Source organism: Salmo trutta, chromosome 11, assembly GCF_901001165.1.
Source record: "Salmo trutta chromosome 11, fSalTru1.1, whole genome shotgun sequence".
Lineage (NCBI taxonomy): Eukaryota > Metazoa > Chordata > Actinopteri > Salmoniformes > Salmonidae > Salmo > Salmo trutta.
Genome location: NC_042967.1, coordinates 13,449,145 through 13,513,638, shown reverse-complemented (window position 1 = coordinate 13,513,638; position 64,494 = coordinate 13,449,145). Strand labels below are relative to the sequence as shown.

Sequence of the window (64,494 nt, the reverse complement as noted above, 5' to 3'; positions counted from 1 at the left end):
ACGGACGGACGGACGGACGGAGGGAGGGAGGGAGGGAGGGAGGGAGGGAGGAAACAGACAGACAGACAGACAGACAGACAGACAGACAGACAGACAGACAGACAGACAGACAGACAGACAGACAGACAGACAGACAGACAGACAGACAGACAGACAGACAGACAGACAGACAGACAGACAGACAGAGGTGTGTCTTATTGACAGGTACATACACAGTGAGTCTGGAGGGGATTCTAGCTCCTCCTCCCTTGTCTTCCTCCAGCAGTGTGTGAGCTGACACTTTTGTATTAATTAAAATGTACAGCCCCACTGCAGCAAAAGGGGTACGCATCGCACCACTCCTTCCCTCCCTTCCCTTCCTCTCCCCTTTCTAGCCATCTCTCCTCCTCCATCTCTCTCCTCCCATCCTCAACCTGTCTCCTTCCTACCTACCTGTCTCCCTGGGCCGATCCTCCCTGCCTATAACCCCGTTCTGTGTTTACATGACAGATTGCTCCCCAGTGGGAACCTTAATTGCATCATTTCATGGATGCGAGTCAGTGCGGTGGCCTAGAAAAGGTAAACAGGGATCTGGATCCAGGGCCAGAGAGAGAGGGAGGGGGAGAGAGAGAGAGGCCTTTTTTTCAGTTTAGATGCCAAAAAACCAAGACTTCTCAGGCTAAGAGAGCGAGAGAGATAGGCTCACAATCAAACACGACACATGGCAGGCAGTGATTTGGTTCTGCCTTGTTTGTTTTGATATGTGATAAGGGTTTGGGATGAATGTGTAGGGAGGGGAAGGAAAAGAAAGGTGCACATTTTGTAGGAAAGCATGTCTTCATCAGTCGGTGGCTCGGTCCGGGGAATATGAGAGTTCAGCTGCCTGGGTCGGCCACGCATTACACCAGTAGTACTCCCTGAGTCAGCCATGTAAACACATGAAGTAATAGAATACACTACGCAATTAGGGGTGTGACAAAACCAGATACACAACCAGGGGATTGACACACACGGAAACCACCATCGATGTTTATACAGGCCAAATCCAGCTCTCGCACATAAATCAATATTGTTACAAAGCGGTGTGGGCCGTGTTGTTTTAAATCAGCCAATAGAGCAATAGGAATACTGGAATACATGAGAGCAATGTAGATAATGTACGTAAATCCACCCAACTTGATAAATCATCTTTCTCATGCTGTTATGTTATGACCTCTCCATAGCGTGACATAAACGCTTCATTACATATGACACAAGCACTGATTGAATTGATGTTTTTATGTTACGTACACCAGATAGGTGCAGTAAAATGTGTTGTTTTAGTACTGAGAGCCTAGCGTACAGCATATCTGTACGGTGTATCCTTCAGTCGTCAGTTGTCGCAGTACTGTAAAATGGAACTGTACCATGAGATTACTATGGAAACCATGATTCATCCTGAAGGAGTCTGTTTAGATGTGAAGTCAGGCTGGAGCCGACGCCATAGTGATCATTTGTATACGGTACCCTCCCTTCCAAGACATTGTCATTGACAGACCTTAGTGGCCTCAGCCATTATGTCTACGGCTAGACTGCATTACTAGCCATCTGTTGCAGCGCTGTAGAAATACTATATGATATATGGAGGAATATCAGTAGCCATCTGAACTCAAAAGGAAAGTAACTCCATAATCTCAAAAGTTATTTACCATTAATTTCTATTGGGCCCAAAATAATCCGAAACACAACCAAAACAAACAGCAAATGCATCCAACAAATGTGTAGAGTCACAAGCTTGATGCAGTGATTGTGTGCTATGAATATGGGAACAAATACTTTAATACACATACAAGTGAATTTGTCCCAATACTTTTGGTCCCCTAAAATAGGGGGACTATGTACAAAATGTGCTGTAATTTCTAAACGTTTCACCCGATATGGATGGAATTCCCCTCAAATTAAAGCTGACAGTCTGCTCTTGAACCTCACAGTTGTTGTATTATTTCAAATCCAAAGTGCTGTGCTGGAGTACCGAGCAAAAACAACAACAAAATGAGTCACTGTCCAAATACATTTGGAGCTCACTGTAGTGCACTATTTAGACCAGAACCTTATGAGGTAGCCCTGTGTGGTTTGGACAAGAGTAGTGCACTATTTAGGATAAATATACCATTTCAGTCCCCTATACTACAAATACGATAATGACAGGCTGTGGTCCGATTTTTGAAAAGCAACATTTTGAAACCAAAGATTTACATTTGTTCTGAGAGGTATTGCAGTTCTATAAAAGTTATACTCACTGAAATAAAATGTTTCTGGGGAAAAGGATTAAATGTACTCTTTCCCGTTCAAATCACAAAGAGTCAAATGTTTTGTCATTCTTTCTCTGTCTGTCTCCCTCTGTCTGTCTGTCCTCACATAGTATTTGGTTGGACTACCTCTTCAGCTCATGTATACAATATTATAACATGCACTTCTAGCCATCTTGGTCCTACAAATATTTAGCATTCAGACTCCTCATGTTTATTCAAAGTGCTGGGTTACACTGTTTATGACAGATATGCCGGCCAGGGCCCTATGGGAGGGGGAAAAGAAAACTATTCCAAATGAAAAGTCATGATTCATGCCACAGATAGTGTATGAACTAAAATATACGCTGCCTGCTAGCTGCTTGGACCTTGAAGCACAATTGCCCAGTTCCACTTTACGCAATTTTGATTGGCTCTAAACAGTGCACAGACAACTTAGTATTGCATTACTCTGAATACGGAGGGAGCTGCCTGAGTGGACTGTGTAGTGAGGTGGGTGGTCCACCTCCACTATCCTTACAACCAGGGAGCTTGATTGATATTTCCAGAAGGAAATTAATAATGCCATCAGTGATAGCTGTTGCTTCAGTGTGTTTGTGTGTATGTATTTGTGAGTGTGTGTGTGTAGAGGTGAAATTAAGAGTTTAGGCCTGAGCTTCATGCTCAATGCATTTAGTCTGTGAAATGTTATTAAGGTGCTTTAATGACATGTATGCCTTAAACCTACACACTTATAAAACAAGCTGCTATAGAACCAAAAAGGGTTCTCCGGCTGTCCCCATAGGAGAACCCTTTGAAGAATCCCTTTTGGTTCCAGGTAGAACCCTTTTGGGTTCCATGTAGAACCCTTTCCACAGAGGGTTCTACATTGAAACCAAAAGAGTTCTATCTGGAACTCAAAAGGGTTCTACCTGAATCCAAAAGGGGTTCTTCAAAGGGTTCTCCTATGGGGAAAGCCGGAGAACCATTTTGTGTACTATAACTACAGGATCATTCGTAACATTATCAACATTCTCATCATAAAAACTCTTCCTTTGAAAAGGAAATCCTGGGAAAGTAGTAGGGAACTCCATAGCCATTGTATGCAAGTCTTCCAATGACACTCACTAAATATCTCCTAGTGCTCTTGTCTATCAAGTCTATATCAGGGACATATGTCTCTCTCTCTAGTCTCATTTATACCTGGAGCTAACAGGCGTCCTGTGTCCTGATCTTGTCCACGTGTTTTAAATTGTGACTCTTATCGGTTTGCTGTGTCCGTATTGTGACCATATTATCCTGGTCCTTCCCTGTATGCAAATGATTTGACAGATATTATTTCGAACAAATATGTATTTATTTATTTGAATTCACATATTAATGACAGTCAATGATTTTAGAGGGAGGGATAATAACCAGTTTCCCTGTCCAGATTCATCTACACAATGTCTGCTTGACTTCCTCCGGAGGTGGGCTGGAAGATCTGATCACAATGTGTCTTGATAGTTTACACCTGTCTAAAAATGTGGGCACCATCAAGCGGTACTGATGCACCAAGTCTGGAACCAACAGGAACCTGAACAGCTTCTATCCTCAAGCCATAAGACCGTTAAATAGTTAAATAGTAATCAATAGCTACCTGGACTATCTGCATTGACCCTTTTTGTACTAACTCATCACATATGCTGCTGTTACTGTTTACTGTCTATCCTGTTGCCTAGTAACTTCCCTACCTACATTATATGTACATATCTACTCCAATTATCTCATACCCCTGCATATTGACTCGGTACTGGTGCCCCGTGTACACTGAGTGTACAAGAACACATTGATCTTTCCATGACATAGACTGACCAGGTGAATCAAATCAAATCAAATTGTATTTGTCCCATGCTTACTTACAGGTGAAAGCTATGATCCATTATTGATGCCACTTGTTAAATCAGTGTAGATGAAGGGGAGGAGACAGTTTATAGAAGACCCGGAAGTAAAAGCCCCGTAAGTAAGCTCTTAGTCAACACCTGTTGTTCACAAAGCATGTGACAAATACAATTTGATTTGATTTAAACGGGGCTTCTCTCTCTTTCTCCCTCCCTCTCTGAACAGTAGCTTTGCTTAACAGACTTTTCAATTCAAGTAAACTTTAGGGAAAACTATGGCCGATGATCCACATTGGCCCTTGGGCTGGCTTTCCCCAAACATTTTCTCAACATCCCTCTGTACACTTTACCTAGCTAGAGAAAAAACCTTCTGTGACGGTGGAAATGTTAGTTGTCACATGCTTCGTAAACAACAGAGTGTAGAATAATAGTGTAATAGTGAAATGCTCAGTGACGTACATGAAATGAAGCACTTCCCAGCACTGGGCCACAACAGACAGACAGACAGACAGAGGGGGCAACCTATGTCAATGGATAGTGTTCTTTTACTAAGCAACCATCACTTGCTTACACTGTTAATACTAATAGTGGAAGGATGTTACACTATTGATTTACACTCATAGAACAATAAAAGACTGTCCGGCTCAACATGTCAATCTCAGAAATGAAGAATTTAGGGCCAAATAGACAAGCTCCTGTAGACAACCTCTGTGTGCTCAGATCTAACATTACGAGGATACATTTAAGGTGAGGTCACTGTTCCACACCCTGGCAGAAGGCCTCAATCTGTCTCCATTTGTAATCATCCTGCAACAACCTATCATTTCCTTTCCTGCTGAATCAAGGATTGTTAGTCACATAGAATGAATAGATTCTATGACTATTTTCTACGGGTTGTTATTCAAGAAGACAAATTCTGCTCTATGCTACATCGTCATCCTAGACGTCATCATCAAACAGACACTGTGACGAGGTTTTCAGACATGCTATAAACTTTAATAGACATATAGATATTTCTGAAAAGAAACAAAAGATAGCCCTAGGTTTTATTTACAATACATGATCAAAATCAAAATCGTCACATACAGCGGCAAAAACAATTGTAGAGAACTTAAATAACTTTGTTTGCGTAACTACTTAAATAATGAAAACGGTTACTCTATTTTATTCACACCACGCCGTCTCAGCAGCTAAAATGCAAGTTTCACATTAAGTGCTAAAATTATAGTATCGACTTTACAGCATGAGTTCCATTTGACGCATTATAGACCAGAGAGAACACTGGCGAGACAGAGGTTTAACAACTGCTGTCATTGAGGATACAGAGGAGAAAACAAAACAGAGAGAGAGAGAGAGAGAGAGAGTGAGAGGAATTGGAAAACCCTGAACACTTCTAACCATGCTTAGAACGGGAACTCAAAACAAAATATGATCGTAGAAATAAAGACATTCCAATTGTGTGGGGGGCAGGCACTTAAAGACAACATTGGCACAAGATGTAAGAGGTTGCTTTGCTCGTTGCTGAACTACTGTCAGGAGACTCAAGATTAATATGGTATCAAGGAATTTGCAATGGCACTATATCAAATGAACCAATCCTGATCAACCTGTAGATTAGTGGCGTTATGCGATGTGTTTTATACCGTCTTCTGAAGAAAGACAACACATCGATGGGCTCCAACATAATTAGAGTCTTTTTTTAAATTGACGTTTGGCTCGCCGAAAACGGTTTAGATCCCCAGCTTTGAGATGAGCAAAGTCTTCTTTATGCTGTTCATTTGTTAAGGGATCACAGTTCACCACAAAGTGGATCAAAGAAGTCTGGGTTCATACTTGACACATTTTATCATTCCATCTGTGTTATCTGAACGTCTCACAGTATGTAGAGTAGAGCGTCTGGTGTGAAACCATCTTTCATCTGATCTACCTGGAGGAACTCTTCTCATCCGACTGTGAACAGGCTCCAGTAAGTTGGTGGCCTAGCGAAACTTGTATCATTTCTAAAACAAAGACCAAACACCGACCGTTACGCTGCAGTTGAAGGCCACAGATAGAGGCGTTACTACGGGAAGGAAACACAGAGACCCTTGTGCTGTGTCTCAGTGATCGGTTCCAAACTCTTCCATTCAGGTGTAGACATGCATGGCCTTTAACACACGGTGCTGATCTGTACTGCACATGTCGCTGTGTGTTTTTATACAGTGGAAAAACACTGCATACGTTTTGTGTTAGCAAAAAAAAGAAAAAAAACCAACAACAAAAAACATGATTTCTTTTAAGCTTAATGCAAAACCACTTTCTACAAACACCGTCCTCTCCCATACATTATCACAGTTAAAAAAATAAACCCTCCTCTATCAAAACAATAGTAATGCTATATTATTTAGCAAGGCTAAGTAGTACTTAGTTCAGCTCTTTATGTATGAAATATACATCAGCTTCTGTCCCTTTATAACTACCACTGAAGTTGTGTAGCGAGTGTGTGTGTGTGTGTGTGTGTGTGTGTGTGTGTGAGAGAGAGATTAAGAGTGAGATTTGACCTGCTGCGTGCCACTGTGTTAGTGTGCGACAATGTCACTGCTGTATGACACCGAACTAGTCCCAACATAATCGTCTGCCCTTGATTGTGAAACACAAAAAATCATTACATTACAGTGCGTGGAGTTGATGACTCCATTTCAAATGTATGAAACTGGCGTTGACATTGGGAGTGCAAAGCTATGAGCTCTATCCTAACAATGTCATAGGCTCTGTCCCTAATAGCACCCTTGTTCCGTATGTAGCTCACTATTTTTGACGTGGGCCCATAGGGCTCTGGTCAAAAGCAGTGCACTATACGGGGAATAGGGTGCCATTTGGGACACACACCATATAAACTCTATAGATCTATAGATACCTGTTGAGTCCAAAGACACTCATTCTTCAGCTATGGATCCATTCTGTACATTGGCAGCATGTCAAGTGAGCGATGAACAACAAATCTATACCGCTGTATCATAACGTAGCTTTTTCTATGAAGATGAGCCCACAAAACATCACCCGGAGAACAGTGGGTCAAAATAACAATAATCATTATTATTACTGTGACATTGATCTATTGGTCGTTCATATTAGTGCCTTTAGACAAGATAGTACAGGACTCTGTATGGGGCTCTATACACGGCACAGTAAGATTATCAGAAACTCTTCAGTCAGTGACATTATTATTGCATTGCTGATGCTGAAGAGATTGGCATGTTCATTTAAAAGCTGTATATAGACTGTGTTTTGTTGGTGAAGGCAGACCCAAAGCTAACCCTCAGTATTGGGTTGTCCACTCTCCAGTCCTGGGGGATAACTTAAGTCACCACGCCTCCGCCCGCCTCGCCGTGTTTCAGCTCAGCCGACTCCCCTTTGCTCTCTGTAAGGCTTCAGTCAAAATGGCCGCTGTTTTTTTGTTGTTGTGTGGAGAGAACGCGAGGGGGTCTCCCTCTGTTCTCAGCAGGGGTGCAGTGCTAATATCAAGTCATCTGCATGGGGGTTCCAGAGTGGGAGAGAGAGAAGGATAGGAACTTTCTCCTGGAGAAGAAGAGTATAAAAGAGCTTATGTAGCCACAGTGGAGGTCCAACCATTAGACCATAGACGACGATTGCCATGCATTCAACCATCACGTTGCTGTGTCTGTCTGTGTGATGGTCTCTGGAGGGATGCTTGGCCTGGATGCCTGGTGTACGTAGCCTACCGGAGTTTATGGGCAGGAAGATGACCAGAGTCTGGGTGTTGACGGGGACAGGGTACGTCCAGACAGGGGGGTGTGTCTCAGGGGTGAATCACGGAGTAGGGAGGCTCTGCTTGGGCTTCTCCGGTGGTTGAGTAAGGGGGTCCGGGGGAAGGGGGGGTGCGGTGGGAGTGGACCCCCTCCCCATGCCCCTATACCATGTAGCTAGTGAGGTTCAGCAGGTACGAGGTCATGTCTATGATGTGGTCCAGGATGCCGTCCTCCTCCTGGTCGCTAGGCATGCCCCGCTCGCCCTTCTCACACTGGGCGCCCGAGTAGCCACTCTTACACAGGCAGTTGTGGGGCTCAACACACACGCCTCCGTTACGACAGGCCGGCTCGCATTTAGCTGTGAGAGAGAGAGGGAGGGAGAGGGGGAGAGGGGGAGAGAGGAGAGAGAGACAGAGAGGATATCTTGACAAGCTATAACAACCCATTCATAAACATGTTATGTGGTTCCACTATGGATCCAAAGTAGTATATTTGATACATATCAACATTACTCAAGATATACAGTAGAATTCTTCACATTATTGTGTAACTCTTGTTATACAGTAGGTCTCAGCTACTCTGCAGAGGGTTATTATGTAATGTTATACTAATATTCTAGGTTATGGTTGAACACTTCAAACAGCACTTTTCTCTGACTCACCCACTCTGCAGAAGGGTCCCTCCCAGCCGGCGCTGCAGCAACACTTCCCGGTGGGGGTACAGTGTCCGTTCTTACACTGCCGTGAGCAGGCCGTTCCCAGCAGCTCCGGGGCCTCCACCTGTCTCTGACACTCCTTAGGGACCGCGGGCCTGCAGGGGCCACACAGGGAGGGCAACGGTCACACACTCTAAAGGCTCATGCACACTGTTCTGAGGCATTACATACGGATATGTGGCCTTTCTTTCACACACCATATTCTCACACATACACACACACACACACACACACACACACACACACACACACACACACACACACACACACACACACACACACACACACACACACACACACACACACACACACACACACACACACACACACACACACACACACACACACACACACACACACACACACACACACACACAGAGGCAGCAGCAGTGGTGCCATAGCAGCAGAACACTTAACTGGCTCCACCAGAATGTGCCTTTACATAACATTGATGTGATGGAAAGGAGTCATGGAGGGAGAATGAATGAATGTTTGAGTACGGACAGACTCTGTGTGTGACAGGGTTCTTTCTGGAATATTCTGTTTCTGGAATGTTGTTAATGAGTTTTTGAGTATAATAATTCATTTGGAGCATCAGAGGTTGGGAGGCTGGGGGAATGGTGGACTGACTGAATGGCTGGACCAGGGTTTTATTTCCACTGAGGACATGTGTGTGTGTGTGTGTGTGTGTGTGTGTGTGTCTAAGCCACCGGGAACAGGCCACCAGGAACAGCCATTCGCTGCTGCAATTCAGCATGACGCGTTCTACGTGATGGAATTCAAATGTGAATTGCCTGTTGGCTTGTGTGTGTTTCTGTGTGTGTGGATGAGGCCAAACAGCATCGACTAATGAGGCAAGACAAGCCTCAGCCAGGCAGTGTATTGACATATCCATCAGGCATTCACACACACACACACACACACACACACACACACACACACACACACACACACACACACACACACACACACACACACACACACACACACACACACACACACAGTGGTAGTGGTATGGAAAACAGAGAGCCTGGTGGGAGTGCTGTGGAGTGGTCAGTGCATGTGTGTAGAGTCTGTTATGATGATAATGATGCTGGACTCTGCCTACTGGACTCTATGCCTGCCGGACTCTCTGCCTGCTGGATTCTCTGCCTGCCGGACTCTCTGCCTGCCGGACTCTCTGCCTGCTGGACTCTCTGCCTGCTGGACTCTCTGCCTGCTGGACTCTCTGCCTGCTGGACTCTCTGCCTGCTGGATTCTCTGCCTGCCGGATTCTCTGCCTGCTGGACTCTCTGCCTGCTGGACTCTCTGCCTGCTGGATTCTCTGCCTGCTGAACTCTCTGCCTGCTGGATTCTCTGCCTGCTGGATTATCTGCCTGCTGAATTCTCTGCCTGCTGGACTCTCTGGGCGCTGTAGAGACCTAATGCTGTAGATAAATAACGCTGAGAGAGAATGCTGTAGCGATAATGCTGTAGAGACATCTAATGCTATAGCGAGATAATCCTGGAGAGAATATAATGCTGTAGAGAGATAATGCCGCAGAGAGATAATGCTGTAGATGGATAATGTTGGTGAGAGCTCTAATGCTGTAGAGAGATAATTCTAGGGAGAGCTCCAATGCTGTAGAGAGATAATGCTATAGAGAAATAATGCTAAGGAGATCTAATGACCAATGGACAGACAGGAGCCACAACTGAATGTGATATTGGGGTCTGGTTGTGAATGAACTGACTTACTGACTGTGGTTGGTTAGTGCTCAAAGGAGGGGCTCCTGGCCTGTGTTGTGTGTGTGTGTGAGTGAGTAAGTGAGTTAGGGGGTCCTAGTCAGGGTTCTGGGGGTATGTGAGTGGGGCGTCGGACACCGTGGCTGGGAGAGTGTTGTTCTGACAGCCACATTGACTGATGGCAGTCCCGGGGCAGTACCACAGCCTAGAGGGGGTCTCTAGGGGGTGGAGGGGTGGGTGGGCGATTCCCATGCTCCGCTCCCCTCAGCACCCACCCAACCCTGTGCCTTTTCTCATCCACACTCTGGGCCTTTGTTGTGACAGGCTGCACGTAGTTAAAACTGAGAGAAGGAGGGACAGAAAGAGAGAGGGTGGGAGAGTGATGGAGTTGGGAGAAAGAGACCAGGGTGAGAGAGAGAGAAAAGGGGGACAGCTAGTCCCTGGAGGATTGGGGTACAACACTGTTAATAGTGTCAGGCGGGCAGGGGTCAGCCACGGCTATTGCCCCTCATCAGTTTGTATTAGTGCCATGGGTGGCCATGGTCCCGGGTGAAAACAACACCTGCCGGAGCGCCACTTGACAAAGGCAGCTGGGTCAACAGGCACTGTGGGAATGTATAAACTCGGCGAGAACACTTGCATAAAACACAGACTGATGAAGACTGATAAATTAAAGGAGGGCCGCTTATTAGTTTGAGTGTCCACGGGGCTGGGCCGGGCTGGTCCCAATGGTTTATATATACACTAGATGACTAATAGGGGGCGCTGTTTTGAAGCCCCCTGAGCCTCCATCGTTGTAAAAAAGAAAATTGGAAGCTTTAGAAATGCATTTATTAATGTCTACATTCATTTTTGCCACATTCATTCTATTACAGACACCTTAATGCATCATCTTAAATTATATTATGTGAGCTAAACATAAAAATTAAAAATTAAAAAATATATAAAAACATAAAGTATATATATTTTTTATTACTAATGTTACTGTCCCCGCTACAACAAAAAAATACTTCAATACATGTAATTTTGAACTTAAAACATTTAATTGAAATACTGTAGAATTCCATTAATTCCTATGGAGGACTGCTCCTACTGGGGGAGTGCCAATATGGCCGACCGGTGGCTTCAAAAACCTCTCAATGGCCAATGCATATCATCAGCCATCTAGGGTTTGTATACATTATTGGCTGGTTCCTAACACTCTTAGAAAAAAGGGTTCCAAAGGGGTTCTTCGGCTGTCCCCATAGGAGAACCTTTTTGGTTACATGTAGAACCTTTTTAGGTTCCATTTAGAACCCTCTGTGTTCTACCTGGAACCATACAGCGTTCTTCAAACGGTTCTCAAATGTGGACAGCCGAAGAACCCTTTTAGGTTCTAGATAGCTTCTTTTTTTCAAAGTGTAGTCCTAGTGGCTGAATGGAGGAGGGAGGCGGGGTGGTGGTGGGGGGGGGATGTATGGAGCTCTGCTTGGCTCAGCTGCCTCCCTTCCCACCTCCCCCTTTGTTCCAGAACAGGAGACATCAGCCAGGGACCATATGCTGAGCCTGATCCCTGATCAGCTCCCTCTTATTCACAACACAGCCCTCTTTATAATATCTCACCGCCTCAAAAGTCACCCCAGATCAAATCATACAGCTGATTGATATAGGGGATGCTATTAGTGAGGGATACTCTAGCGACTATCAGATTTATTTCACTTAAAGCTTTGATAGTGATGGGTGACTGGTAGCCTGGGAGTTGGTGGGGAGGGTTTTGGGAAGGAATGTGTTGGGGCTATGTGCTGGGGCTTGCTTGATTGGCATGAGGTGTATGTGAGAAAAAAGCCCTGGAGTGGTGTACATTGTGCCTCCCAACAATGGCTAAATCAAACGGCCCAGTGTGAGTCCTTTGGCTGTTTTGTCATCCGGCTCCATTGTTTGGGGGCTCCTTTGTGGTTTCATCCCTTGTTTTAATTGTGTCAGAAATGTACTGTGTATTGTAGGAGCCAGGGCCATTCAGTGGAGCAGCTTTGCCAAGGGCAGGACCACAGTAGTGCAGCAGGAGGGACATCTGAATAAGAGAGCTGGCTTTTTTTAGCCAGCATATCGGGAGCTGGGAGCTATCTTACAACACACACACACACACACACACACACCTCCCCCCCAGTACTTCCTGTAATTTGTGACTTCCATAGTGACTTCATAAAGGAGGTCCCAGAGCCCTATTCTCTGTCCACTGGGTCTTCTCAACCTCTTTACTCAACACAATTCAATCAGAGGACTGCACCTGACTCAACTAAACCCCAAACTGTGTGAAAAGTATATTATGACACAGGAGAACCATTTCCTCCCTCTTTGGACAAAAGCCTGTTTAGATGGAAAGACCAAAAAAATGTATTACTGTTATCAGCAGGAGTTCTTACTGTTTCAATGGTCTCGCTACGAAAAGGATTTTTCCCCCATTCAGGTTCCAGACGGAATAGTGAGGACTGGATAGAATTTGGTTTTGAATAAAACGTGGCTCTGTCCCTTCCATTCTTATACGCAATAAACAACCTGGCAGTTACATACTGTACAGCTTTACAATGTGGCCATTGACAACCCCCACATAACCAACCCACCCAATACCTGGAGGCTGTGTTTGTTTGTGTCTCTCCTCTCTCAAGGAACGAAGCCTCCTCCTCTGCTTCTAAATGGATGTTAGCACCAGAAATAAATACAAGTCTCTCTCTCTCTCTCTCTCTCTCTCTCCCATGGGGACCTGAGATAAGACATATTCAATGAAGCATTGCATGTCTCAATCAGACATTATACTGATCTAATTATAGAAAAGAGGGGAAAAGGAAAAATTAAAAACAGTGCTGAAACCCGTTGAAGCCTTGGGGAAGCCAGCATATCGTGTGTGAGTGTGATGCATATGGACTAGGTTTGAATCCCGGGCAAGGCCGCAAGGTATTTTTAAACAGCTCTGTCTCCTTCCACAGTAGAGCCAGTAAACAATGCCACATGATCCTACTCTGCCTCTGTGTTGTATATTTACAAATGAAATCTCTCTCAGTCCAGAATTTCCACGACAGTGTCCACATGGGACAGACACAACGCATAATGATGTTACTGAGACGCATGGTGGCCTATTTATTATTGGACGGTACCCGACTGACAAACAAATACCTACAAATGAAGTCGGCGCGCTGCCGGGACGTGTGTTTACCCCAAAACATTGCAGAGGGGTTTAGGTGATTTTCCTCTTTCGCTCCCCTCCCCAGTCTCCTACCTCCTAACGCCCCCCTCCTCTTCCCCAAACATACATGTAATGAAAACACCATGTGGGTGGATGGTGGATGTTGTGGGACCCCCGGACCACCACAGGCTCGCCTCTCAGAAATACAAGTCTTCTGTAAAGGAGGAGGGTGAGGGGGCGCCAGGTACCCCAGAAGGGGTAGAGGAGGACGGGTGGCCCACCAAACGTGATAACGCAGCAAGGTCAGAAACATTAGCTGCCCCCTTCCCTCCCCTTCTCCATCCTCCCTGTAACGAGATACTAATAACGAAGTGAGTGAGTCTGTGTGTGTGTGTGTGTGTGTGCACGTGCGTGCGTAGAAGCCGGACTCCCAGCACCACACAGGCCACTATACAGACTAAACAAGCCCAAAATATGGGTGGAAAGAATTGTTGTTTGGGAAAAATGTGTCCATGCCAAAAAACCTAAATAAAACGTTGAGCTGGGCAGCAAGGGGCCCGTAGAAACATCTGTGTCCTAATTAATTGTGACTTGGTTGGTACTGTCATCACCTTAGCAATAATTCGCCAGGGATCTGTTTCTATTGTCCCACACACGCAAGCACACATACACGCAAGCACAGACACACACACACTCCAATAAAGTGAAATGGACTTAAGGAAACATTATTCTGTCGCCTTCCTGGACTTAACTCCCACTGTAAGCCCAGTGAAATGTTTTTAGATGCTCCACATGCCTCCCTGCCAACTTCACTTAAGCTGAAGAACCTAAACCTACATGAGGATCTCTAGTTCTCCATTCCAGTGTGCTGAAAAGGGGGACTGGATGATTTCTGGGTGGCTGAGGGTGGAAAGACACAGCTTGATGAGCGATTGGTTTGAATTAGAAAGTGAGGGGATCTGGTTGTGTTCAATGTAATTTCTCATGATTCAGACTATATATGAGTGACATTCAAGGCCTACACGTCTCAGATGTTGGCTGCGGTGGAGGGGGACTTCATACACCCCATATACGTACCTCCTGGTGTGTTGGGAGAAATGTTTTTCACATGTACTAGGGTTGACGCAAACACCATTTGTTAAAGATTCATGATTATCGAAAATATTGAATAGAGTAAAACACATGGTAAAATGTTTAGCACGCATACAACAATGATTAACAGGCACCCGTCTCCTCTAGTAATATTTACCACCAGGAACTCCAGCACATTATCAGCTGTGTGCCACCTGGATTGTTGGGACGCAGCAGGGCACATTGTTGGGACACAGCATCCCTTCATTAAAACCCAAACCACCAGATATTCCAGTCACATGTAACAAATCCCTCCCTACGACTATGAGGAAAACATTACCACTCGTCGACAGGTGCCCTCCGTTCTCTCCAGGAGTGTATAAGCAGCCCTGTCAAACGCTACGAAAATACCCAGCGAGCCACGTGTGCTCGCTCTCTCTCTCTCCCCTCTCCTCGCTCTCTCTCTCCCCTCTCCTCTCTCTTTCCTCTCTCCTATCCTCCCTCTCTCTCTCTAACAGGGCCCGCTGGTAGTGCTGGTGTTAGAAACGGTATGCTTACTCTCCAATTACCACGCTGAGATTTGTGTTGGCTGGGGAACCGGCCGTTGTGTGATGATTTGTTTAAGGGGATAAGAGCCCTGGTGTGTGCGTGCGTGTGTGTGATGTATTGGAGAGGTGTAGAAAACAAGGGATGGAGGGAGGTATGGCGTTCCCTCTCCCTGTGAAGTTGTGATCCTGCACTGCCACTATATCTGCTGTGTGTAGATATATGGGCAGGCCACAGACACACATGCGCGCGCACACACAAAGAAAGTTGTGTTCTTTACCTTTTAGGGTCCACTAGCTTGTAGAGCTTCCCACTGTGTGACTGAGCCATGCTTTTACTGGTAGCCAGGATGTACACTTCACCTGGGGGTGAGGAGAACAGGGGTTACATGGGAAATGTAGTCCAGGCATCAGCCCTATCTATTGAGAGCAAATTAGAGAAGAGAAAGCGAGAGCGAGAGAGAGAGGGAGAGAAGAGAGAGAACGAGAGAAAGAGAGAGAGCGAGAGAGAGAAAAAAGGGCAACCAGTTAAGAAGCCCTGTTGCCACAAGAAAAGGGCAACCTGTGAAGACCAGCATTGTAAATACAACCCATATATTTATGTTTATTTATTTTCCCTTTTGTACTTTATCTATTTGCACATAATTTAATATTTGTAATGTCTTTATTATTTTGGAACTTTTGTGAGTGTAATATTTACTGTTAATTTGTATTGGTTATTTCACTTTTGTGAAAGTTCACTTGCTTTGGCAATGTTAACATACAGTTGAAGTCGGAAGTTTACATACACCTTAGCCAAATATATTTAAATCAGTTTTCATAATTCCTGACATTTAATCCTAGTAAAAATTCCCTGTCTTAGGTCAGTTAGATCACCACTTTATTTTAAGAATGTGAAATGTCAGAATAATAGTAGAGAGAACTATATATTTCAGCTTTTATTTCTTTCATCACATTCCCAGTGGGTCAGAAGTTTACATACACTCAATTTGTATTTGGTAGCATTGCCTTTAAATTGTTTAACTTGGGTCAAACATTTCGGGTAGCCTTCCACAAGCTTCACACAATAGGATGGGTGAATTTTGGCCCATTCCTCCTGACAGAGCTGATGTAACTGAGTCAGGTTTGTAGGCCTCCTTGCTCGCACACACTTTTTCAGATTTTCTATAGGATTGAGGTCAGGGCTTTGTTGTCCTTAAGCCATTTTGCCACAACTTTGGAAGTATGCTTGGGATCATTGTCCATTTGGAAGACCCATTTGCGACCAAGCTTTAACTTCCTGACTGATGTCTTGAGATGTTGCTTCAATATATCTACATCATTTTCCTCCCTCATGACGCCATCTATTTTGTGAAGTGCACCAGTCCCTCCTGCAGCAAAGCACCCCCACAACATGATGCTGCCACCCCCGTGCTTCACAGTTTGGATGGTGTTCTTCGGCTTGCAAGCCTCCTCCTTTTTCCTCCAAAGATAATGATGGTCATTATGGCCAAACAGTTCTATTTTTGTTTCATCAGACCAGAGGACATTTCTCCAAAAAGTACGATCTTTGTCCCCATGTGCAGTTGCAAACCGCAGTCTGGCTTTTTTATGGCGGTTTTGGAGCAGTGGCTTCTTCCTTGCTGAGTGGCCTTTCAGGTTATGTCGATATAGGACTTGTTTTACTGTGGATATAGATACTTTTGTACCTGTTTCCTCCAGCATCTTCACAAGGTCCTTTGGTGTTGTTCTGGGATTGATTTGCACTTTTCGCACCAAAGTACGTTCATCTCTAGGAGACAGAACACGTCTCCTTCCTGAGCGGTATGAAGGCTGCATGGTCCCATGGTGTTTATACTTGCGTACTATTGTTTGTATAGATGAACGTGGTACCTTCAGGCATTTGGAAATTGCTCCCAAGGATGAACCAGACTTGTTGAGGTCTACAATTTGTTTTTCTTAGGTCTTGGCTGATTTCTTTAGATTTTCCCATGATGTCAAGCAAAGAGGCAGTGAGTTTGAAGGTAGACCTTGAAATACATACACAGGTACACCTCCAATTGACTCAAATTATGTCAATTAGCCTATCAGAAGCTTCTAAAGCCATGACATCATTTTCTGGAATTTTCCAAGCTGTTTATAGGCACAGTCAACTTAGTGTATGTAAACTTCTGACCCACTGGACTGTGATACAGTGAATTATAAGTGAAATAATCTGTCTGTAAACAATTATTGGAAAAATTACTTGTGTCATGCACAAAGTAGATGTCCTAACCGACTTGCCAAAACTATAGTTTGTTAACAAGAAAATTGTGGCGTGGTTGAAAAACAAGTTTTAATGACTCCAACATAAGTGTATGCAAACTTCCAAATTCAACTGTATGTTTCCCATGCCAATAGACCCGTTAAATTGATATTGAAATTGAGAGAGAAACAGAGAGAAGAGAAGAGGCCCTGCTCAGGGTCCCTGCAGCGCTGCACTTGCCATGGGACTTGGGAGAGAGTGAGTATCACGGGACAACTGAATACTCCTGACTGGAACCAGGCGAGTCATTTAATGAGGAGCAAGCCCACAACACGGCTCCATAAGAGGACAAATTGTAAACATGTGTCAATGGGGCCCTGTTGTGGGAAGCCAGCCCAGCTCAGCACAGCCCTCCACCATTCGCCTACCCCCGCCCCATTTACACATCATGAACAAAAGCAAAAATCTTCAACTAACACCACGCCAAGATACTGGCAAGTCCCATGGTTAACCCTGTGTGCCCGCTGTATGCCAATATGGATAATTAGTTTTCTGCAAAACATGAGCTCACAGTGAGTCCTTTTGTCAAACGGGGATACAATGAATTGGGTTCAGTGGGTTTGTTGATGTAGCAAACCTAACCTCACCTAAGATGGTATGACTGGCAGGCTGGTAAACAATAACACAGGCCAGAAACATTCATCACCAGGTGGCCAACTACATGTCATATCAGTAGGCTCTTTGAGGCCTGGTGCTATCGTATGGAAATGACCATATAATCCTTCAGGAAGCAGGGAGACTTTAATATCCTGCTGCTGGAACGTGCCATGGAGGAAAGGTGACACGGCGGGAAGGGATGAAGGTATTAGTTCCCCTCACACAGCGTGTGTGACCTCTGTTGGTTTTCTGGTCCAACATCATGAATATCACTCGAATAACGGCTTGAATTTGAGACTCCGCGGACGTTTTTCCCCTCACTTCCTAATCTCGGAAACTCAATTGGAGCCGTCTTGTTTCTAAACCCAACCGAGTGGAAACATGTTGAACATTGACATCGCACTCCAGAGATGTACTATGTAAATACATGTACCATTGTTCCATATACAATGCCCCAATGATTCTGAACTAGAGTTTTCCACAGTTTTGACAATCTGCCATTGGGTGTAAACACGGATTTCAGGATGGCTTGACACTCTGCAATCTATCTACTGCATCCAGACCCTTTGTTGACAAAAGCTTTCACTCATAACATCAGCTCAGATGTAGAGAGACACCCAGAAACACACAGAAAATGCCATATAATAATGTGGCTATACATGTAGGGGCCAGTCTTTAGACTAGAGAGAGTTGGGTTAAATCCCAAACTGCACCCTATTCCCTATTTATTGCACTACTTTCAACAAGGGCCCATAGTGCTCTGGTCAAAAAGGACTGCACTATATTGGGAATAGGGTACCATTTTGGAAACAGCCTTTGTGCTGGTTCTACTGACCTAGTTGGTCCTCTCCGAAGCCCAGGATATGTCCCACCAGAGCGGAGCCACAGGAGCTGCTGGTCCCCAGACACAGAGCTTTCTCCTGCCACTGGTCCCTCGCCGCCGCTGAGCCCTTCTGGAGGATCCGCAGGTTCCTGAAACGCACACATACGCACACACACAAAAACACAGCACAACATCAGCACACTGTTACAGTAATGCTAGCATTAAGCACAGGTCAGGGGTCAGCAAAAACGGCACATTGTTTCCTTCCAGGTCACAGCACAACAGTCTTGTGTTTCAGTGCCTTAGTGTGCATGAAGTCTTTTGGTTTCCAAATAAACATGATGCCAAAATCCTCCTCGCCCTTTCACAACAACGTGGCCCCTCAAAAACTGAAATGAGACTAAGTGGCTGCGAGTCATTTTTCCAAACACATTGCCATGATGTCTCAATAGCGTACTTCCTTCAGAGTCTTTATTTCCTTTGTTTATTCAAGAGGCGAGGTTTGACTTCAGCAAGAGAGGAAGATTAATTATCAACCAATGAGACGTGTGAACAACACGAGGCCGTAGCCAAACGGACCAACCAACCGGGGCAGGAAATCACGTCTCCATTTACAGTGAATGAGCCTGAGCAGTAGTAGTGTCAGTAATGTGATAGTAATGTTTTCCCCCCAACGTGGATGGAACACTGGGTTTATGTTGGCACGGTGACCATGGACAGAATCAGGGGATGGACGTCAATTGGCATGGTGTTTACCTCAGAGTTACGTTCACCATAGCAAAGTTGGGTTACTGAACACAGCTGTTTGTGTTTGTTCAATCCAAAGTCAATGAACACTAGAACGGTTCGAGAATGTTCCAAATGAGAAAACAATGACGTTTGATTCAAACTAGCTACACATTTAATCTAGATCATTTGACGATAAATAAAAACCCTGTTATAATATTTAGAACTTATAAACTTACCCGTTCTTGTCTCCAAACACATAGCTCCCGTAGAGCCTTCTGGACTGACAGCCTCTGTAGATGAACCCTCCCACAGGTGCTGCTCCTCCACTGGTCGCCAGGTCAAAGATGGACGCCTCGTTCTCTACAGAAACACACAGATACACAGGCATTTGACAGCTTGACCAAAATATGACTAGCTACATCTTAGATATTACACATATAATATGGGTATTGCAGGGAGTTTCACTCTGTCTATTCCCTACACTCATAGGAAAAAAAAGTTCCAAAAGGGTTCTGTGGCTGTCCCCTTAGGAGAACCCTTTTCGATTCCAGGTAGAACCCCTTCTTGGGGTTCTACAAAGGGTGCTCCTATGAGGACAGACGAAGAACCCTTTTTGGTTCTAGATAGCACCTTTTTTTCTAAGAGTGTACAATAGTATTCTTCTGTGGTGGCAAACATGGGACCATACCTTCACTCTGCACCTGGAGCTGCCATGGTCAGACCCTAGCCTAATGACTGTGACTCCCTGAGACCTGGAGCTGCCATGGTCAGACCCTAGCCTAATGACTGTGACTCCCTGAGACCTGGAGCTGCCATGGTCAGACCCTAGCCTAATGACTGTGGCTCCCTGAGACCTGGAGCTGCCATGGTCAGACCCTAGCCTAATGACTGTGACTCCCTGAGACCTGGAGCTGCCATGGTCAGACCCTAGCCTAATGACTGTGACTCCCTGAGACCTGGAGCTGTCATGGTCAGACCCTAGCCTAATGACTGTGACTCCCTGAGACCTGGAGCTGCCATGGTCAGACCCTAGCCTAATGACTGTGGCTCCCTGAGACCTGGAGCTGCCATGGTCAGACCCTAGCCTAATGACTGTGGCTCCCTGAGACCTGGAGCTGCCATGGTCAGACCCTAGCCTAATGACTGTGACTCCCTGAGACCTGGAGCTGCCATGGTCAGACCCTAGCCTAATGACTGTGACTCCCTGAGACCTGGAGCTGCCATGGTCAGACCCTAGCCTAATGACTGTGACTCCCTGAGACCTGGAGCTGCCATGGTCAGACCCTAGCCTAATGACTGTGACTCCCTGAGACCTGGAGCTGCCATGGTCAGACCCTAGCCTAATGACTGTGACTCCCTGAGACCTGGAGCTGCCATGGTCAGACCCTAGCCTAATGACTGTGACTCCCTGAGACCTGGAGCTGCCATGGTCAGACCCTAGCCTAATGACTGTGACTCCCTGAGACCTGGAGCTGCCATGGTCAGACCCTTGCCTAATGACTGTGACTCCCTGAGACCTGGGTGTGATTTATGCCCACTCTAATGAGTCCTGTTTTCTCTGTTGGTGTAGTAAGAGAAAATGATATCCATGTTTACTGCCATCTGTCACGAGTCCATTAGTATGTAGTGGAGGGTGGTTTCAATTACTGTGACTGAGGCCTTGCCTTGTTAAAAACAACTTTGCTAAACTGGATTAAAATGTAATGTCGATGTAGGGCTTTAACTGCCACCATACCTCTTCATTAACGTTGAAACTGAACGAATTAAGTGATGGTTGTACTAAATAGCGCAGGAGGTTGATGATGGAGTTTTAGTGTATTTTTGGGACAACATGAATGTAAATCGTTATGTAGTCATTATGGGAATAATGGACATTATGATGTGAGGAGTTCTCGCCCCTATTAGGGTGTAATCAGATAGGTAATGAACTCCACCTCCATCATGGCAATAGTATAATCGGCGCCGGGGGTAATTTGGCCCAATCAGTGGTCGTCCTGGGTGAGAGGTGGCCAATGGAATGGGTGGGGGCTTTAAACTAGGCTGAGGGGCTGGGGGGGGGGGGGGGGGGGGGGGGGGGGGGGGGGGGGGGGGTTGGGGGGGTTGTTTTGCGGGTGGCTGAAATAGCACTCATTGTGTGGTTATTAGAATCAAACAAATAGCTCTACATGATTCAAACAAAAGCACTAATTTCTTCATTGTGTTAGAAAGAGGGTTCTGGTGTCGATTATGCTCTTTTGACGTGCACCAAGGAGAATATGAACCCCAGGTCCTCATGGCTCTGTTTAGAGTGCTTTCAACTATACTAACCCATCATCAAGATATTCATCGTGGCTGACAACTATAAATCATATTCATGGACACAAACTCACATTCCCCTGGCAACGATATGCGAGGACGAATCGTTTGTGGATCACAATAACTTCTGATACCTGTACAATAACTTTTTTTTTTACTCAGATACACTGTGTACTGAACAAGTTGGAGGCTGACCAAATACCGCATTCTCACAATAGGAAGGAATCCAGTTGTATTCCAAAAGAACAGACATCGTTTTTCTCGTGCAGAACACACAGTAAAATGAAAGGTTATCCAAAAAGGTCATTTGTGAGGAATTCCATCAGATTCTTCCACACTTTCCCAAGGTGAGAGAGGACATGAAATGAGACTGTAAGGCAGACAGAGCTATTTTCATAACAAGCAACATTAATGTCCCATTGATGTATTCCAGACAGATTCCTAAAGGGCACTCTCAGGCTCCTAAAGGTCCCAAATGGCAGCCTGCCCACTATAAAGTGCACTACTTTTAACCGGGGCTCATGCACTCTGCTCTGAAGTAGTGCACTATGTAGGGAACAGGGTGCCATTTGGGACACATCCTCGGTGTTGTTAGGGAAAACCACTAGAAGAAGGAACTCACCGTAGTCTTTCCCCTTGGTGATCGCCAGTATTCTCCCTGCTGACGCGTTCCTACCGCTGGCGTCCGTGCACAGCATCAACAGACTCCCGTTGTTATCCGTATGATGCCGGTCCACGGCACACCTGGGGAAAGGCAGGAATGAACGGATAAGTGGGAAAAACATTGGAACGTCATGACACTGTCCATCTGCGATGATGCATCACTCCCTGAGTATCAACGATCACCTTGGGGTGGTCGTGCCACATGATAAAACGGTGGCAGGCAACGGGGGTACAGTAAATCAATAGCTGCATATCTCACACACACGCAGCTACAACTCAGTCAGATTGATGAACACGTTCTAATGAAGCTCATAGCCTAGTATAGTCAATCCATGATCAACCTTTTACCATGTGAAGACACAGAACAACCGAGGCAGTAGCACACGGAGTGATCTGATCATGTCCATGGTTCAGAAGATACACACTACAAAGGAATAGGTGCAACAGTCACTCACAATTAACTGTCACTCAGAATGAACTGTCACTCACAATTAAAAACGACATACTATATACTAATATTAATATATGAGAAGATACACACACACCATAGTGAATTATTGGGGGGATTCTCTGGGTGGGTACAGGTATTAGGTATGTGAAGTATTGGTGGTATTCTCTGGGTGGGTACAGGTATCAGGTATGTGAAGTATTGGTGGGATTCTCTGGGTGGGTACAGGTATCAGGTATGTGAAGTATTGGTGGTATTCTCTGGGTGGGTACAGGTATCAGGTATGTGACGTATTGGTGGGATTCTCTGGGTGGGTACAGGTATCAGGTATGTGAAGTATTGGTGGGATTCTCTGGGTGGGTACAGGTATCAGGTATGTGAAGTATTGGTGGGATTCTCTGGGTGGGTACAGGTATCAGGTATGTGAAGTATTGGTGGTATTCTCTGGGTGGGTACAGGTATCAGGTATGTGAAGTATTGGTGGTATTCTCTGGGTGGGTACAGGTATCAGGTATGTGAAGTATTGGTGGGATTCTCTGGGTGGGTACAGGTATCAGGTATGTGAAGTATTGGGGGGATTCTCTGGGTGGGTACAGGTATCAGGTATGTGAAGTATTGGTGGGATTCTCTGGGTGGGTACAGGTATCAGGTATGTGAAGTATTGGTGGGATTCTCTGGGTGGGTACAGGTATCAGGTATGTGAAGAATTGGTGGTATTCTCTGGGTGGGTACAGGTATCAGGTATGTGAAGTATTGGTGGTATTCTCTGGGTGGGTACAGGTATCAGGTATGTGAAGTATTGGTGGTATTCTCTGGGTGGGTACAGGTATCAGGTATGTGAAGTATTGGTGGGATTCTCTGGGTGGGTACAGGTATCAGGTATGTGAAGTATTGGTGGTATTCTCTGGGTGGGTACAGGTATTAGGTATGTGAAGTATTGGTGGTATTCTCTGGGTGGGTACAGGTATCAGGTATGTGAAGTATTGGTGGTATTCTCTGGGTGGGTACAGGTATCAGGTATGTGAAGTATTGGTGGTATTCTCTGGGAGGGTACAGGTATCAGGTATGTGAAGTATTGGTGGTATTCTCTGGGTGGGTACAGGTATCAGGTATGTGAAGTATTGGTGGTATTCTCTGGGTGGGTACAGGTATCAGGTATGTGAAGTATTGGTGGGATTCTCTGGGTGGGTACAGGTATCAGGTATGGCCATGGAGCATTTCACTCACCTGCCTGGGTCATGCAGTCCGTGGGCAAAGATTTCTGGTGGCTGGTTGGTGCTGTTGAAGTAGGGGTTGTTCCTGGGTATGGAGTAGGGAGCCGTGCAGCAGTCTGTGTCCACGTCCACCCTCAACACAGACCCTGTGAAATCACTGCAGACAACACACACAAGAAAGGACAACTGGTTAGGTGGGAGGAAAGTGGTGGAGGTGGAAAAACTGTAGCTACTGTCTTGGTTTACTGCTGCCATATTGCTTCATCTTGCCAAATGTTAGAAGACTTACTGTCCTTTAAGTTTTTGGGAAATGGCCTACAGAAAGATGTCCATAGAAAGATTCCCATAGACAGATACCCATAGAAAGATGACCATAGAAAGATGGCCATAGAAAGATTCCCATAGACAGATACCCATAGAAAGATGACCATAGAAAGATGGCCATAGAAAGATAATCATAGAAAGATGCAAATAGAAAGATGGCCATAGAACGATGCCCATAGAAAGATGGCTATAGAAAGATTCCCATAGAAAGATACCCATAGAAAGATGGCCATAGAACGATGCCCATAGAAAGATGGCCATAGAAAGATACCCATAGAAAGATACCCATAGAAAGATGGCCATAGAAAGATACCCATAGAAAGATGGCCATAGAAAGATACCCATAGAAAGAAGGCCATAGAAAGATACACATGCTAAAGATTCTGACAGAATGATCCCCACAGACTAATCCCCAAATAGCCTACACATTGCCCTTGACCTTTGACCCCCTGACCCCTGGGTCTCACCTGAGGCCGTCCATCTCCTCCATGTCGTCCAGGGTGATCATGCCGTCTCCCAGGACGATGTGCAGCAGGCCGTCAGGGCCAAACAGCAGCTGTCCTCCCAGGTGCTTCCTGTGCAGCTCTGCCACTTCTATCAGCATCCGCATGGTCCTACTGTCCACCATGTTGGGGTTTTTCCTGATCAACAAAATTAAATCGAAAAGTGTTCGATCAAATGCATTGTTTTTTATCTCTATGAGAGGCACCTAGAGTGTATTGTTTTATGTCTCTATGAGAGGAACCTATAGTGTATTGTTTTATATCTCTATGAGAGGAACCTAGAGTGTATTGTTTTATATCTCTATGAGAGGAACCTAGAGTGTATTGTTTTATATCTCTATGAGAGGAACCTAGAGTGTATTGTTTTATATCTCTATGAAGAACCTAGAGTGTATTGTTTTATATCTCTATGAAGAACCTAGAGTGTATTGTTTTATATCTCTATGAAGAACCTAGAGTGTATTGTTTTATATCTCTATGAGAGGAACCTAGAGTGTATTGTTTTATATCTCTATGAGAGGAACCTAGAGTGTATTGTTTTATATCTCTATGAAGAACCTAGAGTGTATTGTTTTATATCTCTATGAGAGGAACCTAGAGTGTATTGTTTTATATCTCTATGAGTGGAACCTAGAGTGTATTGTTTTATATCTCTATGAGAGGAACCTAGAGTGTATTGTTTTATATCTCTATGAAGAACCTAGAGTGTATTGTTTTATATCTCTATGAGAGGAACCTAGAGTGTATTGTTTTATATCTCTATGAGTGGAACCTAGAGTGTATTGTTTTATATCTCTATGAGAGGAACCGAGAGTGTATTGTTTTATATCTCTATGAGAGGAACCTAGAGTGTATTGTTTTATATCTCTATGAGAGGAACCTATAGTGTATTGTTTTATATCTCTATGAGAGGAACCTAGAGTGTATTGTTTTATATCTCTATGAGAGGAACCGAGAGTGTATTGTTTTATATCTCTATGAGAGGAACCGAGAGTGTATTGTTTTATATCTCTATGAGAGGAACCTAGAGTGTATTGTTTTATATCTCTATGAGAGGAACCTAGAGTGTATTGTTTTATATCTCTATGAGAGGAACCTAGAGTGTATTGTTTTATATCTCTATGAGAGGAACCTAGAGTGTATTGTTTTATATCTCTATGAAGAACCTAGGGTGTGTTGTCAGAGGCTGGCGTGACGCTTCAATACATTCCATACCAAGGGTGGACAGTCTTAGGGGTCATAGTGTGTGCATGCTTTTTCTCCAACCCAGCCCTAACACACCCCTGCATTAACCAAAATGAGCCCTAAACATATGTTGACACTATTGGGGCCTACTACACATATTGAGACAAAAGGTAAAGAACGTATATTTAAAGGATGTCCTGATTAAACAGAGAGGTGCTCATGTAATGGATGGAAAAAGAGCAATTCTGTACGTGAGTAAGATGAAACCACTGCAGGAGAAAATGCTGACATGTAAAAACAAGCTAACTCACCGACAACACGCCAACGAGAAGAGTGTTTAATGAGCTTGTTGTCTGGAGACATTGGGTTTTGGATTTGACGCTTCATTAAAGCTCAGAGTTAGGACGTTATTACGATGTTGGGGTGAATCTCAACTCAAAGCTGTAACTCAAACCCATAAAGTGATGACTTTCCAAGTCCAGAGAAAAGATTTGGCTTCATATTAACAGCCACAAAATGTTTAATGATGTGTTATTTTGGGCAGGGTATTTAGACAGAGAGTTTCTTATTTTGTTCCTTCAGGGTCGTTGCTCTGCCAGGAAGAGATTGACTATTTCACACTGAGTGACATACAAACACCAACGCCATGGCTCCTCCTCAAAACGCCACCACCTCCAAGATTATAACAGTTTGAAAAAGGAAGTCTTTAAACCGAGCCATACAACCATACAGTGATTATGATAATAAAAACGTAATACTTTAATGAGTATAGTTACGAGAAGTTTGTGTTGTTAATCACGGCTTGTTTTGCAACGGAGCTCTGGTATATCACCAGCAGAGCCACAAACATCTACAGTTGTCATTAGCGGCGTTGTAGAATTATACGCCGCCATTACAGTTTTCAATAAAAGCAAAAGCTGTCGCCGTCAGAAAACACGTTTCACGGTGCGGGACTTGACTTGGCAGCAAGCCGACGCCGGCTGCATTCAAAACTCACTAGAAAATAATCATTTCCTGTTCATCAACTGTACTTTATACTAGTGATGGGGACAAAATTGTTATGTTACATATCAGGATATTATTTTTGACGATATATCGTATTGTTTTGGCAATATTGCAATATTATTGGTGCACTAGTTGGCTGTACCTGCGCCAAAACTCCAGGATTTTTCCCTCATAGCTTGTTCTCCATCTTCTTTTTAAAATAGGGAGCCAATATGTTTTCAGCACTTTAATTTCCATGACTGATCAAAACTTGTTTTCTCATGGCTCTCGCTTGTCCCTCTGCAGCAGACATATTATGAGCAATATGTTTGAAACATCGAATAACATCGCAATAAAATAACAGTGCGAATCGCAATACACATAGAATAGTGAGAATCGCAATACATATCATATCGGCACCTAAGTATCATGATAATATCGTATCGTGAGGTCCCTGGCAATTCCCAGCCTTTCTTTATACCTGCAAACATTTATCCTGGGAATATCGACACTGAAATCCATCTTATTTAGGCTTTGCTTGTTTCTGCATCATCATTGGTTGAACCATGTGTGGTCAATGAATGTATCTAGGGGGTGGTTTGGTTTGGTTTCTCCCATTTTACCTGGAGACGGTGCCCACAGGACATAGATGTCAATTCAACGTTTATTCAACTTTGGTTCAATGTAATTTCACAGATTTTACCTGGAGACGGTGTACTCGACCACACGCAGGACGTTTCTGTATTATCAGTGGTTGAATGTAAATGGTAAATGTTTTGCATGGGTTTCTCCACTAGTTACCTGGAGACGGTGTACTCGACCACGCGCAGAATGTGGTCGTGCGGTCCGATGGCCCAGCGCTCCTGGTTGGTGGTGTAGGAGACATACAGCTTGCCGTTCTTCTTGTAATTGGGGTGGAATGTGAGACCTAGCAAACCCCTTTCATCTCCTGCCTGCAGTCAGAGGACAAACACAAAGGACCAACAAGTTAATTATGTCCCTACTTTTTCTTTCTTTCTTTCATTCTTTCTTTCTTTCTTTCTTTCTTTCTTTCTTTCTGCTGCTTGTGCTGATAGTAACTAAAGTCAAAGCCAAGCCATAACCGACAGCCAATCACCCTCCACCTTGTCTCTTTCTCTCTACTTTTCTCACTATATTTCCTTCTCTCTCTCTCTCTGTCTCCTTCCATCTTGGTCTCTGTAGATACCCAGTGCCCACCCCTCCCAACCGAATCCCCCTCTTCTGTCCTCCCCACATACCGTACCTCCACTACCGCCCTCATTGACTACTGCATTACAAACCATTATAAACCATTTGACTCCAGCCAGTGCTCCCCCTCGGTCCCCCTCCAGCCCACACCACCCCAGCCCTCTCTCTCTCTCTCTCTCTCTCCAGCTTGTCCTCGGGGCCCCTGCGACGCCCAGGCCATCCCGGCGGCCTCCATTGTCCGGTGATTTGTGTGTGTAATCTTTGGGGGATATCCGTGAATGCTATGCTGAGTGGCTGAAAGAATTTATTAGCTCACTCGTAGTTCATAGAGAACACAAAAGTGCAGAGTCCTTCAGTCCTTTTTCTCCCCCACCCACCCACCCCCCGCACCATGCAAAATTTGCGGATAGAGATGGAGGGGGGAAGAGAGAGAGAGAGAGAAAGAGAACCTAAACAAGGACAGGGCTGCCAGCACCCAGTGTCTTGGCAACATGTTTAGAAACCATCTAAATTGCTTGTGTAATACGTAAACCTTTGTCTCACCCCGGAGGCAGCTACATCAGTCACAACTCTGGTGGTCCTCCCATCATAGTTAGCTGTAATAAGCAGCTATAGCGTTTCAGTCCCTAGGCAATGCAATCAGGTCTTTGTGTTTCTCTCTCTCCCTCTCTTAACAAAAGAATGAACAGAATGCCAGGCTTAGGTGTTAACAATGTTTAAAACGTGCCCCCTTACATTTTTGGCCGTATGTTGTTGTCCCCCCCCCTCTCCAAAACAGCTCAAGCCCCATTCCTCCCTTAATAACAGAAGCATTGATGGTGGCTGGCGTGGAAGCAAAAAAATCGACCTCAAACCCCCCTAGAACGGCTACCTCACTGAAGGAGGCGAACCAGCAGCAGCATCAACATCAGCCAGAATCAATGCCGATCTGCCTGCGTCAACCTCTTGGAATTCCCTCTCAAAATATTTAAAAGGGAATTTAGGCAAAGAGAGCGAGGAGGTCTGGCCTTTGTGTTGGGCCTACAGTGTGGAGGCATTAGCAGAGGTGTAGTCACGGGTCACAGGCCAAGCAACACAGATCATAAATTGGTTCAAGTGTACTGGATCCCCCAGAAACTGTTTGGACGGCGAAGGGCAGAACCCAGTCAAACATTCCAATGGGAATGTGATGGAAGTGTCCGTGTCATCAGCCCTGTTAAGTACGAGCTAGGCCTACAGTGATCAGACACCGGGGTCCTTTCAATACCGCCGTTAAGATTAAAAAAAATGTGAACGTTGACGAATAAAGAGAGTTCCTCTCAACGAGAATTTATGAGAACTACTCAATGTAAATTCCGTGTTGCTCAAAATAACAGGATTTATGTAGGGTTGGTAGTGAGTCCAATCAACTGCACATTGACAGTAATGAGTGGGAGATGATTCCAGTTTGCCACAGACAACCATTCCCGTCCCTCAACTTAAAATGATTGACCCATATGTCAGATTTGGGTTGCAGTGACCCGAATTCCCCACATAAACACTGGGAAGGAGCGGGTCAAGACAAGAATTCCAAAAGGAAGGAGCTGTTTGATCTTCAGCTAAAAGACCACTAAAACACAGCAGCGGTAAATGGCCTGAAATATATTAGCTCTCTCGCTAATGACTGCTCGTCATAACCAGAAGGCATACGGACGGCAGCAGAGCTAACACCAGGTCATAAGAAACAAACACTTGGAACTAGAGTTGAGTTCCAAATGGCACCCTATTCCCTACATAGCGCACTACTTTTGGCCCAAGCCCTATAGGGAATAGGGTGCCATTTGGGACACAGTCCAATTCAATCTTAACTCCTGATTAGGAGGAGAGAAAAAAATACCTTGGATCGCTATCAAATGACTGCCAAAGCTACAGCAGACATATTGTTGACAACGTAAGTAGGCAGCTCTGCGACAAAAGAGCTCATTGGAAGTGTTCGTGTGTTGAGTATTAGTTCCAGTTGAGATATCTGTTTGATACCGTTCCATTAATTCCATTCCAGCCAGTACAATGAGCCCATCCTCCTATAGCTCCTCCCACTAGCCTCCTACATGTCCTCTGACCACCCCGTTTGTGGTCATGGGAGAACAAAGCCTCGTAGCGGTGGGGACAATGGCCATCGATGATGTCATTGTGACACTTCTGTCAGGCCCTCCACAAATCACTTCATCGCCTTGACTTGAAAACAAGCTTCCCTCCTTTTCTCCTTAAACCGCTCTTCTCCTTCTCCCTCCTTTTTTTAAAACCACCATCATTCTTCCTTCCAGTGTGGTAGTGGGTTCTGGTGGAATCTCACGGGGCTGTGCCTGTCTGTCTGTCTGTTGATGCTCCACCAACACCTGCCTCCAGATTCACAGCGTAGGCCGGACTTTATTCTTCCGTTTTTAGCGTTTTTTTGGTGTCAAGAGCCAGGCGAGGCAGAGTTGGAGTTCTCACCAGAACATCAGCAGCATTCCATAGAGCTGTGGAACGGGAGCCGGAGCAGGGAGTGGAGCATAGTGAGTGGCTACCGTTTCCAATCCCGCCAGGCAGCTGCCTTTCTGTTCCATGATGCATGGTTTGGCTCCCTGCATTGTTAGCCCAGCGCCTTTTGATCCTCATTGGCTCTGGCAATCCCCTCAAAAATACATTCCACCACGAGGAGAGCTGATTGGAGAAAAACAATGCAGTCCCTTTTACCTCAAAGGCAATCTGAAATGTTCACACTCATTCAGCCCCCACCTCCCCCTGGTTACTCCAGCACAATGAAACCAGGGAGCCAAGTCAACCCCCCCACCCACCCCACCTGTTAACACACATTAATCCTATGACAAGGTCGGAGCTTAGACCAGAGATCACTCTGGTCTAAGGGAGAGAGGAGAAAAAACTAGAGACCAAACCACCCAGCCCAATCAGATTGGATGCAAAACCACTTTTATAATGGAGGAAGCAGCCAGGCAATTTCCTGTATCACACGACAAGTCAGCCAACAGAGTAATGTTTTGGGTCTACGACTCCATCTTGATAAACTAGGACTTTCTCTTGACGTATTCCAGCGTATGTTCCTCTTCCCATCACATAAATAGGATAATAGTATGATTAACATTGCTGCTACCCCCCCCCCTTCAGCTTCAGCACTTCAGTTCTCAGATGGAGTCAACAGTAGGAGTAAGAGCTAATTTATCATCCGCAGGGCACTTATCTCCGACAGTCTGAGAGGAACCTCTGCTCTCTCTGGCTGAGTTAGCCTGACAGTCTGAGAGGAACCTCTGCTCTCTATGGCTGAGTTAGCCTGACAGTCTGAGAGGAACCTCTGCTCTCTCTGGCTGAGTTAGCCCGACAGTCTGAGAGGAACCTCTGCTCTCTCTGGCTGAGTTAGCCTGACAGTCTGAGAGGAACCTCTACTCTCTCTGGCTGAGTTAGCCTGACAGTCTGAGAGGAACCTCTGCTCTCTCTGGCTGAGTTAGCCTGACAGTCTGAGAGGAACCTCTGCTCTCTCTGGCTGAGTTAGCCTGACAGTCTGAGAGGAACCTCTACTCTCTCTGGCTGAGTTAGCCTGACAGTCTGAGAGGAACCTCTACTCTCTCTGGCTGAGTTAGCCTGACAGTCTGAGAGGAACCTCTACTCTCTCTGGCTGAGTTAGCCCAACAGCTGTAGATGCAGTGTGACAGAGCACAAGAACACAGCATGAGATATTTGTCTCACAGTGAATATATTTTATTGCGTGTCCCCGCCCCTAGCCCTGTCACACAGGCTAACACACTTCAATAAGAGTGTTAGGCGAACCCACACTGCTCAAAGCAGATGTCTTCATTCCAAACCGCTTTCGCCCCATTGCCTTTGAGGCTGGCTGATGTAAGCAACCAACAACGGCGTCGCTCTATTTGTACATAGGCAATGTGTCACCATGAATGAAATCAAAGCCAGCATATTGTCAGCCACCGCTGGATACAGGGAGATTAAGTATGGATGTTGGGCTGCGTTCTCTCTCGTTCAACAGCATCTGGAAGTGGTTCCCGCTTGAAACAGAAAACCCAAAACAAGTTAACTGGCTGGGCACCTCAGTTAACGCGCCGTGATGGCTTTATAGTCAGCATGACACTATCAGGTGTTGGTACTGAGCTGAGACGTGCTGAACACGCCGTGTGGTACAGTTGGTAGTGACGAGTCGTAAAACAGCGCCCTGATCAGGACTGTGCCACACGGTTTCCACCGTGCCCCCGAGCCGCTGAGCCGCCTTCACCACATCTGAGCCACAGCCTGGCAGTGGTGGCGCAAGCCTCCGTTTAATCACCAAGCAGCTGGGAAATATAATCAGTCAATCAGTTGTTAGAGATGAGAGTATCTGATCCAATGGGCTTGGAGGATGGTGACTGTGACACCTCCGGGACAGATGGACAGAAACAATGTCAAACAGGGAAAGTTTGAGAGAGGACTCTGTGTGTGGGAGAAGGGGTGACAGGGAATGTCGGAATTAGCAGGCTTCCTACCGGGAAGAGGACGCCAGCAAGTGCGTTACACACACAATCAAGTAACGACAGGAGGGGAAGGGGAGATTGGGTGTCAGGGAACACCCACGGTGCAATGAAGAGAGGAGAAGGAGAGCCTCCATTGCTCCCTCCCTTCAGCAGCATTGTGTCTGAGCGGGGGGGGGGGGGGATCGTCCGGGCCGGCTGAAGGAACCACAGAACATTACAATCAAAGCATGTGGTAGCTAGGGGAGTCAGGGCAATGATAAACCCTTATCTTCCCCTCTCAGTGAGTCTCACTCCAGCCCCCCCTTCTCATCTCCCACTTCCCCTGAGGCTCCTGGGTGTTCTATCTGTATAGAGGGAACTATGTCCTGTTGATGCAGTGAGTAAACACCTCAGCCCCCCCTGGTAGCCCCCTCTGGAAGCCCCCCCTAGTAGCCCCCCTGGCCCCCCCTAGTAGCCCCCCTGGTCCCCCTGGGGGCCCCGTGCGGCCAGAGTCTTGTAGCAGCCAACAGCCAACATCACAGAATAGGACTCTGGGGGGGCCTACCGGCCGGCCTGCCGGCTCTCAAGCCACTCTCTATTTGTCATAATGATTGTTTTATCCGCTAGCAGTTAGGTTTAATGATGATAAGACAGCAGGAGGGTCGTCCTGGGCTCCCTGTTGGCCTGTTGGCATGTCCATTCGCTAGGGTCCGCTTCACTCCCTGTAATCTCCGCTGTCCTCTTTCTAAAGGAACAGTGGGAGGCATGCGTGATAGATAAACTTCCTGTCCAAAAAGTGTGCCCCCTCCTCCTCCTCTTCCCCATTTCCCTATCTCTGGACACTATCAGTTCACTCTCAAATTCAAAAACTACAGCTATCGCCCTGGATACGGATAAACATCATCAGGGGCCATATGTATTAAGAGTTGCCTTTTAGCTCACACAATGACTTTGATTACATGGACAGGGGGAAAGATGATCTGAGATCAGTACTCCTTCTCTGAGACAGCGCTAGATGTAACTGTCTGTGAGCAGGGCTGGGGTCAATTCCAAAAAAAAACGAATTCCAATTCCATTTCCAAATGTTCTTCATTGAAAAGTGTTGAAGAGAATTGGTATGTCAGTGTACTTCCTGAATTGTCTAGAATTTAAATGGAATTGACCCCAAACCTGTCTGTGACACATAGCTAACCGTCAGTGGCAGACGTGGATGTCTCCATGTAAAGTTATGTGGTAAGAGCTGGTAAGAGCTACGATAGCATTAACAGGTCCTAGCAGGTGAGAAATTGAAACTGAACCTGAAATTACATGGTAAATTATAGGCTATTTCAATAGCTTAACAATCCTACACAGCTATAAAGATGTTTCCAACTACTGGCACTGGACCTGACTGTCACGATTGTGTGTAGGAACGGACCAAGGCGCAGCGTGCGTATCGTTCCTCATATTTATTATATTGTGAAACTTTGCCAAACAAACAATAAACTATAAACAAACAACAAACCGTGACGACAGAAGTGCAACATGCACTAACTCAAAATAATCTCCCACAAAACCAAGTGGGAAAAACAACTACTTCAATATGATCCCCAATTAGAGACAACGATGACCAGCTGCCTCTAATTGGGAATCATACAAAAACCCCAACATAAAAAAGAAACTAGAACACAACATAGAAAAATGTAACTACAAAAAAAAAAACAGTCACGCCCTGACCTACTCTACTATAGAAAATAAGAGCACACTATGATCAGGACGTAACAGTAACACCCCCCCCCCCCCCCCCCCAAAGGAGCGGACTCCGGCCGCATAACCTGAAACCAAGAGGGAGGGTTAGGGGGGGTGTCGAGTGCTGGTGCAGCTCTGGTGCAGGACGAAGAAGCCTCTCATCCTGCGCGGCTCTGGTGCAGGACGCAGACCCCCCTCCGCTTGGAGCTCCCCCCACTTTCGTGGAACCGGACCGTGGATCGTTGCCGGAGGCTCTGGACCGTAGATCGTCGCTGGAGGAACCGGACCGTAGCTGGAGGAACCGGACCGTGGATCGTTGCCGGAGGCTCTGGACCGTAGATCGTCGCTGGAGGAACCGGACCGTAGCTGGAGGAACCGGACCGTAGATCGTCGCCGGAGGCTCTAAATTGCCGACCGTCGCTGGAGGCTCCGGACTGGGGACCGTCGCTGCAGGCTCCGTGCCATGGATCATCAGTACAGGCTCTGCGCCATGGATCATCACTGGAGGCTTCGTGCCATGGATCATCACTGTAGGCTCCGGGCCATGGATTATCACTGGAGGCTTCGTGCCATGGATCATCTCAACAGGCTCCGGGCCATGGATCATCACTGGAGGCTTCGTGCCATGGATCATCACTGGACGCTTCGAACGTGGAGCCGGAACAGGTCTCACCGGACTGATGCGGGGAGCTGCCACAGGGCTTACCAGGCTGGGGAGACACACTGGAGGCCTGGTATGTGGAGCTGGAACAGGTCTCACCGGACTGGGGAGATGCACTGGAGGCCTAGTATGTGGAGCAGGCACAGGGTGTACCAGGCTGGAGAGACGCACTGGAGACTGAATGCGTGAAGCAGGCACAGGATATACTGGGCCGTGGAGGCGCACTGGAGGTCTGGAGCGTAGGGCTAGCACAACCCGTCCTGGCTGAATGCTCACTTTAGCCCGGCAAGTGCGGAGCGCTGGCACAGGACGCACTGGGCTGTGAAGGCGCACTAGGCTGTGAAGGCGCACTGGCGACACAGTGCGTAGAGCTGGCGCAGGATATCCTGGACCGAGGAGGCGTCCTGGAGACCAGGAGCGCTGAGCCGGAACAACCCGTCCTGGCTGAATGCTCACTTTAGCCCGGCAAATGCGGGGAGCCAGCAACGAGCGCACCGGGCTGTGAATGCGCACTGGGGTTACCGTCCGCATCACCGCATAACACGGTGCCTGACTGGTCACACGCTCCCTATGGTAAGCACGGGGAGTTGGCTCAGGTCTAAAACCTGACTCCGCCAATCTCCCCGTGTGCCCCCCCCAAAAAAATGTTTGGAGCTGCCTCTCGGGCTTCCGTCGTTGCCGTGACTCCCGGTCCGTCGTCGTTCCTCTCTCGCTGCCTCCACCTGCTTCCCCGGCAGGCTTTCGTATCTCTCCAATACTTCCTTCCAAGTCCAAGCTATTCTCTCCTCAACCTCCTCCAAAGACCAGGATGCCATCTCCTCCCGGGCACGCTGCTTGGTCCAGTTGAGGTGGGAGATTCTGTCACGATTGTGTGTAGAAACGGACCAAGGCGCAGCGTGCGTATCGTTCCCCATCTTTATTATATTGTGAAACTTAGCCAAACAAACAATAAACCATAAACAAACAACCTGGTCAGGACGTGACACTGACGCTGCATGTCTATGGTGCACACACTACTGAGGTTGAAATGATGCCTACATGGAATACCGCTCCACTACACCAATCCTCTCCCCGGCTTCCAAGACAACGTCGATGAAAAAAAAGATGACTTCCTATTCAACTGTTGCCCAGAGGCTCTTCCAACACAAAGCTACGGAGGAGTAGGCGGGCGGGCGGGCGGGCGGTGATGATTGTATTTCTTCTTGATTCGCTCTAGTGGGTGTGCTGCTTCTCTTCTCTCGGAGAAGGTTCCAAACCAAACGGCAGTATAACATATCTTTCAGGGGGGAGGCCAGCCAACCCGAGCCCCAGCTCCAGGCCCCTCTCTCCTCTTCTCCTCCCCTGTTCTCTGGAAGTTAGATTTCCATGATGATGGGAGGTCAGAGCAGACCAGACTGAGTGAGTAAATGTCAGATAGGTGCTAATTCTTTTCAGAAGTACCAGACATGCCAATGGTTTCCTGTCTCGGGGAAACTGCAGCGGAGAGGGACGGGTGACGAGTACTTCTCGCGTGTGTGTGTTTGTGCACTGTGAACACAGTTCATCTCCTTAGACCCCTCGTTATAAGAACGGTCTCGACAGACACCAGATGTTTCTTTAGCAACCGAGGGTGGAGAGGGAATGAGAGAGGGAGGGAGGGAGAGAGAGAGAGCGAGGGAATAGAGAGAAAGAGAGAGAGAGAGAGCGAGAGAGATGGTGCAGACAGGCTTGACCACTAAAAGACAGATACAGCTGGTCTTCCACTGTTGTGAGAGGGGCTATTGCTGTGTGAAATCATATCATACGACACAATTTATCAAAATAAAGTATTGGCCAGTGACGTCTTAGTCTGATCGTTTTTCATCTTGTGGGATTGTACAGTGCTAACCTATACGGAAACAGCTTGGTGGGGGAGAGTACAGAGTAACACTTAAAAAGCCATTTATCCACCTTATACAAATTAGCAGCACATTAGCAATGTTCTCAACCTGTGTGCTAAGCTCATTGAAAGATAACAACGTGTGAGTTGTTGGGACAATTAATAAATAGCTGATGGTTTTGTTTAATTATTTAATGAAGTGTTAGACTAACGAGCAGACTCCAGGGGGGGGTTAAGTCTGGAAGGAAGGGTCTTGGTTGGTCGGAATTATCAGACGAGAGAGGTAGGTCTTAGAAGTAGAAATGTTTGAGGAGTGTCCAAGACTGTGTTCCACTCTCTCTCCCTCTCCTCAATGTTTGCAACACAGAAATAAAACCACTTAAGTGTGTCTCTCCCTCTGTGTCCGCTCCCTACATTGATAGTTAACCGTTTTGGTGTTAAAACTGGTGTTAAGGTGCGTTTATATTGGGAAGACACGGGGCGACCAAGTACCATCGCTTATATGTGAATTAGAGTTCGGAGCAGTCTTCAGGTGCCCCTATGGGTCCTGGTCAAAAGTAGTGCACTATGTAGGGAATAGGGTGTCATTAGGGATGCGTATTGTGTTCCTCACTGACCTTGAGTCCGGTCTGCACCAGCTTGTGGATGTCCAGGAAAGGCTCTTTCAGCAGCTCCATGTTATGGGTCAGCACCCGGACAAAGCCCTCCTTCTCCAGGACAAAGAGGCGCTGGGATCCGTCCCCACAGTGCACCACGGCTACTGGCTGCCTCAGCCCGCTCAACACCACCTGGGCACAGTAGCAGTTGTGCTTGTGCTTCCTGGGCGGCCGGAGGAGGAACGAAAGGTCAAGGGTCACCGATGGATAATCCCGTTGAGAGAGGGAAGGAGGGAGATGGAGAGAAGGAGAAAGAAAGAAGGAGAAAGAGCGAGAGAGAGTGAGCGTGAGAGACAGATAGAGAGAGCGAGAGAGAAAGCATGAGAGACAGAGAGAGAGACAGACAGAGAGAGAGAAGGAGAAAGAGACAGAGAGAGAGCGAGCATGAGAGACAGATAGAGAGAGAGACAGATAGAGCGAGAGAGAGAGAGAGAGAGAGAGAGAGAGAGAGAGAGAGAGAAAGAAAGAGAGGAAAAACAGAAAATACCCCCCACAATAAACATACACTGATTGAGTTGACTTGACAGTAAATTAATACCAGTGATTTACAAAGTAACAGTGAAGCAATAGCATGACACGATGGGAAGGGTTGAGTAAGAGTTTAGACACTTCCATAGGCAGTGACTTTGATTCATGTGCATTGGGCACACATACATACATATGTCACTCCACGGGTGAATTTAGTGGAGCAATGCTTAAATGGGGGATGAGGGGTCTCCAGCTGTGCAACAAGTGTTGCGTAAAACCACAGTTCACATTTGATGTGGGAAACAGAACATTCAAACTCCATTATACAACATCGCGACAGCTAGCTAACGCATGAAGGCGGTGACGCTGATCCTCGCTCCTCACACACTTGTTTCAAGACATTCCCAATCGCCGGGCGGAATTTGCCATTGAGAGCCTGAGTGAAGGATGGATATTCATTGGAGGAAAAAGGGTGTCAGTTCAGTTATCTCGCCTCGTCAGTTTCCTGTCTGGTGCTATGCTGTCATCGTGACGCATGTGTCAAGTTCATACACACAGCAGATGTGCGCCCTCTCTCTCTAGCTCTCTCTTTCGCTCCCTGGCTCTCTCTCTCTCTCCCTCACTCTGGCTCTCTCTCTATCTCTCTCTCTGCCTCTCTCTCTCCCTTCTTGGCTCTCTCTCTCTCTATCTCTCTCTCTGCCTCTCTCTCTCCCTCAGGCCAGTTTTGAAGTGGGAGGTCTGATTAAGACTTACGATGTTAGATGACATCGGTGGTTAAAACCTGGCCCTCTCTCCTTGCTCATCATCTCTTGGCCGGCCCCAGGCGGAAGATGAGAAGGGGAGTCAGCTCAACAAGAGTCCCTTTAGATGAGCGGCTGCCAACAGAAGCTCTATATCTCTCCTCAGCCATCCCGGCCATCCATCCTAGAGTTCAGTGCAATTACAATTACAGTGCTCTTTAGCATAGCAAGGGGTCATTACTAGAAACGACTAGAGTAGAACACCATCAACCCCAGGAATGCAGACAGCACTTAGCTAGACATCATAGACAGACAGCATCAGCATAGTTTCTCTGGTCTGGTCTGGTCTGTTCCGGCTCGAGATAGCAGGACGGTCAGTTGGTCACATGTCCAGCAGCAGCGCTCTCAGCTCGCGTCAGAGGGGCTAGAACGAGTTATGCGTCCCAAATGGCACCCTATTCCCTATACGGTGTACTACTTTTCACCAGGGCCCGTAGGACTAGTGCACTACGTAGGGAATAGGGTGCCATTTGGGACGGAGACGGGGAGCTCAGAGGCTCTCTCTCCACCGGAGCAGACAAAAAAAAAGTTAAAGTTTGTCTATGACGTACAGCCACTAGCTAGAAGGGAGGGAGGGTTGGCCTGCAGGGTAAGCATTTCCATTGTGTGGCCAAAGCCTGGCCCAATGCACCCTGAACAAACGGCAGGCTTTGGTGATGACTGGGGAGATGGGTGACGGGTAAAAAGGGGGGGGGGGGTCATCCAGGCTTGGCATTGGCGTGTCTCCCATGGTTCAGAGTGTGGAGATGCCACGATACACACAATGGCCTCTCTTTCCTCAACTCACTGAAGGCGACCTTTTTGGATGGTTAACTCAATATTTAAAAAGCATACCTTAAATGCACTCTTCCTAACATACACAAGTAAAAGAGATTTTGAAAGTGAAACATTACAAACCTGTTGATGTCTTCGACTTTCTCATCTCCCAAGTAGTTGGAGTCCTGTCCCCGTGTTTGCTTTCGGTGGAAATCTGGGAAGCACAGGCCTCCATCCCTCCGTCCGTAGTATTGACAGAACTCATCCACATCGGCTTGGAACAGCTCTGAAAAACACCATGGACACAGACAACGGCCCACAGGCAGAGAAAGACGATTCAAGTCAAGTGACATCACACCTCGTTCAAACCATGATGCAACATCATCCAACTTACCAGCGAGCTGAAGCTAAATCCCCTCCTAGTTAGTCGCCCTTAATTCATGTTTACCCAGCTTTAGTTCCTTAAGTTTTCAGACAGTTGTTTTTGAGAGTTGTGCTGAATGAGCCAAACCAAATACTGGCTAGGCCTGGGCTGAACAAGTGAAGAAACGCTTGGCCAGACAGGCCAACTGAGTTAGATCTGAGCAGAATGTGAGGAATATGCTGTTCAGACTGTTCCTCAGGTCTTCAACTCTGCAGCAGGCACCACTGAGGCCCCATCCATCTTTAACTTTATTCTTTGACCCCTGTTGCTATGGCTGTTTGACCCCTGTTGCTATGCCTCGCAGCTCTACCTCACCTGGGTGACTGCTGTGGATACCTAATAGCTTTCCAGATATTTGGAATATTAAGTATAACATAGGCTGAAATTCTCATACAATTAAAGCACTGTTAGGGGCCAGTGCCAAATGGCACCCTATTCCCTTTATAGTGCACTACTTTTGACCAGTGCCTATTTGGGCCACAGCCTAGATGCTTGCGCCCTCCTCAGCCCAGCGGCAGGCATATGGGCACAGCATGTGAAATGTGAGAAACTCTAATTCAAAACTGACCATGTTTAATTAACAGCCCAGTCTTCCAAACACTAACTTTGCACATTTTTAGGAGGGATAGAAATATTCTGTCTGCCTCAAAACCCAAATCAAGAAATGATGTTCCCAAATGTTGATTGATTGTGTTCCACTGCTTGCTTGTGCTTTGGGGAAGTTCAAAGCAAAAATGTCCCCATCACACGGTTATTTCCCAAGACCACCTTGTTTTCTCTTGGAGCGGCTAGTTGTACTAGAGCTAAAGTTGGTTCAACACCAGGGTCTGGTGCACAAAGTAATCTGGGAATATATCCTCATTAGACACAGCAGCCCCAACCCCGCCTGATTGGCCACCTTCAGAGACCCACAGTCACAACATTATTCCAAGATTCTAGGAACGCCCCCTCCCCTTTCTTATTGTGCTAGCAGGGCAAACCACTAACAGGGTGAAAAGAACGCAAGCAAGCAGCGTATCTTAAAACCTGCGCGTGACCTAAAAACAACCGTGCCAATATTGTTTCCTTAACACAACCCTCAGAGGGGCGGAGGAGGAGAGCAAACACAGCAGTGATAAAAACACAAACAGGACTGTCTCTCCTCTCTTTCATCTCGGTCTCCGGACCCCATACATCCCTCCCTCCCTCCATCCTGGCCCCTCCACACCGACCACAAGGCTGACCACACTACCACTGGAGGTGATAGGATATCCCACTAAACATCTAAATACAACACGGAGATCAAACACACACTCAGAACACACACACACACACAAACACTCCCAGGCATATGCCACCCACCTACTTTGTGCCTGCAGTTATCTTAACCATGCTGGTCCCAGGACCTCAGATGCAGAGGGGAGAGACAGAGTGGGGGATGGAGGGATGGAGGGGGGGGGGGACCTCTAGGTTAAAGTGAGACTCAGGCCATAAATGTCTTTATGGAGAAATGAGGGCTAAGTACACAGCCTAATGGGGAGCTGGAGAGGGAGTTTCACGGGAGCAGGAGGACATTTAAAGACACAGTAAAGGCTACCGTTCAGGTTTAATACTGTTGGTCAGCACTTTGCATGTGTTGATGCAGAGTACAGTTCTGGAAGCGTTCTGAATTTCATCTTTAGTGATGTATACTGTACATGAGCCCAAAAAACGAATGTTTATCAGTGCTTTATATTTTAGATTTAATTAAACATGTTCTTAAGAGGCAATAGTGATTACTACAAATGCAAATTTAAGTTGAACAGAAAACCAACAAACTGTAAAAACAAGTAGCTTAAACCCCCCCCCCCCCCAGAAAAATACATAAGGACACAAATCCAGAAAGGGACTCTTAAATCCATAGGAGGAGAAACCTCTGTCTGTATCCAGAATGATATGTACTTAGAGGGCCATCTAATTTTAGACAATTTATGGTTAACTACTTCCATAAACATGTGGCACCGAGCACTGCATTCTCTCTCCCTCTCTCTCTCTCCCTCCACAATATGTACCAGTTTTATTGTACTGGCCTGGGGGGAAAAAGAGAGAGAGGGAGAGAGAGAGAGCGAGAGAGAAAGAAAGAGAGGGAGAGAGAAAGAGCGAGAGAAAGAGAGACAGAGAGAGAAAGAAAGAGCGAGAGAGAAAGAGAGAGAGAGAGATAGAGGGGGAAAAACCTCTGTCCACATCCCAGGCAGTGAGCTAGCGCTATAGTTCTACTTCCATCTGGTTGTCTTCCAAGACAACCTGGGTGGCCACCCAAAGTACTTGACATCTTGATGCACTTCAGCAGCTTTACATATACACAACCTTTGTAGAAAAATAAATGTGTCATTCGTCACCACATATGCTGATCTGCGTAGAGGGGGAGAAAGGGAGGGAAGGATTGATGGGAGGGGGGGTGACTGACTCCTTCTCTGGCTCAAGCTCCTGGTATGAAGCTCTGGGTTTAACTCTAAGCTTTCACTGCTGTCTGTCAGCTCACTGGCTGCTGTCTCTCTCTCTCTCTCTCTCTCTCTCTCCATCTCTCTCACCATCTCTCTCTGTCCATCTCTCTCCATCCCTCTCTCTCTGTCCATCTCTCTCTATCCCTCTCTCTCTCTGCCGAATACAACAGGTGAAATGCTTACTTACAAGCCCTTAACCAACAATGCAGTTTTGAGAAAAACAAGAGTTAAGAAAAATATTTACTCAATTAACTAAAGTAATAAATGAAAGAGCAACAATAAAATAACAATAGAGAGGCTATACACAGGGGGTACCGGTACCGAGTCAATGTGCGGGGGTACAGGTTAGTTGAGGTAATAGAGGTAATATGTACATGGGGGAGGGGGGTTGATGTTGATAGTGCTGGTGGTGGTGTAGAGCCACCACATGTGTGGTTGAAACTGTTCTCTGTTCAGCAAATCGCTAGCAGATTTAATCTGCCGTGGCGACACAGATAGGAAGAAGAATTGGCTGGGGGCAAGCAGCGGCCGTTTGATCACAAGGAATGTGCACTTCACTGGGAGGCACGGCAGACAGGTAACAGCCCTTCAAAGGCCCTACTTCTGAGGACGGGGAGCTTTCAGGGAGGGCGGCCTATCAAGCAGGTCTCCTATCATCTCACAATACCGTCCTATCCAGGAGGAAACGGCGTGGCATGTCATCTCCATGTCATCTCCTCGCTTATTCCACATCGGGAGGAGACTCCCTCCAGGGCTGGCGTTGCCTTGCCAACGCGTACGGGGGAGCAGTTCGAGGGCCGAGGCGAGGCCCGGGTCCAGCGAGGCAGCTCTGATTGTGTTTACGTTCCATCGAATTTATCACCAAGGAAAACAAACTGATGGTGTGAGTGGCGTTTTTTAAACAGGCCGTAGTTTGTGTGTGTCTGAGGCTGTGTGTGAGGAGCTCCCTTGGTGGCGCGAGGTGTCAGAGCCGGTCATGTCTAGACCGTAGCCAGGGTGCTTACAGCTTACACATCCCCAAACAGCACCGTCAGCCCCCTGACGTCAGCCCCCTGACGTCAGCCAGGGCAGCTCAGGAGGGCTTGCCAAAGAAGGACGGGGACAGGGAAGGAAAGGGTCATAAAATCAATCATTTTCAGCTCTGGCAGATTGTAGAGACTTTGTTTAGGGCGTGTGGTTATGTGTGTGTGTGTGTGTGTGTGTGTGTGTGTGTGTGTGTGTGTGTGTGTGTGTGTGTGTGTGTGTGTGTGTGTGTGTGTGTGTGTGTGTGTGTGTGTGTATGTGTGTGTGTGTGTGTGCGCGTGCGCATGTGTGTGTACACAATTTATGTCTAAATTCCATAGATTGAGGAAGAGTTTGAGTAAATGTGAGTAAAGAAAAGTAATGTTCCTTAAAACACATCTACAACCAGTCCAAGTGGGACTAAAAATACTGACAATGCTGCCACACTCAGAAATCTATAAAAAATCCACAAGTATTTACACATTTGTACAACTCGGCTAGCGCAAGAAAATAAATCCTGTCCACTTGGTGCAATAAAACAACGTCTTGTACTGGGTTGGTTTAACCTGCAGTCTGAGGGACGAGAGAAAGAGAGAGAGAGAGAGAGAGAGAAAGAGAGAGAGAGAGAGAGAGAGAGAGAGAGACCTCCTGATTGCCAGGTCTAAAGTGTATAGTCAGACTAATTAACAAAGTGCTAGGCTGATGGCTGCAGTAGGCAACGTCTGCCAGCCAGGGTGGGTAGACTGAGACGAGGCTCTCCCAGTGTATGGGGGCGTGAGGCAGGCAGGCTCTACCACCAAGTGGAGGTGAGGTCAGATGAGGTAAGCCTACATAAATAAATATTCCTTCTTGAGTCCTTACGCTCCACTGCGTCTTGCATAAGTAAAACCAAGGTACCTATATGTTCAACACTGTTTGCTGACTTTGAATTGGGGACCTTGAGGAGACCTGCTCAGAAATGTAATATTGCCTTATTCAGACATTAGGCTGTATGTAGTGTGTCAGGAAGTCAATAAGAGAGAGAGAGAGAGTGAGTGAGATTGAGGGAGGGAGAGTGAGTGAGAATGAGAGAGAGTGTGAGAGAGAGAGCGAGAGAGAGAGATTTGTGTTCATATGTGTGCCTCACTCTGCCTATACAGTGCAAGCACTGACTGAGGTAGTGATGGCACTATCATCATCCTTCTTGGTTACCTGGTATATCTTAGTGGTAGGTGTAGTTGAATGGTTACCTGGTATATCTTAGTGGTAGGTGTAGTTGAATGGTTACCTGGTATATCTTAGTGGTAGGTGTAGTTGAATGGTTACCTGGTATATCTTAGTGGTAGGTGTAGTTGAATGGTTACCTGGTATATCTTAGTGGTAGGTGTAGTTGAATGGTTACCTGGTATATCTTAGTGGTAGGTGTAGTAGAATGGTTACCTGGTATATCTTAGTGGTAGGTGTAGTTGAATGGTTACCTGGTATATCTTAGTGGTAGGTGTAGTTGAATGGTTACCTGGTATATCTTAGTGGTAGGTGTAGTAGAATGGTTACCTGTTATATCTTAGTGGTAGGTGTAGTAGAATGGTTACCTGGTATGTGTCCGCGGCAGGTATAGTAGAACTCTCGGCAGTAGTCCTGGCAGAGGCGTGGCAGGTGGGGCTCCCTGAGGGGGACCTTGTCCGACTCGGGGGAGTGGAACAGCACTTGGGCGTTGGGCGAACAGTGTGCACACTTAATCTCCTCCAGGAGACGGCTGCACTCCGTGTTATTGGTGGAGAAGATCTAGGGGGAGGGACCACACGCAACAAGAAACAATGACTGATTAAAATACGGACTTAGTGAGCATTAATGTTTTACACCTCAACATGGCTTGTAATTTGCTGGCATGTCAGCGATATTGTATAATTAAACAATAAGGCCGGGGGGTGCTGTATATGGCCAATATACCATGGCTAAGGGCTGTTCTAAGTGCTTGGATACAGCCCTTAGCCGTGGTATATTGGCCATATACCACAAACCCCTGAGGTGCGTTATTGCTATTATAAACTGGTTACCAACTTAATCAGACGAGTAAAAATAAATATTTTGTCATACGCGTGGTATACACTCTGATATTTTTATTTTTATTTATTTCACCTTTATTTAACCAGGTAGGCAAGTTGAGAACAAGTTCTCATTTACAATTGCGACCTGGCCAAGATAAAGCAAAGCAGTTCGACACATACAACAACACAGAGTTACACATGGAGTAAAACAAACATACAGTCAATAATACAGTAGAAAAATAAGTCTATATACAATGTGAGCAAATGAGGTGAGATAAGGAAGGCAAAAAAGGCCATGGTGGCAAAGTAAATACAATATAGCAAGTAAAACACTGGAATGGTAGATTTGTAGTGGAAGAAAGTGCAAAGTAGAAATAGAAATAATGGGGTGCAAAGGAGCAAAATAAATAAATACAGTAGGGGAAGAGGTAGTTGTTTAGGCTAAATTATAGATGGGCTATGTACAGGTGCAGAGATCTGTGAGCTGCTCTGACAGCTGGTGCTTAAAGTTAGTGAGGGAGATGTGTTTCCAGTTTCAGAGATTTTTGTAGTTTGTTCCAGTCATTGGCAGCAGAGAACTGGAAGGAGAGACGACCAAAGGAGGAATTGGCTTTGGGGGTGATCAGAGAGATATACCTGCTGGAGCGCGTGCTACAGGTGGGTGCTGCTATGGTGACCAGTGAGCTGAGATATGGGGGGACTTTACCAAGCAGGGTCTTGTAGATGACCTGGAGCCAGTGGGTTTGGCGACGAGTATGTAGCGAGGGCCAGCCAACAAGAGCGTACAGGTCGCAGTGGTGGGTAGTATATGGGGCTTTGGTGACAAAACGGATGGCACTGTGATAGACTGCATCCAGTTTATTGAGTAGGGTATTGGAGGCTATTTTGTAAATGACATCGCCGAAGTCGATGGTCAGTTTTACGAGGGTATGTTTGGCAGCATGAGTGAAGGATGCTTTGTTGCGAAATAGGAAGCCGATTCTAGATTTAACTTTGGATTGGAGATGTTTGATGTGAGTCTGGAAGGAGAGTTTACAGTCTAACCAGACACCTAGGTATTTGTAGTTGTCCACATATTCTAAGTCAGAACCGTCCAGAGTAGTGATGCTGGACGGGCGGGCAGGTGCGGGCAGCAATTGGTTGAAGAGCATGCATTTAGTTTTACTTGTATTTAAGAGCAGTTGGAGGCCACGGAAGGAGAGTTGTATGGCATTGAAGCTCATCTGGAGGGTTGTTAACACAGTGTCCAAAGAAGGGCCAGAAGTATACAGAAAGGTATCGTTTGCGTAGAGGTGGATCAGAGACTCACCAGCAGCAAGAGCGACATCATTGATGTATACAGAGAAAAGAGTTGGCCCAAGAATTGAACCCTGTGGCACCCCCATAGAAACTGCCAGAGGTCTGGACAACAGGCCATCCGATTTGACCCATTGAACTCTATCAGAAAAGTATATACCACGGCTTTCAGCCAATCAGCATTCAGGGCTCGAACCACCCAGTTTATAATAAACATTATTGTAAGACATTAGCATGGAGATGATATAACCTAACTTTAATTATCCACCGCTGCAGCTTTATTGATGGTACACTGAAAAAATATTCTCCAGAGAAACTAAGCCCACACCAAAATTAGACTTGATTACCTTTTAATGTCACGACTTGTTTACCTAAGTGTACAAACAGTTAAGTTCAAATTACATTTCATATGTCAGGGCGGCTGGGGCCAAAATGGATGGAGCCGAATTAGAGGGTTTGAAGCGTTACTTAGGTCGCTAAACAAAAGTAAACAAGAGATTTAGACCCCAGAAATTAGCAGGGATTATTTACGTAGCAAATTAGGTGTAATAAAACACAACGTAATCTGTCCTGCATCCAGACATGTGTGCTGCTTAGGCAGCAGGCAGGCTGGTAGTGCTTTGCACTGTGTGAGGTCCGTCCGTGTGTAAACACCAATTTAGAGATAGACAGGCACATCATTCCCGCACTGGTATCAACAAATTAGCAGTCTGTCCTAGTCAATTAGGCCTACAGACCTGGGTCCAACATATGGACACCTCCCCCTCTCTCTCTTTAACACACTCTCTCTCTCTCACTCTCTCAGTTCAACAATAACCTGACTAGGTCTGGAAGAGAAAGCTGTTTCTTAACGATAAAGCCACCCTGCGGTCGTGTTCGAGACCGTTTTGTGACCACAGGCCCTTTGGTTGTTTTTTAGCCCCTCAGGACCACGACTAGAGATGGCCAAAGAATGTTTGTTCTACTCCTCTTACCAGGACAGTGTAAAACACGGGTGATTAGGACTTGCCAGAAGCACACACAGAGGTTGATAAACCCGGCTATAAACAAGCAATAAATATACTCATAAATATACTCATACTAATACCATACTAATAAAGAGTGCAGAGCAGCTAAAAGCTGTTAGCCTTTAGAAGTGTTGACATGTCAGCATTAGGCAGGGTAGGCTTAGACGGGGCTAAAACCTGGTTGTCCATGTCTGTGTGTTTGACTTACTCTCGGTCTCTGTAACTGTAGTGGTCAGGTGTGGCTCAGTTGGTAAGAGATTGACGCCAACAACGGCTGGGATGTGGGTTTAATCCCTGCAGTATACAGATACTAAAACATATGCACTCACTGTATTTTAAGTCATTTTGGATAACAGTGTTTGCTAAGTGGTACAGTATATGTTACTATACTATTACTACTACTAACCCCTCCAAATCCATGTGAGTACTACCGCCGTGGGCATTCCTAACCACCCGCCCTCCTGCTCTAAATTGCCCATTGATTCGGCGTGCCATGGGCTGGCACAGTCCATGGAGAGGAGCATTTGTGGGCTCTCAGCCATACCCTGTGCCCATATGTTGCTGGGATGGGCTCCAATGTTGCCATCACCACAAACCAGAACAAGAGGACCTTTGTTTGTTGTGTTTAGTAGCAAAATTTCACCACTGACTCGCTACTCAAAAGCAGAGAAAGAGAAATTCTCAGTCAGTAGGCTCGATCCCGGTCTGTACAAGCGCTATTATAGCATTACTGGGGGAACAGAAATGCAAGGGACACACGTCTCCGAAGGTAAACAACCGACCCACACACACGCACAACATCCATCTGTGTGACACACCTTGGCATGTGGGGGGGAAATGCGTCGTAACACATCAATAACACAAGGTTGCCAGTTCACATGGACAGCCCAAATGCAAAATGCATTTCCATAAGCTCCTTTATGCTGGTCGTTGTCCTCCTCACAGAGACTTGATCAAAAAGCCAACGTGTAAGTAGCTCACTGTAGAGGAGCAGCTGTTACAGGAGGACTCATTTCTTTGATAGGATCTGCACAATGGCTTTTGTCAGTGAAATTGCCGGAACAAACATATCAATGCACAAAGGTCACACTTGAAAACATTTGCTTGTCATTCAATCTTAGACAAGCCTCATAAGGTCTCACCATCAGGAATCACAGGGAGAGAGAGAGGCCACCACACATAGCCTCTATAGAGAAAAGAGGCTGTGCTGTAGGCAACACTAAGACTGGTGTTAAAAATCTTAAACAAAACACTTGCCCTTTGGGAATAGGTGTAAGTTAGTGAGGGGTGGGTGTGAGAGAGGGGGGTGAAGGACAAATAATACCCTCTCAGCAGCCTTAACACTTGGACAGAGTAGAGGGACTGAGGGGGAGAGTGATGTTCTCCAGCATCACCCATTAGTGAAACTAACAAACACAATGGTGGTGTTGTTATTCTTTTGCCATAAGCAAAAAGAGCTCTGTGTGTGGGCAGTGTAGTAGGGAGGAGAAGTCGAGGTTATTTTTGTTCCGTTCAGGGTTTTTCCTCCTATTTGCATGACTTGAGCAAATTAAATGACGCAATATGGCTTTTTGTCACAACACAAAGTGAGATACCACCCAGCCGGATATGTCGATTCGTTGGGAGCGGTTTACATGACAATATGGCGAATTCTACCGTGAACTCCACGTAGCCTATGAAGACTGTGTTAAAGATGTATCCATGCAGTTAAACATGACGATAATCATTTGTCTATAATGGGCATCTGCGTAGGCTATGTACAGTAAACGCGCACATTCTGTGCAGGAACTGATTGGAAATAAGAAAAACATAATAACATGCAACATTGTTGCAGAATACATTGTAAGTGCGCTGACAAACATGCCACACGTGCGCATAACTGCGGCGTGTGACTCAAAGAATAACTTAGTAGAATTTAACGATAGTGAACGGTGCTGACTCACTTGGACTGAGCGCGTGTGGGGTTATTTTGTAGCGCTGGGATGAACGTAAAAGGTTATAACATAACCATGGTAACACGGTAACGCTTTGGACACGCTCGAGACCAACAATCAGGAGGCTTATATCATTTCAACACTTTTAAACAACATAGTTAGCTGATAAATCATGTTCATTTGTTTTTACAGTTTTATGGATTTTCTACATATTTAATGTGACTGATAAAGAAACCTCAAAAACAGCCTGGAGTAGCAGGACAACGCCAGAATTTGTAAGTAGGCTACGGTCCCAACCTCCCTCATATATCGTTAATTATACTACTGTCAACAACAAGTCGAAAAGACACACAACGCAGTAAATACATTCCCCGGGGCGTTTGGCATTAGCCTACAGACAGCTCTCACAATGAAAGAATGCAACGAGCCCAACATACCCTGGCATCACGCCGGTGGACTATCTGATAAGCAGCACGCCTGGTTGGGCAGCATGACACACGAGGGTACAACCTGTGACAAACTTCCCCGCTGCTTGCACCGCTGTCCACTGACAGTTTTCTTTCCCTCTTCTTCAGTCGCTTGGGCATGCTCCCGTCGTAACATCTCCTTCTCCTCGGGCTTATTTCCCCCTTCTCGCCAAATTTCGAATCCCCACATTCCCAAACGTTGACTGCAATAGCCAACACGAGTACAAATTTCAAATGCCTCATATTGAAAAAACGTTGAAACCAAAAGATATGAGAGCAAACACTGTTGAAAGCAACGGTGCAAACCTACAAAATACTCTATTCTCTATATTTATATATGCTGTATCACAGGTAAACGATTATAATCATTTAGTTTAATAAAGGTATACGCATAAAGTAATCAGAATTAAATATTTGCTAAAGAAAAAAAAAGTTATTTAAAATAAATTAATGGTAGTGCTGGTTATGATGGCATACCCCAGAAATACACATTTTTCTCTCGTAAAGAAAACAAAGCAAATAATAAGCAAACTCTGAGAATTGCAGTAAGCTTAATTTGTGTCCTTCCTTCTGATTTAAAATCCGTTTGAGCACAGTGCATTGGGTCAAAAAAGTAAGCACAAAATTGTCTCTCACTAGATCCTCAGAGCGCTCACATGTTTCCCCTTGCTCTTTCCTCCTTCTTTTTAACCAGCGCGCGAGAAGAGGAGCGAGCACAGTGACGTATGACAGCACGAGAGCGCGCACTTGGCTGTACACTACCGTTGAACGGAACGATGAATACCTGGCTGTCAGCACTGGACGGGCTGTCGTCAGTGATAGCCTACAGAAGAATTGAAGAGGTGAGATTGAGAAGTCAAGTGCACTTGAGAATACATTCTAGAAGTGATTCTTTCTAGGATTGTAAAGTCTATTACATATGTCGTTTCATGTGTATTCTGCATCCCCTATCTATAGCACTTACTTGATTATATATTTTGGGAATGTGATCTACATAATGGCAAGCATTAGCCAACACTAGGTTACATATCTTAATGTAAAAGTAAACACACCAATCCCCCCACCAATTCTCTGAAACATTAACATACACTATTTGTATTTGTATTTATTATGGATCCCTCTTCCTGGGGTCCAGCAAAATTAAGGCAGATTATACAATAACATTTTTTTACAATACATTCACAGATTTCACAACACACCGTGTGCTCTCAGGCTCCTACTTCACCACTACCACATATCTACAGTACAAAATCCATGTTAACATGCGTGTAGTGCGTATGTTATCGTGTGTGTGTATACATATGTCTGTGCCTTTGTTTGTGTTGCTTCACAGTCCCCGCTGTTCCATAAGGTGTATTTTTATCAGTTTTTTAAGTCTAATTTTACTGCTTGCATTAATTACTTGATGTGGAATAGAGTTCGATGTATTCATGGCTCTATGTAGTACTGTGCGTCTCCCATAGTCTGTTCTGGACTCTGGGACTGTGAAGAGACCTCTTGTGGCATGTCTTGTGGGGTATGCATGGGTGTCCGAGCTGTGCACCAGTAGTTCAAACAGAGAGCTCAGTGCATTCAATGTCAATACCTCATAAATACAAGTAGTGATGAAGTCAATCTCTCCTCCACTTTGAGCCAGAAGAGATTGACATGCATGTTATTAAAATTATCTCTCAGTTTACATCCAAGGGTCAGCCGTGCTGCCCTGTTCTGAGCCAATTGCAATTTTCCTAAGTCCCTTTTTGTGGCACCTGACCACACGACTGAAAAGTAGTCCAGATATGACAAAACTAGGGCCTGTAGGACCTGCCTTGTTGATAGTGCTGTTAAGAAGGTAGAGCAGCGCTTTAATATGGACATACTTCTCCCCATCTTGGCTACTGTTGTATCAATATATTTTGACCATGAACGTTTACAATCCAGGATTACTCCAAGCAGTTTAGTCACCTCAACTTACTCAATTTTCACATTATTTATTACAAGATTTAGCAGAGGTTTAGGGTTTAGTGAGTAATTTGTTCCAAATACAATGCTTTTAGTTTTAGAAATATTTAGGACTAACTTATTCCTTGCCACCCACTCTGAAACTAACTGAAACTCTTTGTTAAGTGTTGCAGTCATTTCAGTCGCTGTAGTAGCTGACATGTATAGTATTGATTCATCCGCATACATAGACACACTGACTTTACCCAAAGCCAGTGGCATGTCATTAGTAAAGATTGAAAAAAGTAATGGGCCTAGACAGCTGCCCTGGGGAATTCTTGATTCTACCTGGATTATGTTGGTGAAGCTTCCATTAAAGAACACCTTCTGTGTCCTTTTAGACAGGTAACTCTTTATACACAAAATAGCAGGGGGTGAAAGCCATTGTAACCGATGTGAAATGGCTAGCTAGTTAGCAGGGTGCGCGCTAATAGCATTTCAATCGGTGATGTCACTCGCTCTGAGACCTTGAAGTAGTTGTTCCCCTTGCTCTGCAAGAGCCCCGGCTTTTGTGGAGCGATGGGTAACGATGCTTCGAGGGTGGCTGTTGTCTATGTGTGCAGAGGGTCCCTGGTTCGAGGCAAGGAGAGGGACGGAAGCAATACTGTTACACCATAACACATACGTCTTTCCAGCAGCAAACTATGATCAATAATGTCAAAAGCTGCATTAAAGTCTAACGAAACAGCCCCCACAATCTTTTTATCATCAATTTCTCTCAGCCAATCATCAGTCATTTGTGTAAGTGCTGTGCTTGTTGAATGTCCTTCCCTTTAAGCATGCTGAAAGTTTGTTGTCAATTTGTTTACTGTAAAATAGCATTGTATCTGGTCAAACATAATTTTTTCCAAAAGTTTACTAAGGGTTGGTAACAGGCAGATTGGTTGGCTATTTGAGCCAGTAAAAGGGGCTTTACTATTCTTAGGTAGCGGAATTACTTTTGCTTCCCTCCAAGCCTGGGGGCACACACTTTCTAGTCGGCTTATATTGAAAATATGGCAGATAGGAGTGGCAATATTATCCGCTATTATCCTCAGTAATTTTCCATCCAGATTGTCAGACCCCGGTAGCTTGTCTTTGTTGATAGACAACAATCATTTTTTCACCTCTTCCACACTCATTTTACGGAATTCAAAATTACAACCCCTGTCTTTCATAATTTGGTCAGATATACGTGGATGTGTAGTGTCAACGTTTGCAATCAGATGAAGTGGTTTGAGGCAAATTTTGGTGGCCAAGGAAGCTGGCTGGCACACTTGGCCCCCAGTGTCACGTCCTGACCACAGAGAGCTCGTATTTATCTATGGTAGAGTAGGTCAGGGCGCGGCTGGGGGGTTTTGTCTAGTATATTTATTTCTATGTTTGGTTCTAGTTTCTTTTTTCTATGTTGGGTTTTTGTCTAGTTTAAATGTTCTATGTTGTTTTCTAGGTTCTTTTTTCTATGTTGGGGTTTTTGTCTAGTTTACCTTTTCTATGTTGTGTTCTAGGTTATTTTTTCTAGGTTGGGGTTTTCGTATGATTCCCAATTAGAGGCAGCTGGTCATCGTTGTCTCTAATTGGGGATCATATTTAAGTTGTTGTTTTTCCCACTAGTGTTTTTGGGAGATTATTTGAGTTTATGCATGTAACACCTCTTCATCACGGTTTGTTGTTTTTGTTTATAGTTTATGGTCTGTCTTGCATAGTTTCACATAGAAATAAAGATGTGGAACGATACGCACGCTGCGCCTTGGTCTCTTTCATACGACAACCATGACAGAATCTCCCACCACCAAAGGACCAAGCAGAGTGCCCAGGAGGAGCAGGGATCCTGGGCCCAGGAGAGAAGAGAGTGGAGGACATCCTGGACCTGGGAGGAGGTAATGGCAGGGGACAAGACCCTGCCATGGAAGCAGGTGGAGACAGCGAGAGAGGATCGGCGACGATACGAGGAACTAGCACGGCAATGACGGAAGCCCGAGAGGCAGCTCCCCCAAAGAATTTGGGGGGGCACACGGGGAGATTGGCGGAGTTAAGGTTGAGACCTGAGCCAACTCCCCGTGCTTACCGTGGGGAGCGTGTGACCAGTCAGGCACCGTGTGATGCGGTGATGCGCACTGTATCTCCAGTGCGCATTCATAGCCCGTTGCGCACTGTGCCTGCGCCCCGCATTTGCTGGGCTAAAGTGAGCATTCAGCCAGGACGGGTTGTGCCAGCTCAGCGCTCCTGGTCTCCGGTGTGTCTCCTCGGTCCAGGATATCCTGCACCAGCTCTACGCACTGTGTCGTCAGTGCGCATTCACAGCCCAGTGCGTCCTGTGCCAGCGCCCCGCACTTGCCGGGCTAAAGTGAGCATTCAGCCAGGATGGGTTGTGCCAGCTCTATGCTCCAGACCTCCAGTGCGCCTTCACGGTCCAGTATATCCTGCACCAGGTCTCCGGTGTGCCTCCACAGCCCAGTACGTCCTGTGCCTGCTCCCCGCACTCTCTCTGAAGTGCGTGCCCTCAGTCAGATACGTCCTTTGCCTGCTCCCCGCACTCTCCCTGAAGTGCGTGTTCCCAGTCAGGTATGTCCTGTGCCTCCTCCTTGCATTCTCCCTGAGGTGCATGTCACTAGTCCGGTGCCACCTGTACCAGTCCCACGCATCAGGCCTCCAGTGCGCCTCCCCAGTCTAGTACGTCCTGTGCCTGCTCCTCGCACTCGCCCTGAGGTGCGTGTCACTAGTCCGGTGCCACCTGTACTGGTCCCACGCATCAGGCCTCCAGTGCGCCTCCCCAGTCTAGTACATCCTGTGCCTGCTTCTCGCACTCGCCCTGAAGTGCGTGTCACCAGTCTGGTGCCACCTGTCCCGGCTCCACGCACTAGGCCTCCAGTGCGCCTGCCCAGTCCGGTGACAGTTCCCAGTCCAGAGCTTCCGGCGACAGTTCCCAGTCCAGAGCTTCCGGCGACAGTTCCCAGTCCAGAGCTTCCGGCGACAGTCCCCAGTCCAGAGCTTCCGGCGACAGTTCCCCATCCAGAGCTTCCGGCCACAGTTCCCCATCCAGAGATTCCGGCGACAGTCCCCAGTACAGAGCTTCCGGCGACAGTCCCCAGTCCAGAGCTTCCGGCGACAGTCCCCAGTCCAGAGCTTCCGGCGACAGTTCCCAGTCCAGAGCTTCCGGCGACGTTTTACAGTCCAGAACTTCCAACGACGGCCCGCAGTCCGGAACCTCCTGAGACGGGCCGCAGTCCGGAGCCTCCTGAGACGGCCCGCAGCCCGGAGCCTCCAGTGACGGTCCGCAGCCCGGAGCCTCCACCGATGCTGGCAGGTTCGCAAGATGAGAGGGTTCTTTGTGCTGCACAGAGCCGCCTCCTATGCTGGCGGGTTCGCAGGATGAGAGGGTTCTTCTTCCTGCACCAGAGCTGCCTCCTATGCGGGAGGATCCGTGGGATGAGAAGGTTCTTTGTCCTGCACCAAAGCCGCCACCAACACTAGACACCCCCCCTAACCCTCCCTTTTGGTTTCAGGTTTTGCGGCCGGAGTCCGCACCTTTGGGGGGGTACTGTCACGTCCTGACCATAGAGAGCTCGTATTTTTCTATGGTAGAGTAGGTCAGTAGGTCCCATGTGGCTCAGTTGGTAGAGCATGGTGTTTGCAACGCCAGGGTTGTGGGTTCGATTGCCACGGGGATCAGTATGGGAAAAATATATAAAAAAATGTATGAAATGTATGCATTCACTACCGTAATTCGCTCTGGATAAGAGCGTCTGCTAAATGACTAAAATGTAAAAATGTCAGGGGGTTTTGTCTAGTTTATTTGGTTCTAGTTTCTTTTTTCTATGTTGGGGTTTATGTCTAGTTTAAATTTTCTATGTTGTGTTCTAGGTTCTTTTTTCTATGTTGGGTTTTTGTCTAGTTTACATTTTCTATGTTGTGTTCTAGGTTCTTTTTTCTAGGTTGGGGTTTTTCGTATGATTCCCAATTAGAGGCAGCTGGTCATCGTCTCTAATTGGGGATCATATTTAAGTTGTTGTTTTTCCCACTAGTGTTTGTGGGAGATTAGTTTGAGTTTATGCATGTAGCACCTCTTCGTCACGGTTTGTTGTTTTTGTTTATAGTTTATTGTCTGTCTTGCATAGTTTCACATAGAAATAAAGATGTGGAACGATACGCATGCTGCGCCTTGGTCTCTTTTGTACGACAACCGTGACACCCAGCTGTGAAGCAGTTTGGAATTCGGAAGTGAGATCACACCTGATTGAATATTGATACATTGATCAATCAGTCAATATTTAAAGTAATTAGACTTGGCAGTATTACCCCAACATCAGCCGTTTGCTGCCTACCCTACGTCTGTAATTAAAGGTATTGCTGTTCCTCTGAAGACAACTGATAAGACAAAGCCAAACCCATGACAAATCCTCTTTCATTCGCCTCGCTCTTCAGAGAGATTACACGATAGCAATCCGAAAGGCAAGGGGAATGTCCTGTGGTAATTACAAAAAAAAAACTGTGGAAACACACAGAGGAGCTGGAAATCACTTCCATTACCGCACCTGTTCTTCTTTGGGGGTCCGGCAGCCAGGCCGGCACTGACCAGAGCCCAGTAGGCTGCTTATCTACAGGAATCTAGAGCGATCCAGAGGAATCCAGCCTGATTTGAATGTGGGGCAATTATGGAAATGACTCTGTGTTGCTATGACCCGAGCAGAGCCCCTGCCTGCCAGATTTGACCTGAAGAATTACCCCCCTTCTTTCCTTCCCTGCATTCTGAAGCTGTTCTCGCAGCGTTATTTTGTGTTACCCCACTGAACATTTTTGGAACCAAGTTTAGCCGTGGCTTACAGTGCGGTACAGTACGCAGTAATAGAAAGTGGACTGGCTGGCTGAGACTAGGAGGGCTGGTTGGCGTGTTGTAGAAGAAGTAGAAGAAGAAGCACCACAGCAGGTCTGAGAACAGCAGAATGACATCCAGCCGCATTGTTGAACAGCGTGAAAACATGTGGGATGCAGCTGTGGGACGGCGGGACTACGTGTAGAGAGGCAGTAGAGAGAGAATCACAGGGTAGGGAGGGGAAGACAGACCACAGCTATAAGTTAACAATGTGTCCCGGAGTGGCAAGAGGCTTGGATCTGCACATACAAACAGCCATGTTCAACTATCTTGTTATTTTGTTGTTGTGATGCCTCCCACCATAATTCCTTTGACATCTTAGTATATCTATCTGAAGGCCTATCGCCCTACCATTTTATTTGGCCATTTTTATTGTTCAGAAATGTGGTGGGCACTCTCTTCGTTTTGCAGGACTTTATCCTGCTAACTGTTCCAAATGTCCGAACTGAATTTGGTAAAAGTGCTTTTATGTACTCTGTGCCATCGGCTTGGAACGCCTTACAAAATACTTTTAAACTGGAAGAACTTGATTGGTGTTTTTTGAGACTGATTCCCTGACCTGTCAATGTTTTTAATTTGCTCTTTTATGATTTTGTTAATTCTATGTTTTTTTTACTAGATTACCTATAGTTTTTCATGTTGTCTGTCTGTAATTGTTTTATGACTTGGTGCAGTCTATCTTGGCCAGGACGCTCTTGAAAAATAGATTTCAAATCTCAATGAGCCCTTCCTGGTTAAATAAAGGTTAAATTAAATCAAATGTAAAAAATAAAGCTGTTTTAACTTATAGTTTTTAGGTGAAACTATAAGCGTGAACAACTTGGGCATATCATAGACAAGAAACCCCAGTCTAATGCAGTTCGTATTGCTTGTGTTTTTATGTTTACATGAAATGGGAAAGATTCATTTGATTTAAGTTCAACATTCATTCCTAACCAAAATATTGACCCATGAGAAAGCAGGGTCAGTTGGGAAATTCTCGTCCACTTTGTCTCATTCAGCATGTGATCCACAGATGGACGGAGGTGGGAATAGAACATCCCATCGGGTTACGGATATGGTCCTCCTCCTCCTCCTCTTCCTCTTCCTCTTCCCCTTCCTCTTCCTCCTCTTCCTCCCCCCTCCTCCTTGTCCTCTTCTTCCACATCACGGGGATATAGCATTGCTTTCGTTTCTGTGTCGTGGACAATAGGGCACACAGTTGCAAAACATTTCTTTAAAATCTGTGCCTCCACAACCTCCCTGTTTCAAAATGTTTCAAAACGTTTCAAACCCTAAGTGAACAGTAGGCTACCTAATCTGGACACGTTCAGGTAAAAGCCTACCTCCTCTTCAAACTGCCCCCCCACCCCCACCCCCACACTCACCCCACCCCACCCCACCTCCCTACTGAACACAGCCCTGCTGTAGGTCACCCTAATTAGAAACATGACCTGATGACAGACAGGACTCTGCTTTCACTCACTCCCCATCCCTCTTCCAGGCACCGCTAGCCTCACACCTCACTCACTCCCCATCCCTTTTTCAGGCACCGCTAGCCTCACACCTCACTCACTCCCCATCCCTCTTCCAGGCACCGCTAGCCTCACACCTCACTCACTCCCCATCCCTCTTCCAGGCACCGCTAGCCTCACACCTCACTCACTCCCCATCCCTCTTCCAGGCACCGCTAGCCTCACACCTCACAGCTCGTTACTACTCCTAAAGCCTCTCTGGTGGCTAACTCTTAGCTGTGGGTCCCATCCAGCCCAAGCTGGGTTCATCTCAGGGGCTGCAGTGTGTGTGTGTGTGTGTGTGTGTGTGTGTGTGTGTGTGTGTGTGTGTGTGTGTGTGTGTGGGGCTGCCAGTTAGGGGGGTTGTAGTCATCATCATAGACTGAATCCCAGTGTGAACTGTAAGCACAATGAGAAACAGATGCAGCAACACATGCTATGACTAGAACAATCCTTCTCCTCTCTCTGTGTGGCTGTAAGTATGAGTGTCAGCTGTATTCGTCTTGTGATGAATCTCGCTGCTTTCTGTTCGTCATTATCATAAGCATATGTAGCTGGATAGTGCCACAAGTTTTTTGTGCTTTTCTGTGCTTGGTGCCAGTGAGTGAACTCAGGTGGTTTGCTGTGTTCTTTGTGTTTTGAAGTAGAGGTGTCTAATAAAGTGTGAAGTAAGTGTTAACTTCTATGGGCTAGGTGGGACGCTAGCGCTAGCAAATTCAAAAACAACAAAATGTCATAATTCAACTTTCTCAAACATACGACTATTTTACAGCATTTTAAAGATACACTTCTCCTTGATGTAACCACGTTGTCCGATTTCAAAAAGGCTTTACAGCGAAAGCAAAACATTAGATTATGTTAGGAGAGTACATAGACACAAATAATCACACAGCCATTTTCCAAGCAAGGACATGTGTCAATAAAACCCAAAACACAGCGAAATGAAGCACTAACCTTTGACGATCTTCATCAGATGACACTCCTAGGACATTATGTTACACAATACATGTATGTTTTGTTCAATAAAGTTCATATTTATATCCAAAAACAGCATTTTACATTGGCGCGTGATGTTCAGAAAATGTATTCCCACCAAAACGTCCGGTGAATGTGCACATCAATTTACAAAAATACTCATCATAAACGTTGACAAAATACATAACAATTATTTTAAGAATTATAGATAGACTACTCCTTTATGCAACCGCTGTGTCAGATTTTAAAATAGCTTTACGGAGAAAGCACATTTTTCAATATTCTGAGTACATAGCTCAGCCATCACGGCGAGCTATTCAGACACCCGCCAACTTCGGGGTCACCTAAACTCAGAATTAGTATTAGAACTATTGTATTACCTTTGCTGATCTTCGTCTGAATGCACTCCCAGGACTGCTACTTCCACAAGAAATGTTGTTTTTGTTCCAAATAATCCATATTTATGTCCAAATACCTCCGTTCGTGCGTTCAGGTCACTATCCAAAAGCATGATGCGCGGGCGTAATTCGAGACACAAAAAGTCAAAATGTTCCATTACCCTTTTTAGAAGCATGTCAAACGCTGTTTAAAATCAATCTTTATGGTATTTTTAACGTAGAATTGCGATAATATTCCAACCGGACCATAGCATATCCAATCCCTTTGTCCTCAGGCAGGCCACTCAGTAACTGAGCTCCTATAATCTGCCCAGTGACAGGAGAAGGCTGAAACAACTTCTGAAGGCTGTTGACAGCCAATGGAAGCCTTAGGAAGTGCAACGTAACCCCACGGATAATGTAGTTTCGAAAGGGACTAGAAAGAAAAAATACAATTCTCATATCCTTCACTTCCTGGTTGACTTTTTCCTCAGGTTTTTGCCTGCCATATGAGTTCTGTTATACTCACAGACACCATTCAAACAGTTTTAGAAACTTCAGAGTGTTTTCTATCCAAATCTACTAATAATATGCATATTCTAGTTTCTGGGCCAGAGTAGTAACCTGTTTAAATTGGGTACGTTTTTCATCCGGCCTTGAAAATACTGACCCCTAGCCCAGACAGGTTTTAAGTAAGTTTGAAGTAAAAGGAGACAGTTGACTTTTACAATGTCAGACTGACTGGTTATTCTATCATTCCATCTCAGTCGTAGTATGGCTGGTAATGAGAAAGCCTCATTTGGAACTCTTTCATTCATCTCCTCTCTCCCTTACCTACCTTCCACCACACAGAAGCACTGTGTGACTCTAACACCTGCTCTAATGGCCCAGGGTTTGGCTGCGCTAAGCTTCGGGACACCCCGAGCGTGGAACGTGTTCACAATGCCATTAATATTCCTGACAACAGATTAATGAGGCTTCCACCGTCTGTTTATGAACGCTTTAGCTGGAGGGGGAGAAGAAAGAAAACTCTGATCCCGTAGAACATTTTACAGCAGTGTGTGTGTGTGTGTGTGTGTGTGTGTGTGAGTGTCTTAGTGTGTGTGCAGCGCACGATTTCCACTTGAATGGATCTAAACACATGAGGACGTTTTAAGTGGAGTGACTTACGCGGCGGCAGGGGCTCATCCACTGTGGGTCAGTGGCGGCAGCCTGGGCCGCCTGCCCGGAATCAACAGCCTCTAAATCACTGTGCTTCAACCATCACACCCGGGACCACACTGCCTTCCCACCAGCTCCCCCCTGCCCTGTCCTTCCCACCCTGCTCTCTCTGTCCTGTACCACCCCAGCAGAATGTCCTTAGCCCTGATGAGTCTGGGGATGCTTAAGCTAAAGTACACACAGGGCCGTGAGTAACTGAAGCCACCCAGGGGCTACGCGTGCAGCCCGCTGGTCGGCGGCACGAGACACCACCAGGTTGTTGCGCAAGTCGAGAAGATCAAGTAGTCCTGGGACTGTTTACATGACACTTGATGCCTCGAACCCCCCCCACCCCCACCCCATCCGCCACCATGTCAGGGACATATTGTAGCAGAGAGGCCTCAGAGAAGGAAATGAACCGTAGCAGCATTGGATTGCAGTGTTCCTTACAGGAAATCAAACCTACTGTAGAAGGGGCTGATCAGTGATTTTGTCCAACAGGGACGTTCACAAACAATGACCCCATAGGGTCTGTTGTCTGACCTGACCCGTGGTGGGCCAAACCGACCGGGCCGGGCAGTACTCCTCCATCACAAATAGAATACTTCCTCTCTTGTCTAATGATTTGAGATGCATGACACTCCTTCCTCATGCCTCAATGCTACCCCGCCTTTCTCATTTTCTCAACGATACATTTCTCTTCTATCATTGTTTTTTGACCCCTTTTTCACAGTATCCAATTGGTAGTTACAGTCTTGTCTCTTCACTGAAACTCCCGTACGGACTCGGGAGAGGCGAAGGTTGAGAGCCGTACGTCCTCCCAAACACAACCCATCCAAGCTGCACTGCTTCTTGACACAATGCCCACTTAAGTCAGCCGCACCAATGTGTCGAGGGAAACACCGTACACCTGGCGACCGTGTCAGCGTCCATTGTGCCCGGCGCTCCACAAGACTCACTAGTGCGCGATAGGACAAGAACATCCCTGCCGGCCAAGCCCTCCCCTAACCCAGACGACGCTGGGCCAATTGTGCGCCGCCCCCATGGGTCTCCCGGTCGCGGCCGGCTGCGACAGAACCTGGACTCGAACCCAGAGTCTCTAGTGCGATGCAGTGCCTTAGACCACTGTGCCACTCGGGAGGCCCTACATTTCTCTTCTAATTATGATCCTGACAGTTCTAGAGAAACTGAGTAACCACAGGTAGAATAGTTCCGATTTCATAGTGTTACTTGAAAGAAATACACGTCCCTCACATAATGCCTTGTATCTTTTTGTCTCTCTTGTTCAAACTCCCCATCCTAGGAAGTGCCACATCCCTACAGGCTAGCGAAGGGTTCATGCAACAGATGGATGTCTTTTCTTAGTCCAATGAATTGTAAATGTTTCCAGTAGGGGTTAACAACAGCCCCAAAGTAGAACCATGTATGCTCCATCCATCCCTCCCTCCTTCTCCCCCTCCCTCCTTCACATGTGTGTGCAAATTGCAGATTCATTACAGTTTAGCATCAGTGCACTGCAAATTAATGGGAGGGGAAGAGTGGTAAGTGTGGTGTGGTGTGGGCAGCAGGCTAGCAGCAGCGTTGATGGTGGTCCTTGACTGCGTGTCAATGCTCCTCCTCTCCTCTCCTCTCCTCTCCTCTCCTCTCCAGTACCCCACGCGCCGCTCTACTCGACCCATTTATTCCTGATTGGCCTCTGAGGCTCTCTATCAGGTAGAGTGTTCAGTGTAATGAGTGGTCCTCTCTCTATCAGGTAGAGGGTTCAGTCTAATGAGTGTTCCTCTCTCCATCAGGTAGAGGGTTCAGTCTAATGAGTGTTCCTCTCTATCAGATAGAGGGTTCAGTCTAATGAGTGTTCCTCTCTCCATCAGGTAGAGGGTTCAGTCTAATGATTGTTCCTCTCTTCATCAGGTAGAGGGTTCAGTCTAATGAGTGTTCCTCTCCATCAGGTAGAGGGTTCAGTCTAATGAGTGTTCCTCTCTCCATCAGGTAGAGGGTTCAGTCTAATGAGTGTTCCTCTCTCCATCAGGTAGAGGGTTCAGTCTAATGAGTGTTCCTCTCTCCATCAGGTAGAGGGTTCAGTCTAATGAGTGTTCCTCTCTATCAGATAGAGGGTTCAGTCTAATGAGTGTTCCTCTCTCTATCAGGTAGAGGGTTCAGTCTAATGAGTGTTCCTCTCTCCATCAGGTAGAGGGTTCAGTCTAATGAGTGTTCCTCTCTATCAGATAGAGGGTTCAGTCTAATGAGTGTTCCTCTCTCTATCAGGTAGAGGGTTCAGTCTAATGAGTGTTCCTCTCTCCATCAGGTAGAGGGTTCAGTCTAATGATTGTTCCTCTCTATCAGATAGAGGGTTCAGTCTATTGAATGTTCCTATCTCCATCAGGTAGAGAGTTCAGTCTAATGAGTGTTCCTCTCTCCATCAGGTAGAGGGTTCAGTCTAATGAATGTTCCTCTCTCTATCAGGTAGAGTGTTCAGTGTAATGAGTGTTCCTCTCTCCATCAGGTAGAGGGTTCAGTCTAATGAGTGTTCCTCTCTCCATCAGGTAGAGGGTTCAGTCTAATGATTGTTCCTCTCTATCAGATAGAGGGTTCAGTCTAATGAGTGTTCCTCTCTCTATCAGGTAGAGTGTTCAGTGTAATGAGTGTTCCTCTCTATCAGGTAGAGTGTTCAGTGTAATGAGTGTTCCTCTCTCCATCAGGTAGAGTGTTCAGTCTATTGAGTGTTCCTCTCTATCAGGTAGAGTGTTCAGTGTAATGAATGTTCCTCTCTCTATCAGGTAGAGTGTTCAGTGTAATGAGTGTTCCTCTCTCTATCAGGTAGAGTGTTCAGTGTAATGAGTGTTCCTCTCTCCATCAGGTAGAGGGTTCAGTCTAATGAATGTTCCTCTCTCTATCAGGTAGAGTGTTCAGTGTAATGAGTGTTCCTCTCTCTATCAGGTAGAGGGTTCAGTCTAATGAGTGTTCCTCTCTCCATCAGGTAGAGGGTTCAGTCTAATGAGTGTTCCTCTCTCTATCAGGTAGAGTGTTCAGTCTAATTAGTGTTCCTCTCTCCATCAGGTAGAGGGTTCAGTCTAATGAGTGTTCCTCTCTATCAGATAGAGGGTTCAGTCTAATGAGTGTTCCTCTCTCCATCAGGTAGAGGGTTCAGTCTAATGAGTGTTCCTCTCTCTATCAGGTAGAGTGTTCAGTGTAATGAGTGTTCCTCTCTATCAGGTAGAGTGTTCAGTGTAATGAGTGTTCCTCTCTCCATCAGGTAGAGTGTTCAGTCTAT

At 46.2% G+C, this 64,494-nt stretch overlaps 1 protein-coding gene across 1 annotated transcript; it reads right to left on the bottom strand.

Moving 5' to 3' along the window:
- Positions 1–5,100: 5,100 nt before the first annotated feature.
- Positions 5,101–51,029, bottom strand: LOC115202241 (hedgehog-interacting protein). Its single transcript, XM_029766230.1, has 13 exons — positions 50,317–51,029; positions 45,187–45,379; positions 39,869–40,013; positions 37,665–37,866; positions 27,942–28,093; positions 24,936–25,109; positions 24,158–24,301; positions 22,442–22,563; positions 19,761–19,884; positions 18,808–18,944; positions 15,373–15,454; positions 8,537–8,685; positions 5,101–8,233 (listed from the first exon to the last, which is right to left on the bottom strand). The coding sequence occupies exons 1-13, from the start codon at positions 50,587–50,589 to the stop codon at positions 8,037–8,039; spliced, it is 2,094 nt and encodes a 697-aa protein (XP_029622090.1). The 5' UTR covers positions 50,590–51,029; the 3' UTR covers positions 5,101–8,036.
- Positions 51,030–64,494: the final 13,465 nt, after the last annotated feature.

Excerpts from the sequence above, each read along its gene's own strand:
- LOC115202241 (XM_029766230.1), bottom strand. The coding sequence starts at position 50,589 with ATGAGGCATTTGAAATTTGTACTCGTGTTGGCTATTGCAGTCAACGTT. Across the intron at positions 19,885-22,441 it reads CACCAAGGGGAAAGACTACG|AGAACGAGGCGTCCATCTTT; the intron begins GTGAGTTCCTTC and ends GTGTTTCTGTAG. Across the intron at positions 8,686-15,372 it reads AAGCTAGTGGACCCTAAAAG|GCCCGCGGTCCCTAAGGAGT; the intron begins GTAAAGAACACA and ends TGGCCCCTGCAG.